The sequence below is a fragment of the Euphorbia lathyris genome, chromosome 1 (assembly GCF_963576675.1).
Source record: "Euphorbia lathyris chromosome 1, ddEupLath1.1, whole genome shotgun sequence".
NCBI lineage: Eukaryota > Viridiplantae > Streptophyta > Magnoliopsida > Malpighiales > Euphorbiaceae > Euphorbia > Euphorbia lathyris.
Genome location: NC_088910.1, coordinates 62,681,111 through 62,753,199, shown reverse-complemented (window position 1 = coordinate 62,753,199; position 72,089 = coordinate 62,681,111). Strand labels below are relative to the sequence as shown.

At 36.9% G+C, this 72,089-nt stretch overlaps 1 protein-coding gene and 1 long non-coding RNA gene across 5 annotated transcripts; both read right to left on the bottom strand.

Moving 5' to 3' along the window:
• Positions 1-34,613: 34,613 nt before the first annotated feature.
• Positions 34,614-37,258, bottom strand: LOC136235285 (uncharacterized). Its single transcript, XR_010691745.1, has 2 exons — positions 36,829-37,258; positions 34,614-34,846 (listed from the first exon to the last, which is right to left on the bottom strand). It is a non-coding gene; the product is annotated as an uncharacterized lncRNA (long non-coding RNA).
• Positions 37,259-41,226: 3,968 nt separating this feature from the next.
• On the bottom strand, positions 41,227-58,133 carry LOC136235264 (cysteine--tRNA ligase 2, cytoplasmic). Of its 4 annotated transcripts, none has more exons than XM_066024859.1 (12): positions 57,804-58,132; positions 57,163-57,208; positions 56,768-56,840; positions 55,947-56,129; positions 54,936-54,999; positions 44,310-44,471; positions 43,676-43,846; positions 43,315-43,596; positions 43,055-43,180; positions 42,043-42,276; positions 41,839-41,949; positions 41,227-41,753 (listed from the first exon to the last, which is right to left on the bottom strand). In XM_066024859.1, exons 4-12 carry the CDS (start codon positions 56,114-56,116, stop codon positions 41,466-41,468), a joined length of 1,608 nt encoding a protein of 535 aa, XP_065880931.1. In that variant the 5' UTR covers positions 56,117-56,129; positions 56,768-56,840; positions 57,163-57,208; positions 57,804-58,132; the 3' UTR covers positions 41,227-41,465. The 4 variants fall into 4 exon arrangements, with proteins under 4 accessions (XP_065880931.1, XP_065880939.1, XP_065880954.1 ...); XM_066024867.1 differs by having other exon boundaries at positions 56,768-56,820; XM_066024882.1 differs by lacking the exon at positions 57,163-57,208 and having other exon boundaries at positions 56,768-56,820; positions 57,804-58,133.
• Between the last annotated feature and the right edge of the window lie 13,956 nt (positions 58,134-72,089).

Here is a 72,089-nt window from a genome sequence, read left to right as displayed (position 1 = left end):
GAGGAGTGGTGCGATAAGCCCATAGAACGCTCGTCAGCTGATCCGCCCACTTCTTATCATGTTCTCCCAGTCTCTTCTTTATTCCCTTTACGATCGTGCAATTCGTAACTTCGGTCATTCCGTTGGATTGGGGATAATAAACGAAGGCAAATCTGTTCAGGATGCCCAACCCTTCACAGAAAGCTTTGAATTCGCTACAGTTGAACTGTGTTCCATTATCAGTGATGATGGTATGTGGAACACCGTATCTCCCCACAATATTGTCTTTGACGAACTCCACCATTCGTTCTGCTGTGATGGAGGAAACAGCTTCAGCTTCTACCCATTTGGTGAAATGGTCAACTGCCACTACCACGTACCTCCTTTGTCGGCGAGTCGGAGGAAATGGGCCAACAATGTCGATGCCCCAGAGGGAAAATGGCCGTCCTTCTATGATGGGCCTCTGGATATGTTTGGCAGTATGTGACTCATTCGCATGAATCTGGCAACTATGACAAGATTCTACCAATTTTTGGGCATCTAATTCGGCCGTGGGCCAATAGAAACCTGCTAACCTTGTTTTCTTCAAGATCATGGCGGATGCTTCATGTGCCCCACATGATCCCTCATGTAGCTCCTTGAGGATTTGTTGTCCCTCCTCCGGCAGAATGCACTTCAGCCAAGGATGGCTAAAAGATTTTCTGTAAAGGCAGTCATTGATCATGGAGAAATAAGCAGCTCTCCTCACTATCCGCCGTGCCTCTTCCTTGTCCTCAGGTAAAGTTCCATTTAACAGATATTGGCGGATGACCGATCTCCAATCATCCTCTACCGCTGTGAGTAGGGATATTTCCTCTGAGGCGAAGGCTGGAGCTATTTTAACTTCGAAGGGACAATCTGGATCTGTCCAGTTCTCTTCATTGGAGGCTAGTTTGGCCAAATGATCCACCTCAGTGTTTGATCCACGGGGTACATGAACCAGCTCCCATTTGGTTTCTTTTACCTCGAGGCGATCTAACAACTTCTTGACTTCTGCTACATATTTGGCCAAAACATCATCTTTCACCTCGTAATTCTTGATCACCTAGTTAACCATTAGTTTGGAGTCACTGTAGATCACGATCCGCCCAGGAGTGATCTCCTGGAGTAGGCGCAGTCCCAATACTAGAGCTTCATATTCAGCGGCATTATTAGTTGCATGAAAATTCAATTTTACGGCGTACCGTAACTTTATGTATTGAGGACCTTTGATCACCACGCCTATGCCTGCTCCATCCGCCGAAGAGGCGCCATCGGTATACATCGTCCACTCTTCCACTGGAGGCTTGGGATGATCTATCCCCTCTTCAGTGAATTCATTCACAAAGTCTGCCCAGACCTGACTCTTCAGAGCCGACCTGCTTTCATACCTTACGTCGAATTCACCAAGACGGATTGCCCACTCCATCAACCTTCCAGAAGTGTCCAGCTTCTGCAACACTTTTCTCATGGGTATGCACGTTCGAACCACCACAGTATGAGCCTGAAAATATGGCCTAAGGCGAATAGCTGTGGTGACAACGGCCAACGCCATTTTATCTAACTTGGAATACCTTGTTTCTGCATCTTTCAGAACCTTGCTCACATAATAAATCGGAAACTGTTGGCCATCCTCCTCTCGTATCATGACCGTGCACACATCTTTATCCGTAACTGATATGTACATATAGAGATCTTCTCCCTTTTCCGACCGACTCATCATGGGCGGCTCCGCAAGAAACTGTTTTATCCCATCAAAAGCTTTCTCACAATCCTCATTCCATTCGAACGCCTTCTGCTTCTTGATAACCTCGTAAAAGGGTTGACATCAGTGAGCTAAACAGGAGATAAACCTGCCCAAGGCAACAATTCGCCCGTTAAGGCGCTGAACCTCTCTGATATTTCGTGGTGCTTGCATTTCTAGAACAGCTTTGACCTTATCAGGATTCGGGCTAACCCCTTTTTTGCTAATCATGAACCCCAGGAATTTTCCATAAGTTGCGCCAAAAGTACACTTCTCCGGATTTAGCTTGATATTGTGGCGTCGGAGTACGTCCAGTACTTCTTTTACATCATCTGCATGCTTTTCCACAGTTGTACTTTTAATGATCATATCATCCACATAGACTGAGTAGTTATCACCTCTACTTTCGGCGAATATTTTGTTCATCATCCTTTGATAGGTGGCTCCTGCATTCTTAAGCCCAAAGGGCATGACCTTAAAGCAGTAAGTGGCTTGGTGAGTCACGAACGAGGTTTTGATTCTATCTGAGGGCTCCATGGGGATCTGATGATAACTTGACTTTACATCCGTAAAGGAGTACATGGCATGTCCAACGGTTCCGTCCACAAGTATATCAATACACGACAGAAGATAGTTGTCTTTGGGACAAGCTTTATTAAGATCTGTGAAGTCAATGCACATACGGTAAGATCCGCCCGCCTTCTTTACCAAAACAACGTTCGCCAGCCACTGAGTATAGAGCACTTCCTCAATGGCGTCTGCCTTTTGGAGTTCGCCAGTATCGATCATTACTCTCTTCATCTCCCAGCCTTCCACCATCATAGTAACGACTAACGCATCCGCATGAGGGGAGACTATCGGACCTGCATCGGCGAAGGGGCGATTCAATGTTGCTCTGTCAAGAGCAGAGGTTTTTGCTTTTTTCAGTACTGGTTGATATCCAGGTCCGCCTGCTATGACATTAATGGTACCCTTTCCTTTCTTCTTTGGGTCCTCCTTGGATCTATCACCATTTCCCCTCTTATCTTCAGTTTGGATGAACAGATCCAATTTGCCCCTCTTGATGAGTCGCTCAATTTCCCGAGCCAACTCCCAGCATGAATCAGTGTCATGGCCATTTTTCCTGTGATATTTACAATAGTTTTTAGGATTTTTACCATTATTGGTGTACTCCCCCCCCCCCTTTGGTTCGGGGTATGAAATGCTCCATTTGTGCTGGCTGTTCTCGGAGGTGTGAAGGAGGTGACAAACGTTGATTTATTCCTGGAATCTCTTCGCTTGTTTCTGGAGGAAGAATCCTGACGCTTGTCTCTGTCCCGATCTCGAGGACGAGATTCGCCCTTGTCCCTTTTTGGCGATGATGGTGAACCTCAGTGAATGTCATCTACCTTTATAAAGTCTTTACAACGCTCCATCAACTCTGCCATGCTGGTGGGTTTCTTTCGGATGAGATCTTCCTGCAAACTCTTGCAGGTAGTGTTTCTTACGAAACATTCCACAGCTACGGAGATATCCACATCAACGATTTGTATGCACAACTGGTTGAAAGTGTCCACATACTCCCGAAGGGATTCATTCGCTCTCTGCTTTAACTCAAAAAGCTTCCCAGATTTCACCACTGCAGGAATACAACCAGCGAATTTAGCGCAAAATTCGCTGCTCAATTGATCAAAGCTGTTTATCGAGCCTGGAGGTAGAGATTGAAACCACAAATAGGCTGGGCCCCCCAGCGTGGTGACAAACATTTTGCAGAGCACGGGCTCAGTAGCACGGTTGAGCCTGGCCAGTATTCGATACTTTCGGACGTGAGCTTCTGGATTGTCCTTGCCTGTGTATATTGCGAGATTGGGAATCTTAAAAGCTCTTTCCGTCTCCTCCGCCTCAATCCAAGCTGCGAAAGGCGAATCCCTATTGGCGAACGGGTTATGCCTGGCATTTTCTTCATTCATACGAAGCACCAGGGCCCTAACTCTATCATCAAAATTTTCCGGATCCGCTCTAGGACGGTCTCTGCGTGGCGATCTGCTTGGAGAAGAAGAGGAAGAACTTGAGTCAGACGATGGATCTGACGGCGAACGTCCTCCTCCATTGTTGCGTCCGCCTCCTCCTCCACTTCCTCCTCCTCCGCCACCTCCTCCTCCATTTCCTCCGCCTGGGGGAGCTGGCCCGTTACCTCCTCCCTGGCTTCCCGACGGGATGTGTCCAACAGTTCCTAGAGGTGGCGGTGGTGGTGGTCCGCCTGAATGGGGTGTCTTTTCTGGCCTTTTACTCCGTCTACGGCTAGTAGATGGGGGCGATCTGCCACGACGGGAGGATCTCGCTCGTCGGGGTGAAGGTGACCTTGACCGCCTTCCTTTCTCCTTTCTCTACTTTTTGTGTGTTCGCCCTTTGGATCCGCCAAGGGATAAATTCGTTCGTGGACGGCTTGGGACCTCGGATCCGCCCCCAAGATTCAACCCAGGACCTGTAGATCCGCCAGGAAGGGTTGAATCATTTCTTTGACTTCCTTCTGCGCCACCAGGAAATAACTCTCGATTGATTGGTCGCTCGCCAATCGGTGCCGTGGTGGTTACCATAGAATCCGTGCTGTGAGCTTGGAGAAACGAAGAACTTTGGGCACCCGGTCCGAAATTTAACAACGGCCAAGATGAAACGGCCGATGTGGATGTCATGCTCCAATGTGGAGGAAGGGTCATAAATGAGCGGAGGTGATTCCCCATCTCAGGTCCGTATCGCTCTCCAATATCTCGAGCACACATGTTGATGAAAGCATCTGGGGGCATGCTACTGTCGGCGTGTGTTGTAGGAGCAGTGGAATCGGTGCGACCAGCACTAGATGGTGTAACTAATGGTGTTTCAATCCCTGAGGAGGGATTTTGATCTTCATTTGTCATAGTTTCTTAATGTGAACAAAAAACCCTTTGTTTGATTAAGGGTTCCACGATCACCGCACCAATTGATGACAAGTAGAGAAATTCTGATTAGCTTCCGTCCCTGTGGGGGCGTCGTTGGGTTCGACGGGGGGAAGCTACGATGCCAAAGTCAGTAAGAGGAATTGGGAAAGCAAACTGAATTGACAAGGGATGTATGAATGTGTACCTTGATAGCCTAGAGATGTAGGCTATATATAGCTTAGAAGTTGTAACCTTTGGCAACTAGAGAGTCTCCATTAATGCTCCATTAATTGGCGGTTACAAGTTATCTTTAACCTGGCGGTTAGCTAATTGATAGCTTATTTAATGATCTTTATGGCCGAGTCGGCGCCCAGCCGTTACAGTGGCGAATCAAGTGAGAGAGGAGATTCGCCCTCGTAGGTTCGCCAGCGGATCTCTCTGAATGGGACCATGGAGATCCGCCTTCTAACTCTCCTTTGGAGAATGATACGTGGCGGTCCCAAGGTCAATATCTCTTTCAGTCCTCGGGATAATATCACTATGTTATCAATATAGTACTAAGAAAACGACTGAGCTCCCACTTATCTTCTTGTAAACACAAGCCTCTTTAGAGTTTTGTTCGAAACCAAATTGTTTTATGGTTTCATCAAAACGCTTGTTCCAGCTTCTAGATGCTTGCTTAAGTCCATAAATGGACCTTTGAAGTTTGCAAACCTTGGTTGCATCCTTTGACGTGAAACCTTCAGGTTGCATCATGTATACATCCTCAAGCAGGTTTCCATTTAGGAAAGTTGTGTTCACATCCATTTGCCAAATCTCATAATCAAAATGAGCAGCAATTGCAAGCAATATTCTGATGGATTTGAACAGGGATACTGGAGAGAAAGTCTCGTCATAGTCAACTTATTGCTTTTGACGATATCCTTTCGCTACTAACCTAGCTTTATAGGTACTAACCTTTCCATCCATTTCCGTCTTCTTCTTGAAGATCCACCTACACCCAATGGGTTTTATCCCTTCGGGTGGATCAACCAAAGTCCACACTTGGTTAGTATACATGGAGTCCATTTCAGAATTCATGGCTTCAAGCCATGCTTTAGATTCTGGACTAGTAAGAGCTTCTTCGTAGGTTTCGGGTCCATCGTCTAACATGGGAACCAGTTCGTTATCTCCCACTAGAAAACCATATCTAATTGGGAGTTCACGAACTCTTTGAGATCTACGAGTGGGATATGACACTTGTGTTTCATCTAGTGAAACAGCTTCGAGCTCGACTTCCTCTTCCGCTGTTTCAGCATGTCATTCCTCTTGAACTTCCTCAAGCTCAACTAGGCTTCCATTTTGTGTTTCCTCTAGAAACTCTTTCTCTAGAAACACTGCGTGTTTGGATACAATTACTTTCTGTTCATCTGGATGATAAAAGTAATATCCCATGGTTTCTTTTGGGTATCCAATGAAGAAACACTTGTCAGATTTGGGATCTAATTTATCTGACACAATACGCTTGACGTATGCTAAACATCCCCATATTCTCATGAAGGAGAAGATGGGTTTTCTACCAACGAACAGTTCGAATGGTGTGGAACTGGCGGATTTGGTTGGAACTCGGTTTAAGGTAAATAGGGCAGTTTCTAAGGCATAGCCCCAGAATGATTTTGGAAGAGAAGCGGTGCTCATCATGGATCGTACCATATCTAGTATGGTCTGATTTCTCCTTTCTGATACACCATTGTGTTGTGGTGTATAAGGAGCCATCCATTGTGAGCATATTCCACATTCATTTAGATAATTCATAAATTCTTCAAAAAGATATTCCCCACCTCGATCGAAGTATCTTAATAGTCTTTCCTGTTTGATTTTCAACTTCATTCTTAAAGCATTTGAATTTCTCAAAAGCTTCTGATTTGTGCTTCATCAAATAGACATAGCCATATCTAGTATGGCCATCTATGAAGCTAATGAAGTATCTGAATCCTCCTCTTACTTGGACTGACATAGGACCACATACATCCGAATGTATTAATCATAGAGTCTCTGATACACGCTCACCTTTATTGCTAAAGGGTGTCTTTGTCATTTTTCCTTTTAAACATGACTCATATGTTCCCATTGATTCACAATCAATCGAATCTATAAGCCCATCTTGATGTAGCTTAAGCATGCGTCTCTGGTTTATATGGCCTAAACGACAATGCCACAAGTAAGTTGAATTATCTAGTCTAAGTATTTTGGTATCAATTGTGAAAGCAGAAATCTTATCATTCAAAATATAAATCCCATTCAATGATATTCCTGAAAAATAGAAAATGTTGTTTCTAGAAAATTCACAACTATTGTTCTTAATTGAAATATGAAAGCCATTATTGACTAGACAACTAATAGAAATAATGTTACGAGACATCTCTGGAACATACAAATAGTTCCTTAATTTTATTACAAGTCTTGATGGTAGATGTAGATCATAATCTCCAATCGCGAGTGCGACAACCCTTGCACCATTTCCAACTCGCAGATTCACGTCTCCTTTCTTCAATTCCCTAGTCTGCTTTAGTTCCTGCATATTCATACAAATATGAGATCCACATCCGGTATCCAATACCCAAGATTCAGACTGTGAAATTGAGTTAATTTCAATATAGAACATACCAGAAGTTGAAGCACCGTTCTTTCCCTTCTTGAGAGAAGCTAGGTACTCATTTCAATTTCTCCTCCAATTCCCATCTTTACCACAAAAGTGGCATTCCCCTTTGGGCTTCTTGACTTACTTTCCTTTGGCCTGGGCGGGCTTGCCTCCCTTGTTCTTCTTGGGATATTTTGGATTGGGAAAATTCCCTTTCCTCTTCTTTGATCCCTCAATCACAAGAGCGGGTATCACCTTATCTTTCTTCAAGTTGGGCTCAACAGTCTTGAGCATATTGGCGAGCTCATCAAGAGAGGTCTGTAAGTCATTCATCTGGTAGTTCATGGTGAACTGTGAATAACTTTCTGGGATGGATGTAAGAAGTAAGTCCACACTTAGTTCATGATCCATCGCGAAGCCAATACTAGAAAGTTTGGTGATATAGCCAATCATCTTGACACAATGTGTAATAACAGATGTGCCCTCTTGCATCCTGTAGCGAAACAATAGTTTTGATATTTCAAAACGTTCACAATGAGTATGTTTCCCGAACAGCTCTTTCAAGTGCATGACAATAGAAAAGGCATCCATCTCCTCATGTTGCCTTTGCAGATCTGGTGTCATTGATGCAAGTATGATGCACTCTGCGTGTTCATCATTAGATTTATGCTTCTGATAGGCATCAATCTCTTCAATGGGTGCGTCATCGGCCGGAAGAGAGGGTATCGACGTATCCAATAATACCCTATCTTTTCGAACTTCAAAAACAATTTTGAGGTTACGAAACCAGTCGGTGAAGTTTGAACCATTCAATTTGTTATCGGTAAGGATATTTCTTAGATCGGTTTTCGACATGATTGTTTTAGAGTGCGATTTGTTTATAACCTGAGAGTGAGAAAAGTGACGGATGTTATTCATTTGTTTAATTCATTTACAATTTAAATACGTTGGACTTTTATGTTTTTAAATTGCTCCCACTATTTTACCAAATTAATAACCCTCCATATTAATTCGAAGGATATTCAAAACCCTTTAGTGAGCTAGAATCCTAACTCCTAAAATTTCACCTTGAGTTTACTCAACAAGCTAAGTTTTATTTATTAGGTAGATTCATGCAATCAATCACATCAACAATGTGACTTCTAGGTTATTGGGTTACTAACCACATTAGTAACTGATATGCGTCGTTTATCAATCCCAACCATATTGCCCATTAGGTTAGAACAACATGAGTTTACTCATCCAATTATTCTAACCTAATCCAAGTCGTTACCCTATATTCGTGAAAACGATTTTCAATAATTCAGGTGTTACCATAAGACCCCGAGCTTGAGTTTACTCAACAACCCTAAGGCCCCCATACTGCCGGCTGAATTATAATATTAGGGAGGGGCAACCGATTTTTACAATAACTCGTTTATTGACTTGACTTTTGATTAGTGAGGGGTTTTAATTAGTCTCATAATCTAACATAGTCTTGATTTGCTTTAGCATTCATCAGACACTCATACATTCAACATTGACAATTATGGATATATCTCTAAGTTTATTCCGTTGAACCAGAAACGGAATAAAGGGTCACCTTAGGGAAATACTAACTATTACATATTTCTCTTTGGATCCTCCGTCTTCTCCTTGGCGCCTTGAATTACAACAATATTCAATTTCTAAGAAACTTCAATTTATTTGAAGGGATTTGGATGAGAAGAGAAATACAATAGAGAGTAAGAGAATGCAGGACACGCAAGTCCTATTTAAAATACCAAAAGACTGAATAACTATTATAGAGGGTCTAATATATCCATAACGCCAAACATGCAAAGGCTCAATTAAATTAAATTTAATTGATTGATTACATAAACTATTTATGTAGTATTTGAGTTAATCAAAATTAACAACTTAAATTAATTTACATCCAATTTTAATCTTGTCAATTTTGTATCCTTTATATTTAATTTAATCAAATTGTAGCAAGTACATATTAGATTAATATAACATGTACAAAATCAGTATCATGCATATACTAATTAATTTGTATAATTCATTTAACAATTTGAATTACTTATATCAAATATTTAGGTAAAACAAACTTTTAAATAAATTGATTTTGATAACCAAAACAAATTATTATATTCTGATATATATATATATATATATATATATATATATATATATATATAACGGGTCTGTTTAAAACACTTTTAAAACGGTACCACCAATCGGACCGGGCCGATTCAATCGGCACGACCCTTATTGCAACACCTGCTACCGTAGGGCAACATCAGCGTCACACTGCAGCTGGTTACTGCTGTATGGCAGCAACTAGACGCAGTAGCGCGGGGTGGCTGCCTCGCGGCAGCGACCCCGAAACGCTACTGTTTTTATTTATTTTTAAATACATATATACATATAATTGTTTTAAAACGGTTTCAAAACAATTTTCAGAATATCCATAATCAGTTTTTTTTATCTTTTAGATTTAATAAAACAAAACGTTTTAATTATCTAACTATAAAACCTTTAATCTTTTGTTTAAACGATTATCAACCGAAATAATTAGAAACTATGCATAATCAGTTTTAATTATCAAGTAATCAAAACTTATTTATCTTTAGATTAATTAAACTAACTGATTAATTAATTAACCTAACAATAAATCTATTCAATCCGATTGAAAAACCCTTTTATTTACATATATGAAATAACAGATTAACATAGGCTCTGATACCAATGTAGGAAAATAGACAAGCCTAGACGTAGCGGAATAATAAAATTTTATCTATTTTATCTATTTCCCTTTTCCAAGATCTGTTAATCGTTATTTCATATAAAGAGGGATAGAAAGTAATACCTTTAGTGAAGAACTATCTACGGTTGCAAACGAAGTGCCCACAACTTCTTCTTATCAACTCGTGAGCAACGAACGTTTTTGTTCAACACAGAAAAACAAACTAATCAGTAATCAACCTTTAAAGTATAGCAATCGCAATGATTGCCTCTAACAGAAATCGACACCAGATCAAAGAGGAAGTAACAAATAAAGTAAATTAGCCGAGACGAAAGACGAAACAAATCCTCTCCTCCTTTTCTTGAGTTGGCCAAATTTACTAGGCTAGGGAGTCTATTTATAGACTTCTCTAAACCCTAGTTCTAGTTGTGTTAGGTAATTAATTAATTAGAATCTTATTCGGAATAAGATTACTAATTAGATAATTAAATAAACACTTTAATATTATCTAAATAATAACTAATTATATCTAGATAATTATTATTAATCAAAGTAATAATTAATTAATGTTAGGGATAATTAATTAGAGTTTCAATCACATAAAAACTTCTAATTAATATTATCAGATAATCTTTTAGTTTAATTTATAATTATAATCTAATTATAATTATTAAATCAAACTAATATCTCTATTTAATATATAAATTTCGGCCCATGTACTATGTCTCACTAATTTACATTTTCGTCATCTGATTCCAAGTCTTATATGCGACCCATTAGGTTCTTTATTGCCACTAGCCGTATATATCCTTTGAAATTATTCATCACGATTAATTCCAACATATATATAACGGAATACCGTCACGAGCTGTTACTAGCAGAACCTATGATATTCCCCCAGAGCAATTAAGAAGTCAGGTTGATAACTAACGTTAACCTTTCTGCATTAGGTACAATATAATACGATCCTTCATCAACTATATCCCGTTGGTCAATTCCTTATACCATGGAGCGTGTCAAGGTTACATATAACGAAGAGTCTGTTTTACTTGTACAGGTTGAATTCACTCTGAAAGATAAGTTAAGTGAAATATCCATTTCTACTCATAACTCTATCACCTTGCAAGGATTTCAGTTAATTCACCACAAGCGGCCATTTGGATATATCTCCCATTTATCAGGAGTGACGAATGCTCAATCTGACATTAACTATTTTGCAATTACTTTGTGTGATACCCAACCCTGCTCTCACACACCCCAGGCTCTCACCTGTTGGATCGTGATCGCACAGAGTCAAAATATCAGACTCCAGAATCACTAATTAACGAATATTTGAGTCTGAGGATTAGTTATACCTACTAATACCAATGAGATGAACAATTGACACTTTTAGATAAATTAATCCATGCTGTTATCTCAAGTCGGTTCCCAATCCTAATGAACTCCTTCACCGGATCCATGTAACTGTCTAGATATCTGAATATCTAAAGTTTGTGAGATCAGCTTTCTGTCTCGACAGAAAACACTGTTACATGCAAGTCTCAACAGTAATATGCTAACCCCTATAACGTATTATTTGACTTGGGTTTACTTTAAGTCTATTGGTCTATTATAAAGTGCAGTCTCACTTCATGCTTGTATGAACACTTTATAACTACTTAAATAAACTTAGGGTTACTTTCTTTATGAAAGATTTGTGCCTTTATATATATAGTTACATTTCAATGCTATATATATCTGATTAAAAAAATGATCAAATAAACAATTTATTCATTAATATTAGTATCCTAATACAATTGTCTTTATAACACTAAACTCCAATAATTACCCTAATAAGAAAGACAAATGTGATCAAGATTCATCTAACCTATTCACATGCATTTAGCTAGCGGCTTGATTAGGCATATAACTTAGGGCATGCAAAGCATTAGGTTCTTTAGCAACTAAGGCTAAAGTCGTAGCCCAGCCACAAAGCCATACTCCTAGTGGTCTCTAGCGAGGTCAGGTTTACACAGGTTCAGCATAGATAATTCCATGGTCAGGTTCTTATCTATCTATAATCCTATGTTTGTCAGGTTTATAGGCATTAGGCACAATCATATATACAAAGCAGGCTAGTTGATCGTCATCGAGTCTCATTCTAGCAATAATCCTATTCCTGACAATTTTAAGGCATTAAGCATGCATAAACTGATCAATCAAAGGCCCTAGATCCCTAACCATACATATTCATACAATCAATTTCATCCCCATCTCATATTGGATGGGGATCAGTTCATAGACAAACTAATCATAGCAATAGGACAATAGGAATAATGGAAAAAGCTTCAATTAAATATCAAGGTAAAAGATAAAAGGGAAAGAGAGAAATCTAGAACCCGTTTGTCTGATCCGATTACAAAAATAGAAGATGAAGTGCTTCTCCCATCAATTGTTCTTCAATAAAAGAAATAAAAACTGAAATAAATCTAACCTAGAAAGCTGAAAATCTAATCTAAAAAACTAAAATTAATTGTCTACATTGTGAAAGGAGGCAGAATGAATTCCCCCTCAAAGATTAGAATTAACTCCCTATTTATAGATTTATGGAGAAAACCCTAATGCATCAAGGGTGAAAAAGACATTTACATAATGTTTTAATGGGCTTTAGGGTCCAAATCCGCGATTTTAGCAAGGGGGAAGGCGCTGGTGCGCTTTTCCCCGCCTCATCTCGTCGAGACAAGGAGTGTCTCGACGAGATGAGGTCCTGTCTCGACGAGACAGGTAATGTCTCGACGAGACATGTCCTAATTGAGGCGATTTTGCTCCGATTTTTATCTGTTTAGGTCCATGGGCTTTCAAAAAGTGCTCTAATGGTCCATGATGAATCCCAAATGTGCTCTGACGGTCCCTAAATAGTCCAGAAATGCTCCAACGGGCTTGGATCCGATTCGAAAATGCTCGAATAGTCCCTGAAAATCCCTAAAAACACTAATAATGCCATAAATAATGGAAAATACTAATTTTAATTAAAAACTATCAAATTAATACAGAAACTTAACTAAAAGCTAATTAAAACAAACTAAATTAATCCTAAAAACACTATAAAATAGAGAGCTATATCAAGATCCACTAGAGAAAAGAGAAATGCAATTCCAGATGATTATATTGTATTTTTCCAAGAACATGAGGAAAGCATTGGCTTAATGGAAGAAGACCCAATCAACTTCCAATAAGCATTGCAAAGTTCTAATTCTCATAAGTGAATTGATGCCATGACTGAGAAATAAAGTATATAAGAGACAATGAGGTTTGGGATATTGTCTCGTTATTAGAAGGTGTGAAACCTGTTGGTTACAAATGGATATTTAAGACAAAAAAGGATTTAAAGGGCAATATGGAAAGATATAAGGCATGCTTTGTTTCTAAAGGCTTCACCCAAAAGGAAGGATTTGATTATAAAGAGAGTTTCTCTCTAGTTTCTTCAAAAGACTTTTTTAGGATGACATATTTTGATATTGAACTTTATCAAATGGATGTTAAGATCGTGTTTCTCAATAGTGACATTGATGAAACTATCTATATGTTACAGCTAGAAAACTCTGTCTTTGGTGATCCAAAGAAAATGATGTGAAAATTAAAGAAATATATTTATGGGCTCAAGCAGGCATCCCATCAATGGTATCATAAATTTCACCAAGTCATTTTCTTATAATACATGACCTCTTTCCCGTGAGTGCTCAATGAGAATATTGTTCTCTTTAAGTGTTCTCCAGTCTCGTTCTCTATCGTTCCTAGGCTGTCTGTATGCGCTGGTAGAGATAACCTTATCTTTTAATAGAGTATTTAACATGTGGGCCTCCCATTTACAAAAGTCTCTTAACCGAGTCATCATGTCTTTGAAGGTTTGAGGTTTGTTGGTTGTCAACTTTTGGGACAACTCCTTATTGAGGCAATTGGCAGCCATGATGCATTTTTTCTCTTCTATGTTCAGTACCATGACCTGGTTGGCTTATTGATGGAATCGCTCCATGTAGTCTTTTAATGTTTTATTTTCATACTAGACGAGGTAGCTGAGGTCCTGCATTGTTTTGCTTTGAAGGATGGACTTCGTCAAGTGGTCCGTAAATAGTCTTGCCATTTGCTTGAAATTGGTGATTGATCCATGTCGAGCTGCTGATACTAGTAAGAGGCGACATCCATTAAGGTTGTGTGGAAGAGGCGGAACATTACGTCATCTATGGTTGTTGTAGTATCTTTAGCGCGCCTGGAGTTCTTTATAATGGTATTTGAACCCCCTTGTCGGTTATAATATTTTTACATAACATCATTTCAACTTCTGTTATATTAGTTTGCTTTAAGTCGATACCTGCCTCATCCCTGCCTCTTATGATATCTCTAATTTCTCTTTAACCTCTTCCATTTCGATGGCATGCTTTTGTCGCATTATGTTGACATCATCCTCTACTGATTTGAGGTTTCTGCCAATTGTATAGAGATTACGCCTAAGAGCCTTTGTTGTTGTGGCTCTAAAGCTTTAGCATCTTCCACCATTTCCAGAGCTATACCGTTGTTGACTTGTTCCAGTCGGCACACTTTTTCTTCCACCGTTCTCTAGACTTTAGATGCAGGCAATGTGCTGGAGGAAGGGAACTGAATATTGTTTAAGCGATTCATTACTATGTTTTTTCCATGCTTACCACACTAATTTGATGCGGCTAAATCTTGTAGGTCCTCTTGTAAGCATACAATAAGACGGAAATAAGGTCAAACAAGGGTCGTAATCCGGTTAACCCGCTCTGATGCTTAAGTCGGCTTTGTCGAACGACTTGAGGATGAACACAATAGTAAATCAAAGTTACAATGTAACCTTAATGAATTAATGAAATAATATATCTTGGGGGAATGTCATACTCTATTTACACTGTGATTAAGCTATGAGTGGTGGTTATAAGCTTTGGAGCTGGTCATGCTACACGTCACTTGTTGATAGGTTAATATGTGCCCGTAGATCAGAGTTTATTATCCCTCAAGCCCACTTGTTTCATGATTCACATGATTAGACGTGATTGCTATAACATGCTGATCCTTGACGGGGTCTATAGAGACTTCCCGAGCCAATACTACCAAACTAGGTCGTACCAAGAATATGTTCTTTGTCGTGAATCCAGATGGTCTCTTCCCCGGGTGGTGGTTTAGACTCCATAAGTTCCACGTGTGTGTGTTTATATTCATCTAATATCAATAAGTTTTTGGAGTATAGATAGGTAAAGAAACAAAAAAAAGAGCAAAAGAAGCATTAATATAAGTAGTTCGATTGGAGCTTAAAATTTGAGATTTATGTAAAAGTAAGCAAAACAAAAAAAAGTAAATGCAATAGTAAAAGTAACCAGATTACAAATATCATGACTAAGCCATTAAAGCTAGATGTGTTTGAGAGGCTTCGAAATTTGTTGGGAGTCTACAGTGTTTTAAATATAAACTGATATATAAGATGTTCAGTTTAAGAGATGATGTTGAGCTGTTAAATATTGTTGATTTAGTCAATTAGAGTTTGGGTTGAAGTAGTCCTAGTTTGTTTCTTAGTATGTTTAATAAATCCCTACTTAATAGGAATATATTCTCCAATTTATTATTTAGTTGCAACATTAATAACAAGGTAAAATGTGGCTTTTGTAAGACTATAAAGAGCCAATTGTTTTCTCAATTCAATAAGATATTAATAGCATCTTCTCTATCTATATGTTTTCATGTACTTAATTTTAACACATAAAGCATTAAAATGAAGTAAAACATCCTACATTTTAGGAATAAAGGCTTCGAAATGTGTATGCCCTCAACTCAACAGATGTATACATATTAGTCAAACTTTGTAGCATAATTTCTTGGCTTTCATCATCAAATATGAAAATATAAGTCTATTATAATCATACTACAATTTGGATATTATATGTTTAATACAAACAAGTTTCTTGATCCCTATATGAATAACTAAACCAATACATATCAATAACCTAAAACAGAATACATATATATAGGTATATAATATGAAACCCCAATGTAAATATTAGACTTAAAGTTGCTTTAATGCATTACCTTTTCCTTTTTTTTCTAGGGATGCACATAACTGGTTAATCAGTTTATTAAATTAAATTTGGTCGGTTAATTATTTTTTTAGTTTTTTTTTTTTTTAGGTTTTAGAAAATGATAACGTACAATAATCTATTAGATTTTGGCTAATCCCTAATCGATTAACTAATTATTTTAGCCAGTTAACTCTTTATTTTGATTTGGCAAAAAAACATAATTAAGTTCTGAATTTTACATTTTACCTGTTTTAAGGATCAAACCTCTGATCAATTATTTTTTCACATTGAGCCCCTGATCATTGATTTTGTTATGGATTTGGTCCTTATTTAACTTTTCCGTCGAGTTTAGGAGATAAAAAGATTGATTTGGCGATTCTAATGTTAAAAATCACAAAATGGAAGAAGAGAAAATCGAGTTTGGAAGAATATACTGGAAATTAATTTCTATAATTTCGTTTTAGTTTTTTAATGTTTATCACTCCTAGTCAAGGAATTCTTATTTTTATTTGTCCATGTCAACAAGCCGAATCACCCTAACAATATATGCAATCTAAACTTTACGAAAAAGTTAAATAAAGGCCAAATCCATAATAAAATGAGGGGCTCAATGTAGAAAAATAATTGTCCAGAAACTTAATCCTTAAAACAACTAAAGTTCAGAGGATTTAATTATGTTTTTTGCTCTTTGATTTTGTTTTATCTGTTAACTCTTTATTTTGATTTTTAACCATTAATTATATTCTTTACTTTTTTTTAATAGCTAAAAGTATATAATTATATAAATAAATTCACACATTAACAGAATGACATAGCACTATATATCACAAGTCACAAACATAATAAGTTATTAAAAAAAAAATAACATGACAAACATATAGTCTAAAATGAAATAGATTATTACTAACATAAATTGTCTAAAATAAAAATAACATTCTCAAGATTGATCTTGCAATGTTGATTTTTGCTTATATAACAAAATATTAATCAAAATTAAAATTTATAAAACACAAAAAAAAAAATTATTAAAAAAAAACAGATATGTATTATAAATTATGTATATTTTTTATTAGAAAACTATTAAAATGATAAAAGAATGTGAAGAAACTATAAAAGAAAAATATAAAAATAAATTTTGTAGTTTGGCTGATTTGTGAAAATAATCCCTATGGTTTAAAAGTTTGTAAGTCCGTACTTTTTTACAGTTTGCAAACTCATTCTTACAAAAATTGTTGTCGTGAGTATTTATCACAAAGCTGAGCGATTTGGAGCAATTAAAAAAACCGATTTTACAAATTATCCAAAACACACGGTATAATTTTGCAAATTAATTAAAACACAAGTATTGTTTGATAAAAAAAATGGACTCATATATCTTTTAATTGCAAAATTCACAAAGTATAAACTTATTTTTGTGAACTTTTAAATCACAAAAACCATCTTTATAAGTTGGTCAAACCATCAACTATAAATTATACATAAGATGTGGGACCTGAAACCTATAATACGACAGCAATTTTGAACTTTCGATCCCAAATAACTAAACATATACATACATACATGTTAGGTTTAATAAATTACTTGTTTCTTTCAACTTTACGGTGCTTAAATTCAAAAAGCAAGGATCATGATATTACTTTATATTTTAATGTTTATTCAAGTTTATATTAGTTTGAATTGAACTGAAATTAGGTTCCAAACTTTAGTCAAAAGTAAAAGTAGTACAAACATCTCCAATCCAATCATGGAATTTAAATGGTCGAATTTTAGACAAATCTAATTAAGAAGAATAAATTGTCCCTTTCAAAAATAATTTTTATTATTTGAAACAAGTGTTTCCAATTTTATAGCTTTGGCCGACTTGTTTTTTCATAAAGAATATGATCAAGTATGTTTTTTCCTCCCATTGTCTCTATCAATCCCAATCTATATAATGTGCAAAGAGACTATCATTCCCGAATAAAAAATATTGAATATTATTCCTTGGAAATTAATGTTTTAGTCATGAGCTGAATTTTGAAATGTAAAGGAAAGGAATTTTGCATATTGATACTAGGATATGAAAAAGAGTTGTACATCCAATAATTGGTTCTGGTTGGATAAATATACCTATACTATATTAAATAGGGTATGTGACCAGATAGATAGGATTAGGATTGGGATAGGATCCCTTCCCTTCCCTTGTCCAGGAAAATAAAAACAAGTAAATGTTGTACAAGTAGTAATATTAATATGGAAGGGAGCTGTATACAAATTATTAAATGACCCTTTTACAGGACTCTCTCCCTTTATACAAACTGTCCCTACAACTCTTTACTTCTTCATACCCCCAATATAACTTTACCATTCCATATTTTACAATATTTACAAATTTTAACTTAATTTAACATGCATATGTCCTGCTGCTGCAATTCTGCTTATGGACATTCTTACTATTAATTGAGATTTTGTTATAACTCACTTACCACTGTTTATTTTGGGTTTCATGAAAGGTTGTGGAAAAAGATGACTTTTTTTTTTTTTTTTTTTTTTTTTTTTTTTTTTTTTTTGGTGTTTTGGGTTTACCCCATACTCATTTAATCTCATTACCTAATACTCCCTAAAGTTTTCTATTCTCTTTCCCTACTGATATCAAGAAAGATGTCACGTGGAACTGCAAAAGCTCGAACCTACTCTTTAAAGATAGAACATATCGTCTTCTCGTCTAAAATACATCAAAACAACTATATACTAGAAGCTTCACTTGGGAAGTCGCGCTTGACGCAATCAAAGATCCAATCTTCCACAGTCACACCCGATCCCGGAAATCGTAGGCCTAGTAGCCTTGAGAGATATCAGGCCCCAATATCTAATCTCACTCCTTCATATCAACATGAGACATGTGGCACAATCTGTACCCATCTTCTACAGCATAACATCAATATAAATAGAGTAAGCTCAGCTCGAGGTAGACAAAATCATTCATCTTTACATTAAACTTACATTACAACTTTAATTTAGTGATTGTGGACTTTCAAGATTGAACCACATCAAATTGGTGGAGTGAGCGTGGAGTGATACATTGATGGCTCGTTTAAGTAGTTCCATCAAAATTCCTTCGACCAGTGCTCTCCCCACAGTAGAGATCCAGAGAACCACCGAAGAAGAAGCATGTTGAATCCATCGGTTTGGTGATGATCCAATCCTGGAAATGGTGGAAGAAAGGGAAATCCTAGAGCCTCAGCAGTAAAGGCTCTTGCGCACAATCTTACGGTGCCTAGCAGAAAACTTTGATTCTGTCCAACAGGTCGTCAGCATCATGAGACAAGAACATGCCATCCAAATGACTGAAGTAAAAGAAAAGATGGTGATAGTAAAGGAAACATTCAAGAATGTGAATAAACCTAAAAACACTAAATGCTCGACCGGACCACACTATCTTAAGCTGCTATCGCTGGTAAGATCGTTCCCCGAAGAGCTGAATGAAAGATCTGGACACCTAATCAATGGAGAAAAGAGTCTCCCTGGTGCGGTGCGACTAGACCAGAATTTCCCCCTCCAAGCAACATGAAAGACACTGATCAATCCCCTCGAGATCAATCCAGGAAAGAGAATAAAGACCACCCTCCTCGGGTAGGAGGACACCAGACTCCAACCCTCAGACACATCATCAGTTGATAATATCCCAGTTGGTCAACCAAGAAAACGCAGCCAATCACTGAACAGGGAGCGTTGGGCGCCGAAAGAAAGGGACCTCTCGATCAAAGGCGAGGCTGTCGAGGCTAAACTCGAGGAAATGCAAAAGGAGCTCTACAAGCTCAGGAGTACCATTATCGAGGTAGGGATCAATGACATGCATCTTCACGTCATAGAGGTAGAAATACCCCTATGTAAGAAAATCATGAGCGAGCCGATTGCCCAAGGGTTTAAATACCCATTGTTGAAGTAGTACAATGGGACAACGGACCTCACTACTCATATTAAAAACTTTAGGTGAGCTATGGATACTACCACAAAAATTGACGCTATGATATGCCGTCTATTACTTACCACCCTAAAAGGCGCTCCTTCCTATTGGTATAAGTCCCTAGTGACCGAGATCATCACCAGCTTTAAGTAGATGTCTAAACTCTTCATTGATCATTTCGTAACATCCATTCCAAAATGCAAGACCATGAAGGATCTCAACTACTTGGTCCAACACGAGAAAGAAACTCTGAAGGACTATGTGGAAAGATCCCAAGAAGCTATTCAAGTCAAGGTACTGAACATTGAGGGAGCGATCGGTACTATGGAAGCCAATTGCCTTAGTAAGGAATTATCCCGGAAGCTAATCACCAACAAACCCTAGACCTTTAAAGATATGATGACCCGAGCAAGCGATTTCTATAGGTGGTAGGCCCACAGGCTAAATGCTTTACTAAGCGAGAAATCTGCCCCCATCAGGCTAGCCAAGAATGATAGGGACCAGAAGAGGAAGAGGCCACGAGAGCACTCGAAGAGGTCACCAATCTCCTTAAACACCCCCTGAGATGACATCCTTTACTAGGTGGAGAAAAAAATGGTACCCATTGATAGGGGTCAAAAACCCCTATCTTTGGGTACGGTTTTAGGACGGGTTTTAGAGTTATTTGGTTAATAAGCGAGCAATTCTCGTATTTAAATGCTTTTGTGTGAGTTAGTTAGGAATTGGAAACGTTCTATTTACTTTTCATCGTTTAGGCTCGTTTTATGATCAATTTAGGCAAATACGGCCGAAATAGCATGCATGCATAATAGAATTCCGTTATCTTTTGAAGCTAATTGGTCCGTCAAAAGTCGCACCAAACGAAGCGTTTGCTTAAAATAAGCGATTGACGGATCAATTTGGCTTTTGGACTAATGTTTTCCGGAGTTTTTATGCGTGTGCAGGTGTAAGTTCGGACGAAAAAGGGCATGGAACTCATCAAGCTTGAATCGAGCACGCTTCGGGCAAAAACGCTCGGCGAGTAGGGCCCCACGGGCCATTTCTGCTCGCCGAGCAGGCCGCCAGAGGCCTGCTCGCCGAGCAGGGCGCCAGGCGCCTGCTCACCGAGCAGGCCACCAGGCGCCTGCTCGGCGAGCAGGGGGCTGCTCGGCGCGAGCAGCCCTGCTCGCCGAGCAGCCTTCCCTGCTCGGCGAGCAGCCCTGCGGGAATTGGTCAAAAAGACCAGTTCCGCCCCCACGAAGCCACGTTCGGCCCCACGTCTTCCTACACCAACAAGGACACGAAAATAGGTCAAAACGAGGCCCGAGACGCGTCTATAAATAGGATTTTTCCATTGTAATTTAGATATCTTTTTCCTTTGTAATTTTCTTAGCTTTTCACCTTGAGAAATCCTCTCCACCTCCTCCATATCCTTCAAACCTCCATTGAAGACACCTCCGAAGCTCCATTCACCGAGGATTGCTCAAGCTTCATCCTTAAATCCTAGAAAGATGCCTGCATTGGTAGACAGGTTCCCTGAAAGGGATTTTTCTTCTTTTACATTCTGTCTAGCCTCTGATACATGCTATGAATTCTAGGTTTATTGTAACTTCGTGACAATGTTTCCATCTTTGATATATATTATAGTTCTTGTTTATTCAATTGTTTTGATGTTTTAATCTTTGTCTTACGCTTTGTCTGATTGGTTTAACTCATTCGATAATCCCAAAATTAGGTTGGCACATATTGCGAGCTGAATCTGACCTAGTCAGTGCCTATAGGATTGACGACCCTATAGAAGATTAAGCCCAAATTACTGAGCCTTAGAGCTAGTTTCGGCCTTACAAGGGAATCACGAACTAGGGACTTTAGGAGGATAGGTCGGGTTAATCGCCTTGGACACAAGTGACTTAGGTTTCAATTCAACTGTTTAAACATTCTATTTTCATTATCATCGTATCCCTTCATGTTTCTTCGGTTAATTGCATTGGTAAAAGATCACTTAGGAGTAGTTTAACTTAATTAGGGGTAGAGTAACTTAATTAGGCGTAGAATAACTTAGTTAGAATTGGATAACTTAGCTAGGAGTAGCGTAATTCAACCTAGGAGTAGACTAATTTAATCAAACAAACTCAAAACCCCCTAAGCCTAGATAACATCCGAGATCGAGTAGCTCGGTACTTGCAGAAATAAATCCTGTGGATGATAACCTGGACTTAAACCAGAAATTTATTACTTGATAACGACGGGGTACACTTATCCCTTAGTGAGTTCCCATCTCTAACCTGGGTGGGGACGCATCAAGTTTTAAATTTCTGGAGAAATTGCTCAATTTGGGTAAAATCCCCATTTTAGCTCAAAGTTCAACTATTCAAATTATAGTTAGAAACGTACCAATGGAGTTGTGAATTGCATTCTTTTTAATGTTTTAGTCATTGGGTATCTCCAATTTTGCATGAATTTGTGAATTTCGGGTGAAACACTTAGGGACCAAATACTTATGGTTTAGTCCCTAAGTTCCTAAAGCTATGATTTTTTGCCTATGAATGGTTGTTTGGGGGTTTATGTTGAAACTTGTAAATATGTTCTAACTCTTCCATTTTTGGTCTATTCCTCAGGAACTATGGGACGGAAAGGCAAAGCTAAGGTCGTCGTCGAGAATGAAGCCGAATCTGAGGTCGAGTTCGACGAAAGCCTCCAAGCTAAGTATGATCCACCCTTTGGTCTTATTGATGAACGTGAGGGAATTTTGTACGATAGGTTTTCCAAGCAAGACCTTGCCACACACATAGTTATTGATCAAACTTATTTATCGAGTATAGGTTTAAAGAAGGATTTCAATGAAATCCTCAAATTCCACGGCTGGTATAGACTAGCCACCAAACATACTCCAGTTTATCACAACTTTACCATGGAATTCTTGACCACTTGGAAAAAAGAGCTACCCTTGGACGGTGGGAAACACTCTTTTAGACTAAACGGTAAACCCTACCGTCTCGATGGCACCACACTAGCAGCCCTAATGGGAGTTTATAACGACCCAGAGGCAATCTCAGACTTTGAGAAGCCTATAACAAAAGATATAGCTTGGGAACAACTCACAAGCATATCAGACTTTAACTCCCAGACTGCTAGCCCAGTCGCTCTCCTAGACCCACTTCTCAATCTTGTTCACAAATTTATGGCCCACAACTTATTGGGCAAAAATGAGAGCAATAAAGTCTCAAAGACGGAATTGCTCATACTATGGTGCGTGGCCAACCACAAACACGTGGACAATATCAAGACCATATTTGAAGGCTTCTCAAGCCAAATAAGTAGAAAACGCGGTTCCCTAGGCCTTGGGCACTTAGTTACCAACCTACTTGAGAGCCAATTCAAAAATTTGGACAATCCCGAAATTGCTATTTACCCCACTTTGCTCAACTCCAAGTTTTTGGGGAAATCTACTTTTCAAGAAGTTTTAAACAGGAACCCAACCGGAGGAGCAAGCTCTAGCACAGGGGGAAGAAAAAGAGCACGAGTTCCACAACAGCAAAGGGATGAAGAACCTGAGGAAGAAGAACCTGCGACAGCAGGAGACCAAAGGGAACACCAAGCGTCGGGGACGGAGGCCCAGTTCCAAGCCATCAACACTATGATGGCAGAAATGCGAGATCTTAACCTACGGACCTTTAACACTGTTCAGCAGATGGACCAACGGTTCACCAACTTTGAGCAGAACATGGACCGAAGGCTTTCGGGTCTTGAATACGTAGCAGCAGACTACTGCGAGCGCTACAACATTCCTTGGCCATACCCCCCGGCCGATCAGTAAGTTGTCTTCTCCACCCTAACTCTTTACACTCGTACTTCATGATTTGTGATGCAATGTTGGAACTTATTGCATGTTTTAGTGTGAGGAGGAGGGGTAGACAAACTTACAAAAATTGTATAAATTTTAAATTTTTGTTGCGTCGTGTCTAGTTTAGTTTAGCGTTTTTAGGTTTTGTTTATGTTTTTGCATGTTTAGGACCTAAAACCGTGAACCTCCTTCGAATCTAAACTTCGTTATTTGTCTTTGAGGGCTGAGAACCGAATCTAAAATTGCATGACAACTAGTTTAGGCGTAGGACACAACTCTTGTATCTGTAAAAGCATGAGCTACAGTTTGCATTTAGACCATACTTTTGAAGAAATGCTAAAATCATTACTTAGGTAGATAACTTAAGAATTGAAGGCATGTGATATTAAACTTGATTTTGGGGAAAACTAGTAAACACAAAATTGAAACCCAAAGAATTGTGAGCTGAATTTGAGCCTAAGAGCGAACATCAAAAAGCTCTTTTTCTTGACATTTTTGTGTGAATGCTTTGACTTGTGGAAGATTACATATTTTGCACCTAATACTGTGTTGAACCTACATGCAATGATTTGAGATGATAAACGATGAATCAGCCTCATTAGAATTAATCCTTTTCTTTATCTTATTTTTTCTTTTTCATCCACTCTAGGAAGCCCCTTTGAGCCGACATTTTTGTAGTTTGTAGATTTTTCTTTCGTTCTAACCCGTTTTTGCAAACCACAACTTGGTTCGCTATTTAACCTTTGTTTTTGCAAAGCTCGAAATTGAGCATTTTCTTTCCTCTAGCGCTTTACCTTTGTTTATGGCATTTCAGTAGCAAGCCAAAAGGCTAAGAAGTGAATGAGCATCACTACCCCAAAAAGAAAAAGAGAAAAACAGAAACAGAAAAAGAAAAGAAAAGAGACGAACAAAAGGGGAAAAACTTCATTCCCCAGTTCCTAAAAATAAAAAACGTCTCAAGAAAACATCCCAAAAGAAAAAAAAAATAAGGGATGAATAAAAAGCTCAGTCACTTCGTATTTGCTAAAGCCATTTTAACTTTGTTTTTGTAGCGCTAGAACTTTTAACCCTTGTTGTACCTTTAACCCTCTAACCACATTACAACCCCAATTAGAGGCTGTTTTTGATATCATCGGAGTGATATAGCATAGTAGAGGAACTCGGATGAACGTGCAAAATCAACGTAATCCTAAGCAAGAACATAAGCCGAGAGTAAACACTTTAGCCACCAAAATTGTGTGAATGAGTGAACTACCTATGGTGAGGTGTTTTACTTAGCGATCCCCTTAAACTCGTTTAATTGAACATGTGTCCATTTGCTTAAAACTATGACCCATGATAATTGAAATGCGGCTTTTGGATATCGTGTCTCTACTTTGTATTTCCGAATGCATGTAATTACAGATGCTCGAAGTTGTGTCAAGCACCTAGTCAAACCGGGAGGTTTTCTAGCTTGCTTGTGATGGCGGGTTTAGTTTTTAGTTTACTTGGGGACAAGTAAAGTTTTAAGTGCGAGGAGGTTTGATAGGGGTCAAAAACCCCTATCTTTGGGTACGGTTTTAGGACGGGTTTTAGAGTTATTTGGTTAATAAGCGAGCAATTCTCGCATTTAAATGCTTTTGTGTGAGTTAGTTAGGAATTGGAAACGTTCTATTTACTTTTCGTCGTTTAGGCTCGTTTTATGATCAATTTAGGCAAATACGGCCGAAATAGCATGCATAATAGAATTCCGTTATCTTTTGGAGCTAATTGGTCCGTCAAAAGTCGCACCAAACGAAGCGTTTGCTTAAAATAAGCGATTGAAGGATGAATTTGGCTTTTGGACTAATGTTTTCCGGAGTTTTTATGTGTGTGCAGGTGTAAGTTCGGACGAAAAAGGGCATGGAACTCATCAAGCTTGAATCGAGCACGCTTCGGGCGAAAACGCTCGGCGAGCAGGGCCCCACGGGCCATTTCTGCTCGCTGAGCAGGCCCCTGGTGGCCTGCTCGCCGAGCAGGCCGCCAGAGGCCTGCTCGCCGAGCAGGGCGCCAGGCGCCTGCTCGACGAGCAGGGGGTTGCTCGGCGCGAGCAGCCCTGCGGGAATTGGTCAAAAAGACCAATTCCGCCCCCACGAAGCCACGTTCGGCCCCACCTCTTCCTACACCAACAAGGACACGAAAATAGGTCAAAACGAGGCCCGAGACGCGTCTATAAATAGGATTTTTCCATTGTAATTTAGATATCTTTTTTCTTTGTAATTTTCTTAGCTTTTCACCTTGAGAAATCCTCTCCACCTCCTCCATATCCTTCAAACCTCCATTGAAGACACCTCCAAAGCTCCATTCGCCGAGGATTGCTCAAGCTTCATCCTTAAATCCTAGAAAGATGCCTGCATTGGTAGACAGGTTCCCTGAAAGGGATTTTTCTTCTTTTACATTCTGTCTAGCCTCTGATACATGCTATGAATTCTAGGTTTATTGTAACTTCGTGACAATGTTTCCATCTTTGATATATATTATAGTTCTTGTTTATTCAATTGTTTTGATGTTTTAATCTTTGTCTTACGCTTTGTCTGATTGGTTTAACTCATTCGATAATCCCAAAATTAGGTTGGCACATATTGCGAGCTGAATCTGACCTAGTCAGTGCCTATAGGATTGACGACCCTATAGAAGATTAAGCCCAAATTACTGAGCCTTAGAGCTAGTTTCGGCCTTACAAGGGAATCACGAACTAGGGACTTTAGGAGGATAGGTCGGGTTAATCGCCTTGGACACAAGTGACTTAGGTTTCAATTCAACTGTTTAAACATTCTATTTTCATTATCATCGTATCCCTTCATGTTTCTTCGGTTAATTGCATTGGTAAAAGATCACTTAGGAGTAGTTTAACTTAATTAGGGGTAGAGTAACTTAATTAGGCGTAGAATAACTTAGTTAGAATTGGATAACTTAGCTAGGAGTAGCGTAATTCAACCTAGGAGTAGACTAATTTAATCAAACAAACTCAAAACCCCCTAAGCCTAGATAACATCCGAGATCGAGTAGCTCGGTACTTGCAGAAATAAATCCTGTGGATGATAACCTGGACTTAAACCAGAAATTTATTACTTGATAACGACGGGGTACACTTATCCCTTAGTGAGTTCCCATCTCTAACCTGGGTGGGGACGCATCACCCATCACCTATCGTCCCAAGATGAACAAAACAACCTCGTGCGGTAATGGAACTTTTTTCAACTTTCATAAAAGTGAAGTCATGATATAGAAGACTGTAAGAAACTTATTACTGAGCTAGAAAAACCACCGGCTGAAGGAAATCTATACCATTTTTTGAAGAAAGTAAGGTGAGGTTCGACATCCGAAGAGATATGGGGGGGGAGATAAAACCCATGAGGAGCCATCAACATCATCTCTAGAGGTCTAGAGGCAAGAACACCGCCCAAAAGAAGGCCCGCTGAGGACAAAAAATCAGATACCTTATGATAAGTCTCCAATTCAACGTTCAAATATCCACTTTAGTGCTAGGTTATTTAATTAATTTGGTGTTATTTTGGGTATTATTGCTTGTTTTGGTTTAGTTTGCCTCCACATGACTCAAATGATTAAAAGGAGCAGAATTGGGCTTAATTGGAGAAACTTTGGACCAGAAAGGAATTTGGTGCTGAATTAAAGGAGCTGAAGCGAAAATGGAGTTAGTCTTGCCCAAGACTAAGGACCTCCGAATCTTCTGATGTTCAAATTGACCAGGACCTTTTCTAACTCGAAATAGAAGGCAGAAAATCAGGGATTTGAAATTTGTAAAAGAGGTTGATGATTTAGATAGATATTATTTTGTTACCCAACTTTTAGGAGGGGGTTTTCTCTATAAATATATGAGAATTTACACCTTGGGGGGGAAGTTCTTTTTAGGTTTTTTTCTCTTTTTGGTTTCTTAGTTAGCTTTATTTATCATCATCTTTAATGGCTATCATAGTCGATTTCATGACTATGTGTAGCTAAACACTTTATTCGGTTAAGGGATTAATCAAAGGCGAGCATTATTTTCAATTGTGAGATTATTGTTCTTAATTTCAGTAATCTAATTTTATGTGATCTGTTTACATATTTATTGATCTATGAAATCATACCTTCAATGAAAGTTCAGGTGAAGGTTTGGCCAGACTTTTGCTTTTTCATTCATCGAACAATGTTAGGAAATAGGATTTGTAATCATCTGAAATCCTAACTATTATCAAGCGTATGAATATGTAATTTGGTTTGAATCGGAATCGCTAAGAATTCGGTTAACTTAGGTTGGGTCCTTCTAATTCCTAATGCTTTCGACAGATTAAATTCTAAGCGCTAAGCTAGAACTGTCTGTCGAATAGGAGCTTATCTTTAGGCGCTCTAGGATTTGCTTTACAATTAAGGAAGGATTAGGTCGGGAATGAATAAGGAACGACTATAACCAATCCAGATCATGTTAATTAAGATAATGTCTCACCGTCAATGATCGATGGGAAATAATTGTTTGGCCTGCGGAATCTCCCTTAACTGAAATTCCAACATATAATTTTACATTCAATTTCAATTTGATTCTGCAATTTTATTTATTCATTAATCAACAATTTCAATCCCCCCTATTTACTTTTTGTTAATTGCTTGGTTATATTTGTGATTAGATCAGTATTAATCCTTTGGGTACGACCTTTACTTGCTCTTTTACAATTTATTTTCGGCTAAGTGAAGTTATAATTATCTTTGGTGGATTCGACACCCATCACCTTAGCATCGAGATTCTCGTTCGGTGGATTGAGGCATACCCTAAGGGTAGAACATAATGATGCACTAGTAACCAAAATCCAGATCAATAGCTTCAAGGTATGTGGGGGTGTTGGTAGACAGTGGAAGTCTTATGAGGCACTTCGCCTCGACCGGGAAGGTTGGTTCCCATGACAGCTCTTAATAGGAATTAGCGACACTCAGTTCCTCGAATAAAGACTTATGATTATAGTTATTATTTTTATTCCCTATCTATACATATAATCAGTTCAGCTTTACTAGTATGTTTGTTAAAGTTCTCTTATATTATATTAAAGGTCAATCTTTTGCATGCTACAAGGATTTCGATCACAATCTCTGGTCAAAAAAACTTTTAACAAAACCCTCTTGAACATATAAACGACTTTGAACTCTCCAAGGCTCGCATTTATGTCTATTCGATTAAAAAAATCATTGCACAAAAGATCGAAATTAAAAACTAAAAAATGATTCAGTAAAAAAAATTGACAAGAGAGACATCTGAACCAAAAGTTTTTCATTGAACATAACATTTCTTTACAAAAAAAAAAGAAAAGACAACAAAAGTAAAGCTATCTCTAGGATGATCATCATCACTCGACTCATCATTGTGCAAATGCTCCAAAATCTGGGGATGGAAATTCTTCCGGTTTAGGGAACTCATAAGCAAGCTCGTTATTGGGAGCAGGGTAAAGAATTAACCCCGAGTGCTTTTGTCCCTCCTTTACTTGTGTCGCGAAGCTCCCCTCGTCTTGCCATCAACAAGTCGCTACAGGGTGAGTTCCGTAGACGGCCCACGGTTGGTCGCAATAGGATACCTCTGGCGTGAAGCTAGTAGGGCAAGACTATGGGAACTGTTTAAATAGTGATAGTCATATTCTTTAGTAAGCTACACTACAGCTTCAATTAGAAGGGCCGGATCCTCCACTAACTTCCCCTTAGACTCCTCAGCACTGAGCAAGATAAGCCTTGGAGCGCTGAGGACACCCGGACTTCAAAAACTCTTCATCCAACACTTGCTGCATAAATGCATGCGAGTGACTCTCATTGCACAAATCCTCCTCCTACCTCTAGACTTTCTCCTCCATCAAAGAATGAGCAGCCTTCCTCCATAGGAAATTCTGATGCTCTTCCACCAATTCCCCTCTTTAGTCGCCCAATCCTAGCACGGCCACTAATAGCCTCTTCCTTCAATCATTTAATCTCGATATGGCCACCGATAGCCTCCTCCTTCATGTACTTGATGTCAACATCATTTCTCCTCAAGGTAACAAACAATGAGGCAACCGACTTCTCTACTCCTCACACCTTCTTATCTAGCTCTGCAACTTGACCATCACATCCTAGAGCTTCTTGCTCCCATCTTTAAGCTTCCTCCTTAACTCTTCGAGCCCAAATTGCTAATACATATGCCTCCTCATTCCTGGCCTCAACGTCATCTATATGAGCTTGCTACCTCATCATCTCTTCACTAAGATTAGCACTTGCTCGGGCCCAATCCAGCTCCTCCTCCAACTATATGACCTGGAGAGCAGAAGTTCCTTGGTCATGATGTGTCTTGTTCAATCTCACCTCAAGTTGCACATACTCCTCGGCTAGGTAGTTGTAATGATGGTTAACCTCCTCTGCTATGGACAACACCTACAGGAGCATCAATAAGTTAGGATTTCATGATATACAAGTGTATAAATAAGATAGAAACTCACTTTGGCCATTCAGGTGGAATGCACATCACATAGTGGCTGCACCCCCAACTTCTTAAACACATTACACTCAAAAGGTAAGAGGGAAAGGTGGCCAAGATCATGTGAGATCTTGGGATCACTCAATGAAAAATGACCCCCTATAACATCGGACTAAAGCTAAACAACAAAAGAGTTACAAACCTGAGATGCACAAAAAGTGGCAAAAAGAAGCTCCTTAGTTGACAAAGGCATATTGTCTAGGATTGCCTCCACTTCATCCGTTAGCGGCTCCTTCCCTTTTCTATATGTTTTCTACGGGAATTGGGAAAAGCATTGTCAAGGGCCGATGACCTTTTATTGCTCCTGTGAACCTTCAGCTCGGTAGCACGAACCTGAATATCGGCATCAATCTCCTCAGAAGTTGGATCCATAGAAACCTCTCTCTCCTCTTCCCCCGCAGGAACCCGAGCTTTAGGTCCAATCTTCGTATGACTCCCCCCTCGTAACAGGTATCTCATCTTCCCTTATAAAAGTTGGAGGATTTGAGTCTGTCTCCAACAAACATTTTCCAGTAGCATCCTTTAGAGCCATGCCTGAATTAGATAGCATGACTATATTAACTTCTTCGATGGCCATCCCACCATCCCGAGCCAAAACTCCCACACTTGGCTCTATAACAGGCGACATAACAGCTATATCTGCCATGGCCACACAAATCCTTACCTCTTCCTCAAGAGCATGAACCATAATTTTAGTCTTGATATGAGCCCACTCTAGCTGTAGAAGAGAAGCTTCTAGGACCAAAGGTCCAAAAGCCAAAGTAGCCACAACACGGCTGGACAAAGACACATCAAGCCTAAACTGTGCCCTAGCACCCTAACCCTTAATACTAGGTCTGTTCTAATACCACCATGCCAAGAAGGCTGATTTCCCCACTGTAAGATGGTAGGATTTGGTGCATCCCCTAATGCCGCATTTCCTCCCGAGGCGGACTCGCCTCTAGGAGTAGCAACAATCCTTACTACAACTCTAGTATTCTATTCCATATGCCTCCTTGCTAACATGCACGCACGAATATCTAGGTTAGACATGATAAACACCTGTAACACAAACCAATAGAATAAAAAAGCATATAAAATTCCCCTCGAAGAAGCTCAACATACTCGGGCGTGCCAGTGGCATACAACACTCTGTTCGGACCCTTCGGACAATATGGTATGTCTTTCTCCATCATTCGAATCATGTCCGTACAATCTGAAGCTAGATAAAAATCAATGAACAGATCCATAACCTCCTTCTCAACTTCAGATAGTTACCTCTCCTCCCTCCACCCACTCCATTCTCCAAGAACAAGATTCCAACCCATGTGGAAGGGAAAGTCGATGAAATAAGGGCTATCTGGATCATCCTTGTTGGGGCCAACCAAAAAACACTTCATCTTGAACCGCTTAAAACTATCCTTCTTCTTAGTCTGGAAGGTGGTTGATAACCCCCTAATTTATAGTATTTTTAGGAGTAATTTAGATTGTTTTTAATTTAGTTTTTGGTTAATTTTGGTATTAGTTTGATATTTTTAGTTAATTTCAGTATTTTCCACTTCTTATGGCATTATCAGTGTTTTCAGTGATCCTTGGGGACCATTGGAGCATTTCTGGACTATCTAGTGATCATTGGAGCACTTTTGGACTCATCAGGGACCATTAGATCATATTTCGGACTCATCAGGGACTAAAAAGGAGAAACCTTGAGCAAGCTGCCCCTTTGGGAAGCCTGTCTCGGTGAGACACTATTCATCTCACCGAGACATCCCTTGTCTTGGCGAGACGAGGTGGGGGAAGGCGTTCCCAGCACCTTGCCCTTGCTGAGATGTGCGAAACTAAGCCCTAGGATCCATGAAAACACTGTGAAATTTTCTGTTCTACCCCTGTGACATTAGGGTTTCCTTCCTAACTCTATAAATAGGAAGATATCTCTTCTGTAGCGGCTATCCCGAGGGGGATCGACACTTTTAGTTTTCAGCTTTATAAAATAGATTTTACTTTTCAGCAATTCCTTTTTCTTTGATTTTTCCCAGCTTTCTAGATCAGCTTTCAATTCTTTTCTTTTTAAAGAACAATTGACGGGAGAAGCACTATATCTTCTATTTTATAATCGGAATCGACAAAACAGGTTTTAGATTTCTCTCTTCCCCTTTTATCTTTGACCTTTATAATTAATTGAAGATATCTCTTCCTAACTCTATAAATAGGAAGATATCTCTTCTATAGCGGCTATCCCGAGGGGGATCGACACTTTTAGTTTTCAGCTTTATAAAATAGATTTTACTTTTCAGCAATTCCTTTTTCTTTGATTGATCAGATTATGCATGCTTAATGCCTTAAAACTGACAGGAATAGGATTATTGCTAGATATGATTCGATGAAGATTATCTAGTCTGAAGTATATGTGCTTAATGCCTTGAACCTGACAGAAATAGGATTATAGTTTGATATGAAACCGATACGAGACGTTTGGTATTCTATTGGGATAGGGATAAGGATAAAGGTTGGGATATGGACAAGGATAAATAGTTGAGATAAGAATAAAAATATAATTCGAGAATTATTATTCAATATTTGGTACGTGGGATAGAGATATGGATAAAATAATACATTTTACTATTTTAACCTTATTTAAACTACATAATATTAATTTGAGGGATAAGATGGACTTTTCTATCCTATTAAAATCGCAGGAGTTTATCTCACCTCCTGAGTTTATCTTAAGGGAGGAAGAGTCTTTACCACTCAACCACAACCCCATGGTTTTTTATTTAGTTGTTTTTAATATAGTTCAGAATTAACTAATTAATTAATTAGTATAGAGTAAAGATTCTTTTTAACTTAAAGAATGAGTTTTGGATTTGGATTATTTGGTTTCTAAAATAATTAAGTTTCTAGAATTATTTGGATTTGTCTTAAAGATTTATTTGTTTTCGCAATTAATTAAGTAATTAGTCTATGTTTTAGATTTTTCCGGATACAATTTTCTTTTATATAAGAATTGAGGTTCATCGTAAACAACTATAATCAAGCGTTATCAACATTAGAGATTTTTCACATAAAAAACGAGAGGAAAATTAACTTCGGCTTCACTTTAATTTATTGTTATTTGATTTTATTTACATCAAGACTAATATATAATTATGAAGAAGTCATGGTGCAATCTTTCCAGCCGCAAACCCTCCCTCACAGAGAATATCCTCCGCTGATGCCGCCACCCCCCCATAATGCTGGAATTCCCTATCCATCTAGCTCCTCCAGTCTCATTCGCTCCTTCAAGGAGATGCCCCTATGAAAGAGCCACATTGAATTCTGAAGGATTTACGCATTTCTAGACAGGGGACAATTGGACATGTGAATGGCAATCCATTATCCCCAAATATCACTATTGCATCAGAAAACTTGTTGATGAGTGGTCCTAAGTTTGGTCTAATGCCTTGATTGTTAAGATATTGGGACATAATGTGGGCTACATTGCACTTCGAAACTGTGCAACTGAAATTTGGAAGACCGAAGAGGGTTTCACAATGATTGATCTTGGGCATGGATTTCACTTGGTGAATTTTGATAATGCTTCTGATGGGGACCATGTCATTCAGGATAGTCTGTGGTTAGTACAAGGGCACTACTTGATGGTTCGTACATGGTCACCCTTGTTTGTTCCCACGACTTCTTCACTGGACTCGGCTCTGGTTTTGGCAAAATTTCTAGAATTTCCTATGCAATACTATCAGGAATATGCTCTAATGTTGATTGGGAACTTGTTCCGGAAGCCATCAGGCTTATAAGAATACAATAGGGACAGCAATGCCACTGATGTGTCTATGGGCGTGGATAAAGTGACAAAAGATAAGGAAAATACTATTATTCGTGCAGATTCACCTAGCAAAAATAAGCGCAGCCATCCGGAACCGCCCTCCCGTGAACAATTATCAAACCGGGATATCAATTTGTTGCATGTTGGGGGTAGGACAATCGCCTGCTCTGGCACTCTAGGCTTACTCCTTGCGGCTTGGTTCGTTTTATTATTTTTGATGATCTTGTCTTGGAACTATTTTGGAGCCAGTGGTAATGAGTTTCACCGGCCTCATATTCTTTCTTCTCAAATCTCCACTCTCAAGTACACGAAAACATAGTATAAAACTAAAGGATTAGTTGATTGTAAACAACTGACCCCAATGCCAGGTATTAGGGTCGATTAATTGCTACAACCGACCCTAATCTGATTTCCTTCAATTCTATACAAGTGCTTGATGAAAGTACACAGTAAGCTTTATGAATTATTAAGTTCTAGCTTTCCACTGAACTATAGGCAACAACAATCTTCATAGTCTTCATTGTTTCATTAAGAAGGTCCTTCTGGAAAAAGGATATAGTGATTATCAGTACCCTAAGATACAAAAACTAAATTATTTTCTATCATAATGGGGCCATTACTTTTCCAGTACTGCACTGCTGAAAGCCACACAATTTTCAATTTGGTTCCAAAAGTTCACCATAAATTGTGACAAAACTTCCTCAAAGTCTTCGTTATTCTGGATCCTGGGCCCATTTTAAGAAATTACATATTAAAAGGAGATCGAAATATGCTAAATCATTATATGAAACTAGGAAAAGGAGAAGATGAACAAACAATGCCTAATCTTAAGGAACTTAAACCACATAAGGCAAGTAAAAGTCAGATCAACTATATTGTCAATAACTACACAGCAAAGAACATAGTATACACCACTCGAACTATTCAACTTGGGGCATTAAGACGCAAACATTAACTCCAGTGGGGATCCTCAAAATTACCCGTGCTATTTTAAATGTATTAGCTATCATTTTCATAGCTTTGCAACTCTATTATTTTGTGGTTACACATAATTCATGTTTAACTAGCTAGAGTCTTTTACTATGACAATAAAAAATTTAACTTCAAAATTATGTAATTAAGAGAGTATCCATAGACTTCAGCACATGTACACAATATATTACAAAAATCAAACAGGTGAAACCGTAATTTTGGATAGTTATTAGAAAAGAGGACAAAAATATAGAAGCAGTAATCGCTAGTCATTTCAAGAAAAATCGATGCACCTCCTATCTCTATCTAGAAAAGTATTAATTTGATGTATAAATTTCAACTAGATACTCATACAAATGGTTTCTAATAATAACTTCTTGATTTAATATTAGCTACCAAGACTTTTCACTTGGTCTGATGAAGGCAAAAGAGAGCTAAACTTTGAATTTATAAGAATGGTCCTATAAGAAAGATTTAAGGTTGAACTTGATCTTGCAAAGTTCATCCTTACGAAGAAGTGTCTTATAAAGTTGTTTGAGCCATGGTCATCAACACTGAAGATCAAAATTTTGAGCTGCAATTCAGTATTTTATAGGAAGTTCATGCAACTTGTTTAGCTCTATACTCAAGGCTTAGCTTAATGTCATAACATTTATTCCAAATGTGAATGTGAAGCATCTAATCAAGTTTCTTCTATTCCTTGTAATCAACACACATTGAAATAGAGAGCATCTAAATATATCCACCATTCAAGGAATTAGAATAACTAGCAAATTACCTCAACAGAGCAAAAGTTTGTTATGAATAACTCAAAACCAGAGAAATTTGCATATGTTGAAATAACTAAAATGATAAACACCTGAGTAAATACACAAATACATATGGCTAGTTAGTTGCTCACATTCAAAACCAATGTATTAGTTCAACATTGTATTGAAAACTAGAATCTCGGCCATAAGAAAAAGGAAAAATGTAATTCGTTTCTAGAGAGGTAAAGACTAGATTTCAATGCAATTTGACTGACTTCAAGACTATTATTGTTTTTAATATTTGAAATCAGCTTCAACATTAATTAAATTGCATCTATTCCCTTTAGATTTAGACCATAATGTGAAAAAAAATATTAATCAAACCGTCCGGGAAGTTTAGGGGACAAGATTTATATTGAGGGCTTAGAAGTCTATACTAGTTTAACAAACTGAATTGGAAACATAGATTCTCCATAGAAAATAAGAGATATAAATTGAAACAAGTACTAATCAAAAAATTTGAATTAAGTGCAATAATATACTATATAGAATGGGGGCTACAAAGTCAGACACTGGTGAAAGCATGAGTACAATTTAGGCATGGGAATATGAAAGTTTTTATTTGATGTAAGAGATAATTTTACAAAATCAGAGCTTGTGAAAAAGAATATACTGGTAAAAAAAACTATAACCACCAATACAAAAGAAGAAGAAGAAAATGAAAATGAACAAAATTTCATCTGGGCCAAGTTCTGGAGCAATTTAATATCAAGGATAGAGCATGCATATTATTTGAAATTCCTGTTGAACCTACTAAACCTTCAATTTCAATCTAAATGACCCCTATTAAACATCCAATTCCAATCTAAATTAAGCCATGTAGAACCTACTAAGTTTGTTCTCCCAAAAAAAAAAGACTGATTGTACATTCAATTTCAATGTAAATGAACTCCATAGGCTTAAAATCAATTGCTCAGATTGCTCACCTTTTCTGGCTGTTTACACGTGGGTGGTTGAAATCATGAACGCAACCCTTCTCTTCTTCTTTTAAGTCTTAAACTAGTGCCCAAACTTGAGAATTACTGAAATTGACGATTGAATCTGAATGTAAATATGGAATCTGAATGTAAAAGAGGGAGGTTTAGGTGTTGAAGTCAAAGATGGATGTGTAGAGGAGAAGAAGAAAGAGAAGCCCAGTTCTTCTTCCTTCAATCCTTCAAACTGGTGCCCAAACTTGAGAATTATTGAAATTGGCTATGGAGTCTGAATGTAAAAGATGTTGAAGTCGAAGATGTGTGTAAAGGAGAAAAAAAGAAGAGAAGCCCAGTGGAATAGAGGTCGATGACAGAGACGCAAGAATTGTAACTTTGTATACAGCTATGATTGAGAGAAGAGAAAGAGAAATTGGAAGTGACCCCGGTAGAGAGGCTAGTAAGTAACTAGCTTATCGTAATTAAATTTAGAATTACAACTAAATTAGATTATCTATCAAAATAAAATATACTTTTATCCCTAATTTAAAAATTCTAAACTTAAATTCATAATCATAAACTCTAGATAATATGTTCTAGATCCTCAATTCATAAACTCTATAATTCTTAAAATAGATTAAAAATAATGATTTTATTAACTTGATATAATTCAAAATTATGATTTGATATGATTGTAAATAGTTTTTTGAAAATGAAATAATATATTTAAATACAAAATTACAACTAAATCATATTACCAAAATTAATTCGAAATATGTCACTTTCTTTTATATATATCATAAATAAGGTATGATTTTATACTTCAATTTAAGAATTCTAGACTCCAATTCAAGAATTCTAAGCTCCAATTCATAAATTCTAAATCCTAAAAAATAAATCTTAATATCTAATTCATAAATCTTAATTCTTAAAATATATTAAAAATAAGGATTTAGGCTCTGTTCTTTATCTCTGAAAAAAACTGAACTGAACTGAACTGAATTGAACTGAATGCTACTGAATACTGAACTGGACTGAATTTAATTGAATACTACTGAACTTAACTGAATGCTACCGAACTTAACCGAACTAAACAATAATGATTCGCTTTACCTCATTCTCTTTTCTAAACATATCCAAACATATAGGGGAATTAATGCTTATTCCTTCTTTCCTTTAGTTTCCCTTTCTTGATTCCATTTCCTTTACCCTTTGTGATCCAAACTCTCCCTGAATTTAATGAGTACTTTTTTTTTGAGAAAAATGCTTGTAATTTCATTAGATAAAAAATGAAAAAGTACAACAAGCAAATTGTAAGGAATAAAACCTCACGTACTAAAGCAAATACAATGTCCACGATGGGATAAAAATGACTACAAAGAGCAAAAAGAACCCATAAAAAGCACAAAAAACACAAAAGAACAATATATTTCTCGTTAATCCAAATCTGTAGAAAGACATCTAAAATCCAAACTCCATCCTTTAGACCATTCTGAATATTCAGATCTTAATCTTTTTTTTTTTGTTCCAACCACGTAGATTTATTGATCTACGGATAAAATGAACTATTTTCGCTCTTGCTAAATCCAAAAAAAAAGCATAAACTACAGAATAATAGAGAGCAGATACAATCAGATGGATAAATAGTTCCGGTGAAATATATGTACACAGACTAAAAAGGCAATAAAAAAATTACAGAAATCTAACTCAGTGTGAAGAGGAAAAAGGAAGATCATTCATCCTCCTCAAAATAGATCAATAAAATAGGAAGATTAAAAAGAAAAATGTGAAAAAGAAAGGAGAAAGAAATGAGTTTTTTTTTGTCGGAATACTGCAGACGATTTATGAGTACTTATATTATCGGTTTAGAAAACAAAGTGTCCATATACTTTGTTTTCAAACATAGTGAGGATATAAACCTATTATGTATATAAACTTATATCTTCTCTCCAACTAAATTTTTTATTATAGAATTCGCCATATAATTATTAATAATCTCTTATAATTCTTCATATTACAAGAATATAGAATTACTACCATAAAAAAAGTAATTAATTTATTAGTCTCTATATTTTGATAAAACACACTGTTTAGTTCTATATTTTCAAAAACACATGATAAGGTCTCTAACCTTTTCTCAGTGAACTATTTAGTCATTCCGTCTGTTTGTTAGATTTTTTACCGTTTATGACTTCGAAAATGACTAAATTACCCTTTACTATTTACCTTCAAACTTTAGAAAAGGAAATCCAATTTAGAAGAAGCTATTTGTATGGAGAACGATAAAAAGAACAACCCCAATGCTTACGAATTTGAACGATTAAGAAGAAAATCAAGAAGAAGAACACTCAAAGTTGATTTCAGATGCATTGGAGTTTAAAGGAAAGGAAAATAAAGGAAAAGAAGAACGCAAATCCAAATTGACTAACAAAATCTTCATGAGAGTCTAACGGCAGTGACTAAACAGTTCACCGAGAATAACGTTAGGGACTAAACAATTCATCGAGAAAAATGTTATGGATTAAACAGTGTGTTTTGTCAAAATATAGGGACTAATAAATTAATTACCCTAAAAAAATATAAAATTACTTAAAAAATATTAATCAATTCATGCAAGAATCAGATGTTAACAAGACGAACCGAAACCAAGCCTGAATAGTTTCTAAACAAATATCAGTTGAACTTGAATCGTCTGTTTAAGCAAAGCTCGAAGCTCGAAAATATGAACTCGACTCGAGCCGTTTTGGGTAGAAAATTTAAAAAAAAACGCTGAAAAACGCTACTGCTTGGGACTAATAAATTAATTACCCTAAAAAAATATAAATTACTTAAAAAATATTAATCAATTCATGCAAGAATCAGATGTTAACAAGACGAACCGAAACCAAGCCTGAATAGTTTCTAAACAAATATCAGTTGAACTTGAATCGTCTGTTTAAGCAAAGCTCGAAGCTCGAAAATATGAACTCGACTCGAGCCGTTTTGGGTAGAAAATTTAAAAAAAAACGTTGAAAAATGCTACTGCTTGGGGGGTCGAACCCTGGCCTCCTCCCTTCCACTCCACACTCCTTACCATTGAATCATTTGCTTTTCTTGTGTATTATGTTGTGCACTGCTTAATAAACCAATGCTCTTTTAGCTTCTATTATTTAATATTTGATGCATTCACTTATTAATATTGATTAAATGTGCATAATAATAAATTATTAATAGAAAAAAAAAGAAATTTGCATAATAATGAATTATTAATAGAAATAAAATGTCCATAATAATGAATTATTAATAAAAAAATCCAAAAACATGCTCCAATTTCTTATTTATTTAATTCCTTTATATTTTTGTAATTTATGTTATATAAGAAAATATATTTTTTAAAACATACGTTAAACATATATTTTAAACTTTTAAAACACGAACTATGAAGTTTAGAACGTACAACATATTTTTTAGAACATACGTTATATTTTTTAGAACATGTGTTATGTTTTTTCGAACATGAGTTATAAATTATATTATAGAACAAATGAGAAAACGATCCAGATATCTACTGATTTTTTAGAACATTATACTTAATTTTTACAACACAAACTATATATTTTTTAAAACATACGTTATAACATATATTTTAACTTTTAAAACACGAATTATGAAGTTAGAACGTACGACATATTTTTTAGAACATACGTTATGTTTTTTTAGAACACGTGTTATGTTTTTTCGAACATGAGTTATAAATTATATTATAGAACAAATGAAAAAACGATCCAGATATCTACTGCTTTTTTTAGAAAATTATACTTAATTTTTGAAACACAAACTATAAACTTTAGAACATATGTTATGTTTTTTAGAACATACGTTATGTTATTTAGAATTTGAGTTTTTTTTTTTTGAACAAAAAAATGACCCATATAATTACTATTTTTTTAAAACATTATCTTAATTTTTAGAACACAAATTATAAAGTTTAGAACATATGTGACAATATTTAGAACATCGTCTTTAACAATTTAAAACATAAATTACAAAAATATAGAGGAATTAAATAAATAAGAAATTAGAGCATTTTCTTGGTTTTTTTCTTTTAATAATTAATTATTATGCACATTTGTTTTTTTCTATTAATAATTATTATACGAATTTAATCAATATTAATAAGTGCATGCATCAAATATTAAACAATAGAAGCTACAAGGGCATTAGTATATTAATTAGCGCGCGGCAAAATATTAAAGAGGCTCAGGCTCAGGCTCAGCATGTTAATGTTGGTCTGATCTCTCTCAAACCGAGATTTGACCAAACCGAGCTCGAATAGTTTACGAGCTAACATGGCTCATTATCACCCCTATGCAAGATATGCATATCGTATCAAAACTACTGTTATATCAATTCTCAGCGAACTTTACCTAAGCATAAGAAGAAAGGGTAGAATGTAACTATATTAGGTTTATGATCGACTTCAAATCCATTAAATTGTAGATAATACAATGCTAAGTTAACCTTCATATTCCCGTAGTTATGATGGTTAACCCTATATCATGTTTTGTCATAATGCTGTTACATGTAAAACTTCCCAAGTGTTGGAATAACATAAATGGGATTTTTTGTAATATGGGTTTTGCTCTTCTGGGCCAGAGAAAAAAAACAGGACATCAACTGGATACAGATGGTAAAGAGTTTTTTGGGTCTTGTACAACAGATGGTGCTTCTTCCTGTTCTTGTTTTTGTTCTTGTTCAACAGGCACACATGGTCTCCATACAGTTTCCTTACCCACATCCATAAGTGCAATACCCTTTGAACTCAACTCTGCTCTAATCTCATCACTTTTTGAAAAATCCTTGTTTTTCCTTGCTACTGTTCTTTCCTCGATACATCGCAGCACATCATCCTCCGTTAACTCCGCCCTCTTCAATGCCTTCTCTTTTAACTGCTGCAAAACCTGTCCATTTTTTTACTTTTTAAGTCTTGGACAAACGAACTAGATTATTCAAAAGAAATGTTTTGAAATAAATGACAAGTGTCACCTCAGCATATGTGAATGAAGGAAGTAAACCAAGGACATCCAGAACCAACTTAACTTCTTTCTCTATTTCTTTAAGGGATTGAATCAATGATGCTTGTTTTTGCTTTTTCTTCTGCCAAAACTCAAGGAAACAATAATTTGCCATATTCCTCAAGGTAAACAGAAAAACATAGTTAAGGATCTTAAAAAGAATATAGAACTATACCTTGAGTGTGGTCAGAGAACCGTTTATGAACTTCAAGGCTTCTTGAAAAGCACCAGTCAGTATATGTGAAGTGCTTAAATCATCTGACATTTTAGTCTCAAACTCATCACGCAATCTATTCATGCATTTCTCAGCATCAGCATTAACCCCACCCATTTTCCCATTCTTCCCCGCTCCCTCCTTCGAGTTTCCATCTTGAAACGACGATAAAGCCTCCTCAAAATCTTGCAATGTCTACAAAAAAAAAATTCGTTAAACACCCCTAAACTATTTTATTCTTTTCTATTCAATTTCCTAGCTTTTTGTTTTGAAGTCTAATTGAGCTCTACACTCAAAATATTATTTTACCTCTCTTTGAGCACTTATTTTATTTTAGGTTACATTCAGGACTTATCTAACAGCAATTCTTCACCAGAAAATGTAAAATAAAAAGTCAAAGGTCTAAATGTGACTTGAAGATAAAACTGAAAGAGCTAGAACAAAATAAATTTGAATCACTCAATAAAATAAAATCAAATAACTCAGGGACTTGATCACGATGTTTGCCAAAGTACGAATATATATTGTTTTTAGGTGTGATGAAAGCAAGCACTTGTTTCTTTTGCAATTTGTGTCATCTTAGTAAAGCATGAAAACGTTAGAAAGCTGTGAAATTAATCACATCAAACTAATGCTTATGTTTGCAATACTAGATAGTTATCATTGAATCAAACAACATATGGCACAAAATTGATTTCACACACAAGTACAATAAATGACAAGATCAGATCCAACTACACAGGACACATCCTGCAAAAACAAGGAAAGGGCCATAAAGCTAAAAATTGCTCAAATTCTAGAAGAAACAACAGAGCTGATAAGACCTAATCTGGTAAGTAAATGATTCAACAAACACACATCCCAGTTATAAATACCTTCTACTTTGAAAACTAAACTACACACTACTAATTGGCTAAGATCTACACACAATATAAAAAAAAAAATCCAGTAGAACAAGAATGAGCTTTTAAACCTGATAAATGTAAAAGATGGCATCAGATGCACTCTCCAGCTGCAAAACAGTGTAATTGAGGGGAGAGCGGTAGTGTGCACTCATCAGAAAGTGTCTCACAGCCAATGGATGGTATCTTTCTGTTACCTAAAAGAATTGAACAGGTTATCTACATGTATTTGTGGGCTGAAAATAAAATCTGGAAAAGAAAGTACAGACTAGAAATAGATATAAATGATGAATGGAGTGGAACAAATACACCAAACTGATAACTAATTTACCTGGCGTATTGTGAAGAAGTTGCCCAAAGACTTTGACATTTTCTCATTGTTATTGGTGACATGTCCATTATGCATCCAGTAATTGACATTGCTTTCTTGGCATGCAGCAGCACTCTGTGTAATCTCATTCTCATGGTGGGGAAATGTTAAATCACTTCCACCACCATGAATGTCAAATTTGAAGGTCAGATAGTGAGCACTCATTGCACTGCACTCTATATGCCAACCTGGTCGTCCAGGACCCCAAGGGCTTTCCCAACTTGGTTCACCGGGTTTTGCAGCCTGCAAAAATGAATAAAAGATAGGTTCTCATAGTGTTGTCAAAAATACAAATTCCAGCTAATATTGACAATAATTCTACCTTCCATAATGCAAAGTCAGCAGGATTATGTTTTCTTGAGTCAACAGCAACACGTTCACCAGCTCTATTATTTTCCAGTTTCTGCCCTGATAACTGACCGTACTTCGGATATTTATCAACAGCAAAGAAGACATCACCCTCGACTTCATACGCAAATCCATTGTTGATAATCTGCAGAAAACATTGCCACCTATTTTAACCACAAAATTAAACAATAAAACTCTCAAATAAAATCTACTGTGGACAAGAAAGCTACAGAAATGACGCCTGTCATCCAATAAGATCAGAATGCAACTAAAAAAAAATACCACAAACCAATAACTAAACCATCTAACTTATGGCATTCATAATCATAACTAAGCTATGATTTCCTACCCAATAAATTTATCACAGTAGAAATAGATTATTCACAAATTCGCAATACAGCACTATGCATAAGCTACTTACATATCCTAGGACTTTCTTTGTTTCTTTCCACTAGGCATCAGAGAGATGACAAAGTATAATAGTAAAAACCTTTCCTTCTTTCATTAATTAAAATCAAAGTACATCAGTTCGGGACAGGTTCCTCTTTCTTTACCAACAGAAAGCACAAGCTTCAGACTCCATATTCAAGTTATTTACAAGAACAAACCTGTGTGATCATGTCCTTGATCTGTTCTATGTGTTCAGTCACTCGTGGTTGATGTGTAGGACGGAGGCAGTGCAAGCTGTCCATGTCAACAAGATATTCCTCACAAAACCGGCTACTTAAAGAAAATGGATCCTCACCACGTTCATTCGCTCTGCGAATTATCTGCAAAAAGAAATAGACATAAGCAGTTGTGAAATTCACAGATAGTCATCCTATATGTTAATGCACTGAAATGGAACTAAAAGCCACTTTTACATCTTATCATAGTCAGAAATATGTTTTACACAAAAAACTGGAAGCCTTACACTACATCTTAAGCATTGCTTAAGAGCTTCACATGTTCAGTTGACTTGTTCCGCACCAAAGTTTCAAAGAAGCACAGAAATTACATAAAAGGAGGTGGTCTAGTGATCATATTCTATACTGCCATTGTAAAAATATATAGAGAAAAAAAAAATCAAGCCAGATATTTAATATGGAACTCCCAAATTAACATATCATGCCTTCATCTAAGCCAGTTAGAAAAGTTATCTTCTGTCACACTTGGAGATAAATTATACATTATATTTTCATCTAGTCCACAAATAATCTTTTGTTAACACATTGGCACACCAAGTATACATTCAGAAAGACAATATCCAGAAAATTAAGTTATATCCTAAAAAAAATCTATTCTGGGACATATTTCTTGGACCTCCAACACCACACGCCTAGCTATTTGAGAAATTCAATTGCATTGAAAAAATTCAATAACATTATGAAGGGTGCAAACATACAAGCAAGAGAGCCTCAATGAAGGAATGCGGCCATCTGTGAGACAGTAATTTTCACAATTTAGAAGACACAACAGACAAACAGCTGTTGCCACCCAAGAAGAGTAGCCAACAAACTTCATCTTTATTTTCTTTCTTTCTTTTTTTTTCTTTTTTTTTTCTGGTGGGGTGTAAATGTTGATTAACTGTTATCTAGTAACCTCACAGAGCTCCTAGGAATAAGTGACAAGCCTTAGAAACACAATATTCAAATATCTTTGGTCAAATTTCAAAATAATAACTTCACTTCTGCTATATGAATATTACCAATAAACTGGAAAGCAGTAATGATTTTCTAGTTATAATTCATTAGCAAGGCAAATAATTCGACCGTAGCAACATTTAGAAGGAATGTTGCATTAAAGTGCAAATGAAATTTTCATATCCAAGAAGTCGAAAATATTAACTGAAATCATATTTTCTCCCAGCTCTCTTCCGAAAAAGAGATAGGAAGGTGAAAAAGCAGCCAGCAATTGGTGATTACAGAAATTGATATTGTGAAGCATCCAATTTCAAACCAATAGGCCTATATTTGAAGTAAATCTGCCGTACCATAAAACTACAACTATGTCATGTTACACTCCACCAATTTAGTTAAAACAGCGAGAATGACATGTTTAAATCAAAAGGGCCAAGAGTTGCCGGTTAGTATTTTAATAAGTTCCTATTTGTTAGGGATATCTTCGAGTTTGTTTAAAAGTAGACTTAGTCATCTATTTGTAATCACGTTTCCTTAGTTTATGGGAGACGTTGGCTTTTTTTTAGGGTTTCTGTTTTTGTAAGGCTATTTAACGCCTCTACTATTTACATTCCTGAATAACAAAAGACACTTGCATCTTCTGCAAACTGTTTACTGTTCATATTTTGCTAACATTTGGTATCAGAGCCACATCAGGCCTGAGTTAGAAAAGGATGAAGAGAGTTTCATTGAGTGAAACACGAGAGGAAGGTGAGAAAGAATGGCAGAGAGCAGTGCCAACAACAACACGTTTGTACAACCTGCTATCCCCAAATTTGATGGCTACTATGAACACTGGGAGAAAAGGATGAAGAGAGTTTCATTGAGTGAAACACGAGAGGAAGGTGAGAAAGAATGGCAGAGAGCAGTGCCAACAACAACACGTTTGTACAACCTGCTATCCCCAAATTTGATGGCTACTATGAACACTGGGCAAAGCTGATGGAGAATTTCCTTCGAGCAAAGGAATTATGGACCCTAGTAGAAGATGGAATAACTGTGATTCCAGCAAGAAGAGAGCCAACCGAACCAGAGACGAAGGTGATCGGAGAACAACAATTGAAGGACAAGAAGGTGAAGAATTACCTCTATCAAGCCATTGATAGAGAAATCATGGAGACCATTCTCAATGACGATACCTCCAAACAGATATGGAATTCAATGAAGCAGAAATTCAAGGGATCAACAAGAGTCAAGCGAGCATAACTCCATGCTCTCAAGACTGAATTCAAAACATTAAGAATGAAGGAAGGAGAAACGGTCAATGCTTACTTTGGAAGAACGCTCTCTATTGCTAAGAAGATGAAAGCGTGTGGCGAGAATATCAAAGAAGCTGATATTACAGGAAAGATCATATGTTCTTTAGTTACAAAATTCAATTATGTAGTGTGCTCTATTGGGGAATCAAATAATGTTGATACTCTTACTGTGGATCAACTCCAAAGTAGTCTATTAATTCATGAACAGAGAATGAAAGGCCCTTTTGAAAAAGAACAGGCGTTGAAGGTCACATATGAAGTTCGAGGAGGAAGAGGCAAAGGCTCAACCAAGGGCCGAGGCACAGGAAGAGGAAGACAACCTATTGATAAGGCAACTGTGCAATGCTATAAGTGCAGCAATTTTGGGCACTATCAGTTTGAATTTCCCAATTGGGATAAGAGAGCACACTATGCTAAAATCAATGATGAAGATGAGATGCTTCTAATGGCACATGTAGGTCTAAAACAAAACAAAAAGGAAGGAATCTGGTTTCTTGATTCCGAATGCTCAAACCACATGTCTAGAAACAAAGATTGGTTCATGAATCTTGATGAGGATTTCAAACATTCTGTGAAACTTGGGAATAATTCTAAACTGGTGGTGATGGGTAAAGGAAGTATAAAGCTGGAGACTGGAGGCCAAGTTCAAACTGTGAGTGATGTGTATTTTATACCCAAATTATGTAACAATTTGCTCAGTGTAGGTCAACTAAAGATCGAGGAATTACTATTCTGATCAAACATGGAACTTGCAAGCTGTTTCATCCAACTCGTGGGCTCATAATGGAGAGTATAATGACTGCAAATAGGATGTTTGTAGTCATTGCAAACACACTCATGGAATCATCCTCCTATTTTAATGCATACAATGAAGAACCAAGTGAGATTTGACATAAGAGATAAGGGCATCTGAGCTACAAAAGTCTATTGTTGCTGCACAATAAGGAGATGGTTAGTGGGCTTCCAAACATCAAAACACCAACAAAGAAGTGCACGAGTTGCATGTTGGGAAAACAACATAGAGAAATTATATCAAAGAAGAGCAAGTGGGGAGCTACAAGACAACTACAACTTGTTCACTCCGACATTTGTGGCCCTATCTCATCAGCATCTTATAGTAAAAGGAGGTACTTGCTGACTTTCATAGATGATTTTAGCAAAAAATTGTGGGTATACTTCGTGAATGAGAAAAGTGAGGCGTTTACAACTTTTAAAAATTTCAAAATAATGGTAGAAAAGGAGTAACTCCGCCTGTGAGGGTCACTTGGTGGCCTTTACAGCCGGTCCCAAGCCCGGACAAAGGAGGAGGGTTGCGGTAGGTTTGTGGCGGCCAGCGTAAAACTTAGCCACATCTTATGACATGAACCATAATATAAATACCGTTGGGCGTTCCCTACTCAGCGACGCGCTGCACTTCTTAGACCCGGGTGTAGTGATAAATGTGCAAGGGTTGCTAGGTCGTCGCCCCGAAGCGGCGCGCCACCCCAGGACCCGGGGGTGGTGTCAAATATGCAAGGGTTGCGGGTAAATAAGCTAGTCCACGGTAATGGTAGGGGTAGGGGTAAGGGTAGTAGGTTACGCTTTGGGACATGGAACATAGGTTCTTTGACAGGAAGATTAGCTGAAATTGTAGATGTTATGAAGAGGAGGAGAATAAATATATTATGCCTACAAGAAACCAAGTGGGTTGGAGCCAAGGCTAGAGAGATAGCTCCTTGGGGTTATAAGCTTTGGTACTCAGGAAAGGATAAGGGTAGAAATGGAGTAGGTATTCTTATTGATAGGGAGTATATTGATGAGGTAGTAGCGGTGTCTAGGAAGAGCGATAGAATTATGAGTGTTAAGCTAGTGATAGGGGATGAGGTTGTGAATGTCATTAGTGCATATGCGCCACAAATAGGATTAGATGTGTCTATAAGACAAGCTTTTTGGGATGACTTAGAGGAAGTGGTGCAACAGGTTCCTAGGGATGAAAAAATGGTACTAGGGGGTGATCTCAATGGACACGTGGGTTCTAGGCGAGATGGGTTTGAGAGTGTTCATGGAGGGTATGGTTTTGGAGATAAGAATGAAGCAGGAAATGATATTTTGGAATTCGCATCAGCCTATGACTTGAGTATCATGAACACATGGTTTATGAAGAGAACATCCCACTTAGTGACTTATCGGAGTGGCGGTAATGCGAGCCAAATTGACTTCTTCTTAGTAAGGAGTGCTTGGAGAAAGAGTTATATTGATTGTAAGGTGATCCCTGGTGAGAGTACGACAACCCAACATAGAGTAGTGGTGCTAGATTTTCAAAGTAGGAAATGTATAAGAAAACAAACACCTCAAGTAGAGACTAAGATTAAGTGGTGGAAATTGCAAGGGGAGAATCAACAAAAATTTGTGGATGAGATGACCAAAAAAGATATTTGGACTTGCAATATGGATTCAGATATAGATTCGATATGGAATAAGATGGAGCATAGTATAAGGGAAGTAGCGAAGGAAGTTCTAGGGGAATCTAAAGGTAGCATGCCACCGGGTAAGGACACATCTTGGTGGACAGAAGAAGTACGACAAGCAGTAAAGAGTAAGAGAGAATCCTATAAACTATTGGGGAAATGTAGGAGTGACGAGAACTACGAAAAATACAAAGAGGCTAAAAGGGAAGTAAAGAAGGTCATACGAGATGCTAGAGCAAAGGTGAATCGGGATCTGTATACAAGATTGGATACGAAAGAAGGGGAAAGAGACATATATAGAATTGCTCGGATGAGAGATAGGAAGACGCGAGATCTCGGAAAAGTTAAATGTGTGAAGGATGTGGACCAGAAAGTCCTAGTTGGAGATAAGGATATCAAGGAACGATGGAGGTCCTATTTTGATGACTTATTTAATGGAGATCGCCAACAAGATGTTGGAGATATAAGTATCCATCACGATATGATAAATCATGAATGCCTGCGGAGAATTCAAAAGGGTGAAGTCAAAATGGCATTAAGTAAGATGAAGTTGAAGAAAGCAGTAGGACCTGATGGCATCCCTATTGAGATTTGGAGATGTTTGGGAGAAAGAGGAATCGAATGGTTGACGACGTTCTTCAACAAAATTTGGAAAAAACAATAAGATGCCATCAGAATGGAGGAAAAGTACCTTAATCCCTTTGTATAAGAACAAAGGCGATGTCCAAGATTGTGCCAACTATCGGAGAATCAAATTAATGAGTCACACTATGAAACTTTGGGAGCGAGTGATTGAACAAAGGCTAAGGAGGACGGTGAAGATCTCGGAAAACCAGTTTGGCTTTATGCCGGGAAGATCAACTATGGAAGTCATCCATCTAATGAGAGAATTAATGGAGCACTATCGAAATAAGAAGAAAGACTTGCATATGGTTTTCATTGACTTGGAGAAAGCATATGATAAGGTACCAAGGGAAGTACTTTGGTGGGCCTTGATAAGGAAAGGCATTTCGCGGAAATATATTGACATCATAAAGGACATGTATGAGGGAGTATGCACGAGTGTACGTACTAGTGTTGGGAAAACTGAAGAGTTTCCTATTACGATTGGAGTGCATCAAGGTTCCGCACTAAGCCCATTTCAATTTGCCATCGTTATGGATGAACTAACAAGTTCACTTCAAGATGGTATACCATGGTGCATGCTGTTTGCAGATGATATTGTGTTGGTTGATGAGACGAAAGAAGGAGTGGAGATGAAGTTGGAACTATGGAGGCAAACTCTAGAATCTAGAGGCTTTAAGTTGAGTCGAAGTAAGACAGAATATTTGGAGTGTAAGTTTAGCGGCCGTAGGAGTAGGGAGGCAGGGACAATCACCCTAGATGGGAGAGTTGTTCAGGCCTCGGATTGCTTCCGGTATTTAGGATCTATTATCCAAACGGATGGAGAAGTAGATGGAGATGTTGCCCATAGGATTAAAGCTGGTTGGTCGAAGTGGAAGAGTGCTACGGGTTTCCTTTGTGATCCCGGCATGCCTAATAGATTGAAGGGAAAATTCTACCGGACGGCAATTAGACCAGCATTGTTATATGGTACGGAGTGTTGGGCAGTGAAACACTGCCACATCCATAAGATGTCGGTGGCGGAGATGCGTATGTTGAGATGGATGTGTGGTCACACGAGAAAGGACCGGGTGCGTAATGAAATAATTAGGACAAAAGTAGGGGTCACATCTATTGAGAATAAAATGAGAGAAAACCGACTAAGGTGGTTTGGCCATGTGAGACGTAGAGCGCTTGATGCGCCGGTTAGGAGAACCGAAGAGTGGCAAAGGGATGTAGTGGTGAGGGGTAGGGGAAGACCTAAGCAAACTTGGAGGAGGGTGATCGAGAGTGATATGAGTTTATTGGGAATTGAGGAAAATATGGTAGTGGATAGGACGGAGTGGAGGGAGCGAATCTGTGTCGCTGACACGACTTGATTTTCACGGTTTTATATGATGGTTCATGTTAGCCGACCCCGAATCATTTCGGGACTAAGGCTTTGTTGTTGTTGTTGTTGTTGGTAGAAAAGGAGTCTTGTCTATCCATGTGCAGCTTGAGAACAGATAGAGGAGAATTCAATTCCGAAGAATTCTCAGATTTTTGCAAGTCACAAGGAATCCGAAGACAACTGACTACGACTTATACGCCTCAACAAAATGGAGTTACCGAATGCAAAAACCGTACGATCCTCAACATGGTAAGATGCCTTCTCGAAGAAAACAAAATGCCAAAGATGCTCTGGCCAGACGCTATAAAGTGGACCTGCCATGTTCTGAACCGGAGTCCCACTGCTCCATTGAAAAATAAAAGTCCACAAGAATGTTGGAGTGGTTTTAAACCTAACGTTGCTTATTTCAGGTTTTTTGGATGTATTGGGAATGTTCATATACCTTATGCACAGAGACAAAAGTTGGATGAACAAAGCCAAAGACAAGTCTTGATCGGATACAGTGAAGAGTCAAAAGGGTATAAAATGATTGATCCATGTACTAAGAAAGTAACTATCAGCAGAGATGTAGTTTTTGAAGAAAATGAAGGATGGGACTGGAAGAACTGATGTTTTAGATTGGGGAGAAGCCTATAAAGAGACATACAATCAAGGAAAGTGAAGATGAAACAGCCCCAAATGAAGAAGATGCAGCAGATGATGACACCATTTCGAATGAGACAGCAGCCCCACAAGATCAAGAAGCAACAGATGAAGACAACTCCTCTAACACAACTTCAAGTGATGTTGTTGTTGCTGTTTTGAATACTCGACAAAGAAAAACTCCAGCATATCTAGAAGATTATACTAGTGGAGAAGGGCTCTTAGATAGTGAGGTACAAAATTTTGCATTGTTCTTATCTATTGATGAAGGCAATGGATCTTGAGATCAATGCAATTAAAAAAATGATACTTGGAGGCTGGTAAATGCTCCCTCTGAAGTGAAGGTGATAGGAGTCAAATGGATTTATCGAACAAAATAAAACGAGAATGGAGAGGAGAACAATGTCTACAAGCTTAAAAAGGGATAGACTATGACAAAGTTTTTGCTTCGGTAGCATGATGGGATACCATTTGGATGGTATTAGCTGTTGCAGCAAGGAATCATTGGAAAGTTTTTCAACTTGATGTAAAAATTGTCTTTTTACATGGCGAAATCAGTGAAGATGTATATGTTGCTCAGCCACAAGGCTACGAAGTAGAGGGAGAGGAGAACAATGTCTACAAGCTTAAAAAAGCTCTTTGTGGCATGGTTCAGTAGAATTGAAGGATACTTTATCAAAGAAGGATTCGAAAGGAGCTGTGTGATCATACTTTATTCGTAAAAAAGTGTGAGAACAACAAGATTTTGATTGTCTCTATGTTGATGATTTTATCTTTACGAGTAACGATTTGCTAATGGTGCGAGATTTTAAAAAATCAATGAAAAACGAGTTTGAGATGACCGACTTAGGGGAGATGAGGTACTTTTTGGGAGTAGAAGTAAATCAAGGAAGTAATGGAATCTTCATTTGCCAAAGAAAATATACCAGTGAAGTACTTGAAAGATTTGGAATGGAAAGTTGCAACGGAGTTCGAAATCCAATGGTTCCAGGAAACAAGTTGTCCAAGAAGGAAGGAGTAAGAGCTGATGAAACATTGTTTAAACAGATTGTGGGAAGCCTAATGTATATGACAGGCACTGTACAGTGTATGTTTTATAAGTCGGTTCATGACAAATCCAATGGAAACTCACATGTCAGCAACCAAAAGAATCTTGAGATACATTCAAGCTACCACTGATTTCAACATCTTTTACAAAAAGGACTGCACAACAGAACTGATGGGATACACGGACAGTGACTACACCGGTAATTTAGATGATCGAAAGAGTACTTCAGGTTATGTCTTCATGTTGAGTGGTGGAGCAGTAGCTTGGGCATCAAAAAAGCAACTCATAGTAATGTTATCAACCACATAAGCAGAATACGTAGTTGCTGCCTCGTATGCTTGTCAAAGTATTTGGATGCAGCGGATTCTAAGCCAAGTTGAAGGCACTCAACACAATTTTGTCAAACTTTTATATGATAATTCCTCTACCATTAAACTTGCCAAGAATCCAGTCTTTCACAGAAGGAGCAATCATATTGACGTAAGATTTCATTTCTGAGAAATCTCACGAGCGATGGGTCAACAGTGTTCTAAAAATCGGTCAAAGCGGCCGTCTAGGCGGGGATTTTTAGAACACCATCCCGATTTCTACTAGTCGGGCGGCATAAATCGGTTGACCAATTTTTAGCCTCCTATGCGGTATCAGGCGGTCCTAGGCGGTCCCAGGCGACCCTTTTGAAAAAATTGGCCCTTAAATTTTATGTCAATTTTTTTAATTTTAAATAAAATATTAAATAACAAAAAAACTTAAACTATCAAATGTATTTTTAAGAATATTAATTTTATTTTATTTCAACACATTTTGTTATAAATATTATTTTATCGATCTATTTGTTATTTTTTTAAGGACATTAATGTAAATAATATTAAAATATGTATGTTTTTCTATCCTAAATATTTTGTATTATTATTTTTATATAGTATAATTCATGTATTAATTGTATTTATATAATACCATAGTTATTAAAGGTGCGCCTCGGCTAAGGCTCCAGCCTTAGCGCCTCTGGAGCCCAAAGGCGGGCGCGGTCAGTCAGGCGCGCGCCTTAGTGCGCCTTAAGCCAGGCGCAAGGCGCGCCTCAGCTACCCTAGGGTATTTTAGGGTTGAGGGTATTTAGGGTTTTGAGGGTTTTTTAGGGTTTTTTAAATTCAGAAAATAAAAGAAAAGCAGGGATAGACAAAGATCGACAGTTTTTACTCCACATATCGCAACAGTTAACTCATGCCTTAGTAGTTAACTAGAACTTAACTCATGCATTTTATGGTTTTATTGTTGCTATTTGACTATTTGTGACTAGTATTATGAATTTATGATATATTTTTTTGTGTTCGCCTCGAGTCGCTCACGCGCGCGCCTTAAGTTGCGCCAAGGCTCCAGGACCCCCCTTGCGCCTTAGTGCGCCTTGCGCCTTTAATAACTATGTATAATACGTTACTTAATAAAAAATAAATAAATACAAAAAATACAAATTCGATTAATCCTGATTAATCTCCGATTAATCAATAAGGGCCATATCCGCTCGACTAGCATCTAGCGTCTTTTACAACCTTGTGGGTCAATCAAAATGGAGTATTGTGATAGCGGTGAGCAAGTAGCTGATATTATGACCAAAACTTTGAAGCTTAATTTGAGAAACTTAGAGAAGCTCTTGGTGTCAGGAGTAGTCATGGTATAAAGTAACATGCAGCAGACATGTTTAGTTTAGGGGAGTGTTTGTTGGTTAGTGTTTTAATAAGTTCCTATATGTTTAGGGATATCTTAGAGTTTGTTTAAGAGTAGACTTAGTCATCTATTCGTAATCACGTTTCCTTAGTTTATGGGAGACGTTGGCTTTCTTTTAGCGTTTCTGTTTTTGTAAGGCTATTTAACGCCTCTACTGTTTACGTTTCTGAATAACAAAACACACTTGCATCTTCTGCAAACTGTTTACTGTTCATATTTTGTTAACAAGAGTCTCATGCAGTTTTCCAAATTACGACAGTGAAAGAGATTTACTAAAGCAATGCTTATTAATTTTTTATCAAGAAAGTAACTCCATCATCTTGCAAAAAGGATGAATGCAATACACTGAAAAAGAATTAATACATCATAAATATCAGATTTACCGCCTTGAAATCAAGCTCAAAAAAATTGCTTAAATGGATCTAGCAGTAAGTTACGACCTAAACTGCATTATCACGATATTCTCACCTTGTCATCAACGTCCGTAAAATTCCGCACGTAAGTAACTTCATAACTAAGGTGTTGTAGGTATCTGCAAATTGCAGTCCAAATAAAGTAATTACATCAGAATCACCAATAACAATCAAAAATAAGATATGAATAAAGAGGAGAAGAACATTTATCATTGAAAAAGTTGCAAACAGTTAGACATGGATTTCATTTTTCAAGCTTCCATAGATGTTAAATACGGACTCGCAATGGAGGTAAATATGGTTAGGGCTTTAAACTCATATATATGTTGCTTTCCGTTCTACCTCTAATTCTGTCCTCGTCTTGATAGTGTCAATAGTTTTCCAATTATAGACAATGGGAAAGAGCCACTCAGTCTAAGGCAAGTACAATTTTAAATATGTATTGACACCACGGACCCTATGAATTGGTAAAAACAAGCAGCATTTATTGTAACACCAACTAGCAAGCTTGAATCCCAAAAGCTTTCGTTTATAGTTAGCCTTTAGATTGTCTTGCAATAACAACAGTACATAATAGCAGTAAGTAACCAGTTAACATCCTATTCATAACCTTCTTCCATTTGGACCAGATCAAAACTTTACAAATGGAATCATACAGCCTCTCTCAAGTCTGATCTAATACTTTCACTCGTTTGAAATTGCAGGTTTTTTTGGGTTTTGTTGTTGATGCACAACGTCTTCTCTCTTTTAAGTGCAATTAAAGGAACATCATATTTTATAGACTCAAAAGAAAAAACTTGATTCTATCTGTGTGTCATAGTGTTTTCGTCATATAACTATTGTCAAATGGTCCCCTGCCAATTTATTTTGGCAAGAGGCCGCTCCTAAGACTCGAACCCGTGGCCTCTTGGTCACACAACAACAACGTTTACCGTTGCGCCAAGGCTCGCCCTCACATAGAAACAATAAAAAAAAAAAAAAAAAAAAAAGATACTGAACTGCATAAGAGATGCATATCTACCACATAGAGCATGGATGTTTTCATTTATAAAGAATATATATGGACCTGAAGAGCACATCGAAGACAACAGCAGCACGTGCATGACCAATGTGGCTGAGATCATAGGCAGTGACACCACAGACATACATGCTAACCTTTCCAGGAACTATTGGCTTGAATACCTCCAATGTTTTCGTCATTGAATTGTATATCTTAAACTCTTCCTTATTTTCCATTACGACAATGCACCTGCTTAACACAAATGTCAACAGATCAATTGGTCAATACTATATCTGCAATTGAAAAAGTGGAAACCGTAAAGTTGGGTTGCTTGTAGAGATTAAATTCCAATAGAGTAGAATAGCTTAGTTGATAAGTGTTGGGTGGGAGCGCAAGGTAGGAAATCATCAATGACTCAAAAAGGATGCAATACACATTGTTGTACCTAGAGAACTTCAATAAAATTACTATGAATAAGCTCAAATTTCACACAATTTGCAGGCTCTCTTTGGTATCAGTTAATGCCCAATTCAAGAACGTTTAATTGAAAATGCAATAACTAGATGAATTAGTAACAGAAAAACAAGCAGAGCCATACACACATTAGTTCTTGTGCTCATTAACATACATTTCTTGGTAGTCAAACAGAGCGTGTACCACCAACACTAATTCAAAACAATCAAATGTTGCTAGAAATATAAATTCCCTCAGCCTTTTATTAACCAATTCACATTAGAAAGTAAGTATGCATCTTTTTTTCTTTTTTTTTTTAAGTAAGTATGCATCTTATTATCTCCCAAATTGAACTTTTACAGAAAGAAAAAGAATTATTAATCAAGCATAAAAAAAAAAAAAAAAGTCAAACACAACATAGCTAAAGCTCTTACTTTTTCCTTCGCTTTGTTTAGCTTTGATCTGCCATCACTGTTCTCAGTTCAACCTGTTTAGATTTGAATTCACCTAAATTTTTAAACAATATTAAAATATACATAATTTCAAAAATTCAAACAAAACGAATTCATATAAAAGTTCAAAATTCAAACATAAACAACGAACTAAAAAACAATACATCAAGTTTACATTTAAAACATAAAGAAACGTAAATAATATTTCGTCAAAGTAATACAACATTAATTCATCAAATCTTTTCAATCATCCTATTCATCACATCTTCTCGATCATCAATCATCAATTGTGTGAGAATGATTATCAGTGACACAAGAATCCTCTACAAAACAAAAAAAAAATACATATAGTTAAATTAACGGAGCATTTGAAGTACCCTCGCCGGTAGTTTTAGATTTATCATTATCTCCCGTGCTAGACATCTGAAAATAGGACAAAGCAGAGTACTCAGTTATGAAGAGAAATCATGTTCCAACTACTCAGTTACAAAAAAAAAATAGGACCATTTTGCTTACCGACTACAAAATAGGACCACTAAAACAGTAACACATAATTATTCTTTTCCTCTTACTAATATTTGAGACTGTACTCTTAATGTGTGTGCAGGTTTTAGTGACTCAACATAATTATAATTATGTAAACGTTTGGTCAATTAGCTGCAACCTAACCTAAGTAAGTGACTGGAAAAAAAGTAAGATTACTTATTTTGCTTATTCTACAAAGCAGAGTACAGTCAAACAGCAAAAGGAAAAAATTGAAGTAACATAATGTGTGAAAAATTACTATAAAAACTATTATTAAACCTTAACAATCCACTTAAACTAATTAGTAGACTAATAAAGTTGAAGCAACATAAACAACTAATAAAGTTGAAGCAACATAAACTTGAGTACAGCCATAAGATGCATTTCTAAAACTATATATACAGAAAAACAAACTATTTATATACAGTACAGTAGCAAACAAGCAGTTTATGTAAAGCAAACAAACAAACAGTACAGTAATGAGCAGAAATACCTTAATCAACCACCAACAGTGAGAGATCGAAACGACGATGTGAGATCGGAAGAGAGACGGCGGGCGGTGTGATGTGAGAGAGGAGGAGAGGAAGAGAGACGGCGAGATCGGAAGAGAGACGGCAGCCGGTGTGAGAGAGGAGGAGAGGAAGAGAGACGGCGAGATCGGAAAGATAGACGACGGGAGGGCGGTGTGAGAGAGGAGGAGAGGAAGAGATGCGGCGGGCAGCTGTTCTTTTGTTTACCAAACGAAAACGATGGTGGGTGGGTGAGAGTGAAGAATAGAAGAATAGGAGAAATAGGGTTTGATAATTAGCTGTTTCTTTCCTTTACTTTCTTTAATTGTATAATATACTCTCCTTTTTAATCAATTGTATAATATACCGAGTACTTTTTTGTTTTTTTGAATCAATACTGAGTAATCTTATGTTATATATAAATAATATATGTTTTTGAATCATTAATAATACATGTTTTTTTGTTAGAAAATCTTAATAATATTATGTTATATAACATATATTTTTTAAAGGGAAAAGTATAAAAATAAACCTTGTGGTTTAGTCCATTTTCGAAGTGCACCCCTGTGGTTTAAAAGTTTGCAAGTCGGTGCCTTGAACTTCATTCCGTTAGCAAAGAGGGGTAAAATTGACTAACGGTGTTAAAAGTCAAAGGGAAAATAGTTAATTTGGTCCTTATATTTAATAATTTTATAAATTAAGCATCCTTATTATCTAACTATCACAAACAAACCCCAAAATAAAAAATAAAAATTCAATTATACCATCTTTTCCATTACTCTTTAATTTTTTTCTTTCTCTCTCATCTTTTTTAATTTTTCTCTCTCTAAAATCAAGTTTCTCTCTCTAGAATCACAGTTCAATAATTTCTTCCCATTTGATCCAATTGTCTAGGCTTCGTTCCTTTATTGTATAGGTTTTGGGATTTTTCTGCAGAAACTTCTACTGAAAATAACTTCATTTCAGGCAAGTAATCGTAGCAAGAGATGCTCATTGCCATTGAATTGAATCATATGACTATCAAAATATTCATTGCCATTGAATTGAATCATATGACTATCAAAATATATAGAAACATAGCAACTCAATCAATCCAAAAACAATAATTACACAAAACAAAATGTTACAGTGAATAGAAAAGTTGGAGGAAGAAAAAGGGAACAATCGATAAACATTAAAAAAAAAGGTGCTCACAGAGACATCTCTGGGACAGCGAATGCGAATAGAAAGGTAAGCAGGTGAATCAGGAGGAGCAGCAAGTGAAGTGCAATAAGGAACGCAAAAATAAGAAGTTTGAACCGGGGAAAAGAGAGAAAAAATGGTTTTCTTCCCATATTGACATTTGGATTTAAAGCATGAAATTGGAGAAAGTGGTGATGAGGGATGAACTGGGCCTCGATACAGAGTGTAGGCTAGGTGTTTGAAGAAATAACTCTTTGACATTTCTAGCTGAGACTTGATAGATAGCTATTTAGCAGAGAAGACGTTCACGCTGCTACAATTGCTAACGGTTAACCATTAGAATTTGATGGGGGTGTTCAAAATGGAGAGAGAAATTGGATCAAATGGGAAGACAATTGGATCAAATGGGAAGAAATTATTGAACTATGATTCTAGAGAGAGAAACTTGATTTTAGAGAGAGAAAAATTAAAAAAGATGAGAGAGAAAGAAAAAAATTAAAGAGTAATGGAGAAGATGGTATAATTGAATTTTTATTTTTTATTTTGGGGTTTGTTTGTGATAGTTAGATAATAAGGATGCTTAATTTATAAAATTATTAAATATAAGGACCAAATTAACTATTTTTCTTTTGACTTTTAACACTGTTAGTCAATTTTACCCCTCTTTGCTAACGGAATGAAGTTCAAGGCACCGACTTGCAAACTTTTAAACCACAGGGGTGCACTTCGAAAATGGGTCAAACCACAAGGTTTATTTTTGTACTTTTCCCTTTTTTAAATTTATATTTATTAAACGGTTCGGTTAACCGTTAACCGCGGTTTTTCAACATGCGAAACCGAAACCGGTAACCATTAAATTTTTTAACCATTAAGAAAACCGTCGGTTCGGTTAACCGTTTTTTCGGTTCGGTTCACCGGTTTCCGGTTCGGTTTGCCGGTTTGATCGGTTTTTTTGCCCACCCCTATTTTTAAGTGACTTTGCTAGTATTATTGGGTTGTATTAACTTAACTGAAATTGATTAAGTTCATAATTATAATAAATTATATAAATAATTTTAATTATAATAAATTATATGTATAATGATAAATGGTATATTATATATAAAAAATTATAATTATAATAAAAAATGATAAATTATATATAAATAATTATAATTATAATAAATAATGATGAATTATATATAAATAATACTAAATTATAAATTATATATAAATAATTATAATTATAACAAATCGTGATGAATATGATAATATTAAATTATAAATTATAATAAATATTAATAAATTATATAAAAATAGTTATAATTATATTAAATAATGATAAATTATATATAAATAATAGTAAATTATAAATTATAAATTATATACCAATAATATATATAAATAATTATAATTATAATAAATAATAATAATTACTGAAATTAAATTAATTGAATTTAATTGAACTGAACTGAATGTTACTGAACTGAACTGAATTAACTGAATTGAACTTACTTATGCTGAAATTAAGTAAAAAAAGAACATGGCCTAAGATGCTATTGGAGCTTATTTTTAACTTTCTATCATAAAATCCTAACTTAAAAGCTAAAGGCCTAATACATCACCAGCTTTCTGAACTTGTCCAAAATAGTAGATTGGCTCATTGAACTTTGCAAGTGTCTCACCAGCTCCCTAAACTTGCTCATTTCGATCACGAGCTCCCTAAACTTGTCCATAAAAGTAGATTAGCTCCCTAAACTTTGCAAGTGTTTCACCAACTCTCAAAACTTGCTTATTCTGTAACAACTAAATACAAAAACCATAATACTAACTCTCGATCTTCATCCATTCAATCTCTCAAACCTGCAACACTAACTCTTACAATAGGTTCAAATGTAGGAGAAGCGAAAAAATTACCTCTTGAATAGATGAAGTATTTCTAGAATTTAGGTTTAATAAGTTTTTGTATTTAATTGTTACAGAATAAACAAGTTTAGAGAGTCGGTGAGACACTTGCAAAGTTCAGTGAGCTAATCTACTTTTATGGACAAGTTTAGGGAGATGGTGATACGAAATAAGAAAGTTTAAAGAGCTGGTGCGATACTTGCAAAGTTCAGAAAGTCAATCTACTATTTTGGACAAGTTCAAGGAACTGGTAATGTATTAGGCCAAAGCTAAATTAAGAGACTGTTAGAAATGTTCAAAGAGAACAAATTTTAACTCATTTTATATATGAGTCATGAAACAATAAATATATCAGAATAGTAATTTAATAAATTTATCCATAATATGTCAAAATGGTGTTAACTTTATTTTAAAAATATTATGCAGTAAATGATTGTATAAATTTTGAAATTCTTATTTTAGAGTTTGTTTATTGTTAAAACAAATGTAGAAAAAAACGTGGGAATATCCAAAATATTAAATAATAAATATATTAAAATCGGAAATTTATAAGAGAACGGATGGTTTATTTGGTTTGACATAATTTAAATTATTACTTGATTTAATTATAGATAATTTGTAAAATTGAGTTTTAATGTAAATTTCACAAATTTTAATTGAAACACGATCCATGTAGTCTCAAACTGAATAAGTAGATATATTATAAAAAAAAAGTAAGAGATATACGAAGTTAAACTCTTGCCTTAATATATGATTGCACAACTAAATTTGTTCAATTTTATCTTTCGGCACCCTATACTTCTGTTTGCACTTAGTACACACTTGAACTTATAAATATTGAACTCTTAACACACACTTTGATAAGTTGGCATACTGCAAATCTAACTTGGAATGGAAAGAGACTTAGAAAAGTTTAGGTCACGTGAAAATTCTATAATTTCTCCTATAAATTCGTAAAAAATTATAAACATCAACTATAAACATCAAATGCAAATCCCTCTCTTTTTGAATTAGCAATTGAATATGATGTCACAATCTTCAACAATAAACCAAATATGAATCAAAACTTAAGTTTTAAATATAAAAATCTAACAACTAATAAAATCCCAACAATTTTAGCCTAGTGGTTGAGAGCTTACCTATGACTAGAGAGGTCATGGGTTCGAATCACATCCGGATCTGAGAGGATTTTTCTTTCTTTTTTAATTGTAAGCGCATTGTGCGCAATTTTTTTTAAAAAAAACATATATATATATATATATATAAATCTAACAACTAATAAAATCCCAAAAATTTTATCTAAAAAAAATTGAAATTAAAATAAAATAAACTATCTATTTAACACATAATCAAAATAAATGACGAGTTGCTTATTCTTGATTGTGTGTTACCATGTTTCTCTGTTAATATGGATGATTCTCTTATTACTCCCTTTACTTTGGATGATTCTCTTATTACTCCCATTTTTTGGGGTTGAGTTTGAGTTGATATTGATGGAAGATTTTGAAGGCATTGATGAAGGGTGATTGTCTTGTATTTGCTAATGACGACCATCGTCGATGTAGACCTGTATGGTCTTACCAACGTGTTCAGTGAATATTTTGTTAATTAATTGTTGATAGATCGTGGTGACATTTTCAAGGCTGGAATGCATTATATATAGAAAAAGGTGCCCACGTGAGTGGTGAAGCTAGTTTTTTCTGCATCTGTCAGATGAATGGGTATCTGCTGATATCGTGCTATAACGTCAAAAATAGATAAAATTTTATGGCCAGCTGTCCGATCGACGAGCTTGTCAATATTAAGCAGTAGGTAATAATCCTTAGGGCAAGCTTTATTAAGGGTGGTGAAATCTATACACATGTGATACTTCTTTGTGGCTTTCTTTACAAGTACTACATTAGAAAGCCATAATGGGTAGTGAATCGGCTGAATAAAACCTATGGCCCAAAGCTTATCTATTTCATCTTTGATGACCTCTTGCTTGTCCCTTGCATGTAGGCGTTTCTTCTACTAGACAGCTCCATTATGGGGTATACGTTGAGATGGTGGTTGGTATGCTCAAATGGGACTTCAGTCATATCAGTTATTGTCCATACGAAGATGCCAGTGTGGCTGCATAGGGCATCTTTCATATGGATAGTGAGATTAGTGGACATGAGATTCCATATCTAGAAGGATCTGTCGCTGTCGATGTTGAAGACTGCTAGGGGTTCCAATGGTTGGAGTGTGTAGCCTCAAAAGTCATTGGGTACTCCATAGTGTCGATGACTAGTGTGGTATTTTAGGGTTATGTGGATGCATAATGGATCTCCCTAGCTAGCCGACTGTCACCTTGTATGGTAACTGCGCTCCGTGAGCTTGGGAGGGTCAAAGTGAGTTCATGGGATGTTGATGGAGGTGTTAATGCTAGAGAGGAAGGGACTTCGACTAGCTTGTCGTTCTCCTCGAAGATGACTTGGAGGGACACATTGCCCAAAACTAGGACTTTGATATTAGAGAGGCCCACCAAAGGGAAGGTAACTTCCCTTAAATGATTTTTATACACTCCCATTGCCTCTAGTGCTCGCCATGAAAGGAGGTTCACTTAGCTACCACTGCCTACCAAGATGCGGTGGACCATAAATTTGTTAACACGTAAGAAGACGATGAGAGCCTCGATGTGATTTGTATGGAGGAGAGGGCAGGCTTCCAAGGATTCGCTAACCACACCCTTCGATCTTTTTTGGGCCTAGGAGCCTTCAAGGTATGTTGATGCTCCTTTGTAGATGACATGGATTTCCCCTTGATATCACATATGTTTTGGGTCCTCCCAGTAAGGAGGTGCATCTCGCGCATGTGGTTCTTCCATAGGTTGTCAACCTCAAGGAGTTGGACCTTGGATCTTTTCTCTTTCACTGGAGTAAGGTTTACATTCCTTAGTTGTGTGGCCACTGTGTTTTTGGAATTTACAAACTTGTCCTTTCTATGTGGGGCATTAGGTGAATGCTTAGGGGATGGGGGCGAAATGACTTGTTTTGGTCGTTTGGGTTATTTCGAAGGTTATGACCATCCTTAGAATAATTTATTTCCCTAGCCCCACTTTGATGTGAGTCTTTAGCCTCTCAAGGCTCACATATACCTTTGTCTTGAAGACGATATATGATGGGCCCCTCGTCCCTTCGAACTCGAACGTCCCACCTTTCAGTGGTGGTTTTGCCCTTATCCTACTTTTTAACCTTCTTATCGTTTTTGCGTTCTTAGTAATTCGTTGGTCATGTGCTATCATCATAGCGGTTGTAAACAACGAGTCGGAGGACCTGTGATGAAAACCTGTAACAAGACGGTTGAAGCGGTTGGTTCCGGGAGTTTTAAAGCAAAAAATATAATAAAAAAAATGGGAGGTCAGTAGGAGTTGCGATCGTCGAGTGGATGGCTCGCGAGTGCTCAGCGACGTGGTGCGAGCGCCTAGCGGCAGTCGGTGCGCGCCCGATGACAGTTGGACGCGCGCCCGACAGCGCGGGGCGCACGCCCGACGGTCGCTGGGCGCGCACGCATGACAGCGCGGGACGCACGCCCGACAGCCTCGGTGCGAACGCCCAACAAACTTTGGCATCCGCCTAACCAAGTTGGGCGTCCGCCCAACTAATGTTGGGCGTTCGCCCAACATAATTTAGGCGTCCGCCCAACTAGTGTTGGGCGACGCCCAATTTGAATCGGGCGTTGCCCAAAGTTTCCGGGGATCCTCGCCTATATAAGGCACGGATCCCCATGCATTTAAAGGGAGGAATTTTGGAGAGCTTTCTCACTCTATACATTTTTAGAGAGAGAAAGTGAATTTTTTGAGGAAAATATTTTTTTTCTCAAAAAGTCCGAATTTCCTAAAAGTTAAATTTTTACTAAAAAACCCGAAAAACACAAAAAAGGCAACTCGTGGAATCAACCAACTTCGACTGTCAGATACCGATCTTGAGGTATTATCCGAGGACTAGACTCGTTTTATTTTATTTAATTTATTTTCTTTATTTATTTATTTTTATGTTATAATCTTTATTTACTTAGTCATTTATTTATCACGTCTTATTTAATTTTCCGTATTTATTTAATTTTGTCTCGTATTAAATAAACGTTCGATTTTGTTTTGAAATAAAAACCTCGTTTTAATATCCCAATACGAACCGTGATCCGATTCAAAGGTAGTTCGGGATTAAAAAACGTTGTAATTATAAGTTTTGAAAATATTTCTAAATAACGTTTTGAAATAAAACATCGTTTTAGGAATCTCCGTTATAGACTATGATCCTATTTTGGTAGTTCGGAGGTCCAAAACGATAGAATAGATCTAATCTAAAGCTTTTGAATAAATCTGAAAACTGTTGGACTAATTCTGTAATTTTCTATTTTCTGTCACTAAAGGCTGTTTACCGGCGGATTTTCCATCGGTAAAGCTGCTGAAACGTAAAAAATGCTGTTTTGGTCCCTCTTTCTCAACTTTTAGACTTTTGGTCCTTTATATACATATGTATAATTATGTAATATATGCATTCAAGCTATTTTTAAATATTTTGTATATATTTACTTAATGTGTTTGGATATTATTTTTCATTAATTTGATTTAATAAAGTTATATGTATATATATAGATTTTCTCCTTAAATTCATTTAAACTAGACATGGTTGACATTTTGGGGTTATTGGGGGTTATTTCCTATATACACTTATCATAATAGTTTTGGGGTTAAAAATTAATTTCTTATTATTTGTGAATATTATTATCATTTTTATCTATCAATCAAAGTCTTTAGTGTTTACCTTTTTTTTTGGGTAAACAAAAGAAAGAAAACAACAAAGCACAACTTAACCTGGGATCAGCCTAGGAAAGCTGACCCCGACCCTATCTTCAAGAAGAAGAGAAGAAAAAAAAGATGGAGGGCTAGAAAGAGTGGTAACTCCCAACATCCCCTCATGACCAGCAGCAGCCAGGTGATCAGTAATTCGGTTTTGCTCTCTGTAGATATGTCTGAAATCAACAGACTCAAAGACGGAAACAAGCCTCCTAATGGCTTTAATGAGGTTTTGGCTATTAAAACAAATAGCATGATTATCGGAGATCATATCAATGGCCTCCTTATTATCAGACTCCACAGAGAGCCTCTTGACACCCAGACTCCTGACAAGCTTGATACCAGAAAGGATACCCCACAGCTCAGCCGAAAAGGATGAGCCCATACCCAGGTTATGAGAGAAACCAGACAACCAAGCTCCCCCTCCATCCCTCAAAACCCCTCCAACCGCGATTCTCCCACTAATAAGACAAGAACCATCCGTATTAAGCTTCACCACCCCTTCCTTAGGCCTAACCCAACCGACAAGATGAACCTCTTTCTTTTGAGTAGCTCTGGCCAGGGAATCCCCTTTAAAACTATCAATAACCGAAAAGAGCTTTTTCGAGAAAAACTCAGATAGGTTATGAACACACACCTTCCTCTCATCAAAGATTTCCTCATTCCTCCACTTCCAGATTTGGTGGCTAATAATAGCAAAGATAATATCCCCATGCTCCAAATTGGCCAGAAGCTTCCCACTCACCCCAAAGTAGAACCAATCAGTCTCAGGATGGGCAAGGAAGGAAGGAAGAATGTGAGGAGGGAGAACTTTCTTCCAAACCTCAATACTCTTAGAACAATCCCTAAGAGCATGGCAAAGGGTTTCAATATGGCCAGTACACCTACTACAGGCACCTGAGACCGCCAGATGCCTTTTGTGTCTATCAGCATTGGTAAGCAATCTGTCCTTCACCCCCAGCCAAAGGAAGCTCCTAATTCTGTAAGGGATCTTCATGGCCCAAATGGATTTCCAAGAAATCGAGGGATGAACAGACCCATTACTGGAGAACGCTTCAAAGGCAGACTTACATGAATAAATGCCATTATTAGACAGGGCCCAACAATGTTTATCCATGTCTTCCTCTTGAGTGCTTATCTTGACTCCCCTGATTTTAAGGAGAATCTCCAGGCTAAAGAAGGACTCAAACATAGGCCACATCTAGTCCCCATCAGAGTCAACCACATCAGCAATCCTCCAATTATGGATACTGGAAGGCGGGGGGAGCAACAAACTTCCATAAGAGGTATATCCCCAATCCAGGTGTCAAACCAAAAGCTAATGGATTTACCATTCCCCACTTCCAGACCAACGCCTGAGCAGAACTCGGCAAAGACAGCGCTAAGACCTTTCCAAGTAAACGAACAATTAGCCACTCTATCTTTTGGACCTCCAAAAATCTTATCCTTTCTGTATTTACCACAGAGCAATCGCACCCAAAGAGAAGAGGGGCACTGCCACATACGCCAGAGGAGCTTCATCAATAAGACTTTGTTATTATCCTTAGCATGTCTAATACCGAGACCACCCATGGTCTTAGGTTGGCACACCTCCTTCCAGGGAACCAAGTGGATCTTCCTACCTTCTCCAGACTCTCCCCAAAGGAAGCATCGGTTAATCTTATCCAGATCATTAAGAATCGGCTCAGGCAATTTACAGGCTTGCATGATATGGTTGGGAGCCGCACAATTGACAGATTGAACTAAGGTAAGGCGGCCAGCCAAGGAGAGAGAATTGGCTTTCCAACTAGCACATAACCCATTAGTTCTATCCAGAGTCTCTTTAAAGGAAGCTTTGGACATTCTATCACTGTGTAGCGGAACCCCCAAATACTTCCCCAAGGAATGAGTAAGGGGAATGCTAGACAAATCACTAAGCCTTTTGCAAACACTCCTGTCCATATTCTTAGAACAGAGCATCCGAGACTTATGGATGTTAATCTTCTGGCCCGAGGCAGCACAGAAACTATCAAGAATATTCATGATAACACTAATTTGCTCTTCATTCCCTTCCACAAAAAGCATCACATCGTCTGCAAAAAAACAAGTGGGAAATAGGAGGGCAAAACTTATTAATAGCCACAGGATGGAGGGTCCCATTATCCACTGCTTCTTGAATAAGGAGGGCCAGCCTCTCCATAGCTATAACAAAGAGAAAGGGGCTCATAGGATCACCTTGCCGAATACCCCTAGAAGGAGAGAACTCCTCAGACATATCTCCATTAATCAGGACTTGGAAGACAAGAGAAGAGATACAATCTTCAATCAACCTTCTCCAGTTCTCAGGAATGCCAACTCTATTTAAGATATCCATAAGAAAGCTCCAATTCAAGCGGTCATACGCTTTCTCCAGGTCAAGCTTAAGAGCCACAATCCCTTTAGTGTTTACCTTTTATATATATATATGTATAGTTATCATTTCTATCAAAATATATATGTATTTTTTTCTTCTTCTCCTTTTAAATTTCCTATATATATATATATATATATATATATATACATATATGCTTTGAAAGTGTTTTGGTTGGGTGAATTTGGGTTTAATTCATTAATTGTTGTAATTATTTTCAAATGAAGATTAATTGAGTGAAAAGGGGAAAAATAAAAGACAAAAAGAGATTTCAAGTTGTTTGTTTAAACTAAAAGCTTTTCTAGATATACCTAAAGTGTAAATACGTTTTCTTGTCATTTTTAAACCGTTTCCAAAATATCACGTGTTGAAACCTTAATCCGTTCCAACGGCGGATTAAGCGAACCTTGTAATTAAAATCGTTTTCTATTTGTAAATAATAGAGTTTTGAATCGTTTTCTTGTCTAAATGGTTTTGTACAAAATAATTTGACTTGTATGCTTAATCACGTTTTTAGATTAAAACTGTTTGTTCAAACGTTTTCAAACGCTCGAGTCGTTCCAACGGCGATTCGAGTGAACATCATTAATGGGGTGTTGAAACGTACCTAAATCGTTCCAACGGCGATTAAGGTACGAACCGTGTAAATAAACTTGTTTTGGGAGTGAGATTAGCGTAGATGTAATATACGACATAAAGCCTAAATCACACTGTGAATAAATCAATTCTTCCTTCTCCCCCTCTCTCTCCTCTGTATTTTAAATTTATGCAAAATGGGTGATTCTTTGGCCTTTAATGACATGTTCAAAACGGTTTTCAAAGCGAGAATGAAAGGTTTCAAATGAATTTTAAACTTAAAGAGATACGCGATTAGTCCGTTATCGCCTAACACGCTGAGTAGGAGGCCGGTGGTTCATAACCGGGCGATGTCGAGGTGCCTAGTAGCCTTTCTCCGGAAAGGAGCTAGCCTTCTCGGCTCGTACCCAAGTTTCCCGAACCCTCACCGGTCTCCCGCAAGGGATCGGTGTTCATTTTCCCATTCGTGGGTGGCGACTCTTCCATACTCCGAGCCTCGGTCCTGCCGAGCAGCTTGATTCCATGATTGGTTGCTTTCGGCGCCAATCACCGCTTACGTCGCCACGAGGTGTCTACCCCCCGGTCCGCCCGGGCGAGGCCATTCGGCACCTTGTCTAACAGCGGTCAAAGCTCTGCCCCACGACCATAAGTTCTTGGAAAGTGGGGAGGATTAGTGTAACAGCTTTGTCTTAGGGGTTGACATGAGTCTTCTCCTCTGCGATGGTGTCAATGGCCACTTCTACGTTCATAGACTTCACTTATAAGAACATGTGGTGGAAATGAGCCGAATATCCCTTAATGGGTTCATTTGGTCGTAGTTTGCATTGTTAAGGTCAGAGCTAATCCACTTGGCTTTAACGGACCCCACAATACGGGCGATAAATAAGTCCTTTAGTAGGTCGAAGGAGTCGACGAACTCGAGCTCTAACCCTTATACCATTCTTGCACTATACCGTCCAATATGGTCAGGAAGACTTTACACATGATGTGGTTTTCCTTGGAATATAGGTTGATCATGCTCATGAAGGTGGTGCAATACTCGTTCAGATCTTCAATAATGATTGTTTGTATTAAAAAAATGTTGAGTAGATTTTAATTAGAATAAAAAGATTTAATATGTAGCCAATGTTAAAAGAGACTCTATAATAAATAAACCACAACGATCGGTCCGGTTAATCATTCACAAATGTTTAATTAAAAAAAAATATGTTGAAAATGGAATTCAAACTCAAGCCATTAGGTATGGCTATATACGTCTTACCACTAAACTAGCTTTTAACTTATAAATAATAACAACACTATATACATTTATATAGGCATTACATCCATTTAGATCCCCAAATTAAAGTTTCAAAGTTAATTAGGACCATAAACTATCAAAGTCATCAATTAGGTCCCTGAACTAAGCAAAAATTATCAATTGAATCCTCATCATATCCTAAAATTAGAAGCTATGACTATTTGATATAGACTATAATAATCTCTATGTTGGTTCAAAATGGGTTTAGGAAAGACAGTCTAAAACTGTTCAACGGAATGATTATCGATGAGGCCTTAATTGAAGATTCTTGTTTAGAATAGGGACTCAATTAATGATTTTTTTTTAGTTCAGGGACCTGATTAATGAATTTGATAGTTTAAGTTTCTAATTAACTTTGAAGCCTTAGTTTAGGGATCCAAGTGAATATTATACCATTTATATATTATACTAATACTTAAATTTTAAAATATCATTTAATATTTATTTTTATTTTTTTTAGAGAAAAGTATTTACTTTTTATATATTTTTGATAAATATTATTTAAAACTTAATTCATCTTTACAATATAAATAAAGAAAGTTTGCTTATATTATACTAATACTTAAATTTTAAAATATCATCTAGTATTTATTTTTATTTTTTTTAGAGAAAAGTATTTACTTTTTATATATTTTGATAAATATTATTTAAAACTTAATTCATCTTTACAATATAAATAAAGAAAGTTTGCTTAGAATTTAAATTTTAAATATACATAAAACAAAATTTGAAACGGTTAGTAAGTTTATATTTTAAATTAAATTAAAAATATATATATTATTTAGGGTTAATTACAAAAAAACTACCCTGTGGTTTGGCCGATTTGCGATGTGGTACCTGTGGTATTTTTTGTTACAAACAGGTACTCGTGGTTGTCACCGTTAGCAAAATCAAGGAGACGGTCAGAATTCTGTTAAAAAGCTGACGTGGCACATGGGTAATTTCGGAAATTTGATTTTTTATTTTTTTTTAATTTTTTCTTTCTCTCTCTCTCACCCTTCTCTCTTCTCCATCGATCTCTTGTTCTTCGTCTTCTCCATCTTCTCATTTCTTCTTCTTCTTCTTCTCCTTTCTTTTCTTTTCTTCTTCTTTCTTTTCTTCTTCTCCTTTCTTTTCTTTTCTTCTTCTTCCTCATCTCTTCTTCTTCTTCTCCTCTTTTTTTTTTTTAAATTTCTGGTAAATTCTGGAATTTCTGGAAATTCCAGAATTCTAGAATTTACCAGAAATTAAAAACAAAAAAAAGAAGAAGATGGGGAAGAAGAGAAGAAAGGAAAAAGAAGAAATGAGGAAGAAGAAGAAGAAAAAGAAAAAGAAATGGGGAAAAAGAGAAGAAAGGTAGAAGAAGAAGAAGAAGAAAAAGAAAAAGAAATGGGGAAGAAGAGAAGAAAGGAAGAAGAAGATGAAGGAAGATGAAGGAGAAGTGGATGGTGAAATGGATATTGAAGAGAGAAGAAGAAAAGAAGAGAGAGAGAGAAAATCGATACTGAGGAAGAAGAGGAGAGGAGGAGAGAAAGAAAAGTCAACAAAAAAGTCAAAAAGAAGTCAAAAAAATTGTTTCCAAAAATACCTCTGCGATTTAACAGTCAAACTGCCGTTTCCGCGATTTTGCTAACGGTGTCAACCACGAGTACCTGTTTGTAACAAAAAATACCACAGGTACCACATCGCAAATTGGCCAAACCACAGAATAGTTTTTTTGTAATTAACCATATTATTTATAAGGTCATCTGATTCAACAAATCCGAATCAATCAGTTGAACCAATTTACTTCTGACTCAGTTGTTAATTTGGTTCGACTTTCAGTCCGATTTTTAAAGCATTGGTTTTTTTATAAATAAAAAAGAAAATGAGTTTTGCCGTAGAGTTGAATATATAAATTACTTCCTCGTTTTATATTAAAAAGCTAGTTAGTTTTTTTTTTTTGATAAAAAAAACACTCGCATTAATACAAATAATTACAATCATTTTGAATACAAAGTAAAACATATAAATGAAAATCCTCAATAAGGATTTCTACATATGAAAGAGAAATAGTCCAGACTGTCAGGTTATGTGTAACCATATTCGATTGGCACCTTTCATGAATAAAATCAATATATGAGAATGACTTTATCTCT

Bases quoted from the DNA above. Each gene is read 5' to 3' on its own strand.
- LOC136235264 (XM_066024882.1), bottom strand. From the start codon at position 56,116: ATGGAAAATAAGGAAGAGTTTAAGATATACAATTCAATGACGAAAACA. The intron at 43,181-43,314 runs GTAAATTAGTTA...CAATTCTTTTAG, and splicing joins ACTTCTTCACAATACGCCAG to GTAACAGAAAGATACCATCC. The intron at 41,754-41,838 runs GTGACACTTGTC...AAAAATGGACAG, and splicing joins CTTCATTCACATATGCTGAG to GTTTTGCAGCAGTTAAAAGA.